Source organism: Coregonus clupeaformis, chromosome 35 (assembly GCF_020615455.1).
Source record: "Coregonus clupeaformis isolate EN_2021a chromosome 35, ASM2061545v1, whole genome shotgun sequence".
NCBI lineage: Eukaryota > Metazoa > Chordata > Actinopteri > Salmoniformes > Salmonidae > Coregonus > Coregonus clupeaformis.
This window is the reverse complement of record NC_059226.1, coordinates 29,153,048-29,225,136: the sequence shown is the minus strand read 5'-3', so window position 1 is coordinate 29,225,136 and position 72,089 is coordinate 29,153,048. Positions and strand designations below refer to the sequence as shown.

The 72,089-nt window shown below is 43.2% G+C and overlaps 1 protein-coding gene across 1 annotated transcript; it reads right to left on the bottom strand.

Moving 5' to 3' along the window:
- Positions 1–18,339: 18,339 nt before the first annotated feature.
- LOC121561925 (pseudouridine-5'-phosphatase-like) lies at positions 18,340–42,227 on the bottom strand. Its single transcript, XM_045210989.1, has 4 exons — positions 42,079–42,227; positions 41,244–41,462; positions 30,745–30,974; positions 18,340–19,136 (listed from the first exon to the last, which is right to left on the bottom strand). Exons 1-4 carry the CDS (start codon positions 42,143–42,145, stop codon positions 18,960–18,962), a joined length of 693 nt encoding a protein of 230 aa, XP_045066924.1. The 5' UTR covers positions 42,146–42,227; the 3' UTR covers positions 18,340–18,959.
- Positions 42,228–72,089: the final 29,862 nt, after the last annotated feature.

Genomic DNA, 72,089 nt, shown 5'->3' with positions numbered 1-72,089 from the left:
ATTAAATCGTTTTTATGTAAATAGCTAAATAATTGCGATCAAGACTTGATATCATTAACTAAATTACTGGCCGTAACTTAATGAAAATCAGTGTTTTCAACAAGCTAGCTAATGCTAGCTAGCAAGTGTGTGTTTTCATTTGAATTGCACCTACTGACTTTGGGTTGGTTTTCACCAACGGTGATCCAAGAGGAGCTATGTATGCAGAGTTGGCAGTGGGCCAGCTTTTTTCATTACTCAATAAAATACTAATGAAGTAAGGAGGCTGTACTCTGTGGGAGCTCAAACTTCATCACTGAGGCTCAATACAAAGAAGCTGCAAACAGCGGAGACGCCCTGATGACATGGAGCTGCCTGCCTGCCAGCCCTTGGACATGCTGACATGACCACCACCTCCGACCACCACCTCCGCTGACCATCTAGCAGAACTATGAGCTTCCAGATCCTCTCATGTCCATGGCTGCTCCATCTGCTGGATGCTTCCAAGAAGCACTCAAACAAACTTGATCAAGCTGATCTAGCTACTGTGGGTGGCAGGTAGCCTAGCGGTTAAAAGTGTTGGGCCAGTAAATGGAAGGTCGCTGGTTTGAATTCCCAAGCCAACTCGGTGAAGAATCTGTCATTGTGCCTTTGAGCAAGGCACTTAACCCTAATTGCTCCTGTAAGTTGCTCTGGATAAGAGCGTCTACAAAAATGTACTGTTGTAGACTATATTTATTTTGAAATTAGTTGTTGTTTATTTTGCTTACCAAGCGCTTTGAGATTCTGTCTTAATGAAAAGCTCTATAACAGTTTAATAAATTATTATTATTTCCTTGTCCTCAATGCTTCTTCTGTTAGAGAATGCCATGGCTTTTCACCTTGAGAGCACCTGGGTCAACACTTGAAAATGTCAAAATTGCTTGCAGATTTATTCACAATACCTTTAATATTAAAGAAGCACTTTTATCAGCTTCCACTGTCCTCCAAGACTTTCTTAATTTCCTCATCACCTGAACAAACATACAAATGCAACATGTAAAGTGTAGGACCCATGTTTCATGAGCTGAAATAAAATAAAAACAAAAACCTTCTTGCCTCCAAATTTTGTGCACAAATTTGATTACATCCCTGTTAGTGAGCATGTCTCCTTTGCCAAGATAATACATCCACCTGACAGATCAAGAAGATGATTAAACAGCATGATCATTACACAGGTGCACCTTGTGCTGGGGACAATAAAAGGCCCCAAAACAAAAATATGTTATGAACAGAGTGAACTAAGTTTTGTAGACTTTGCCCTTTGCCAAAGTTTCTAAAAATGGTGTTGTTTAGAAGGAGTGCATAGTCAAATTGAATTATTGCACACGCGCACTTCACAGAGTAGGCGTTCCCTAACGGAAATATCCAAATACATGCTAGCATGCCAATAGGGTCTCGCTAACTCGTGCTTGGCTCTGCCCACCTCCTTGCTTGTTCTGCCCACTATGATTAATTTGCTCCCATTGGAAACGACAAGCTCAGGTCTATCTTGGGTTAGTTATAAAAATCTTTGCCACAATACTGCAAATTCATGTCTATAGGTAAATTCTATGTTGTATAGATTTTTGATCATATGCACAATACAGTTGTTGCTTTCTTATGTTTTCAATATGTTTCTGGTTTCCCAGACTGCGAATAATGGTAGGTATTTATTATTGAAAATGTATCCTTTACTCTTTTATGTGCTGCTTGTTAAGTTCAAAGTCACTATTCACCCTTGCTTAAATCCGGGGCTGTAGCTCTCTTTTTGTCTGTGTGTTTTAATGTTTTAATGTTTTAATCAGTCCTATTCCTTTCTTTGATTATTGCTTACGAAATTGATGTTGATATAACATAATCCTCCACTGGATTTGTCTCTCTCCGCCTTACTCAATTGTTTTAGCACTTCTGCACCACTTTTCAGTCAGCCATCTCCCAGTGGTGGAATTGTAACTATTTTCTGTTGTTCTCCTTCCTTAGTTTTTTTGTTCCATTGCGGTTTTCTTTTGAATATCTGTTTCCCTAAGATAACATAATAACCCAGAGAAAGGCTTGCGACGAAAGCCTCACAACAATTCCTTTTCCAGGAATTGAGAGCTAGTCGAGTATAACATTAGTGGAAATTGAATATACAATGCCAACATATAGATATTTATGTTTTTTTTTACATTTAGCAGACGCTCTTATCCAGAGCGACTTACAGGAAACAATTAGGGTTAAGTGCCTTGCTTAAGGGCACATCGACAGATTTTTCACCTAGTCGGCTCGGGGATTAGAACCAGCGACCTTCCGGTTACTGGCACAAGGCTCTTACCCACTAAGCTACCTGCCGCTAGACTACAGCTTATATGTACCTTAACATTGCTCTGCATAACCTAGAGGTCATTTCATGCTGTAAAAATAGTCACTTTTATATGTATTATGCTATGCTGTGGTACATGCGTCAACCAACATTTCATCTAGTCTCCCCGAGTATTATGGGCTGTTTGTCAAGTAGTATTCAACTACTTTGAACATGTTAGTTCAGAGGTTGTACTAAGTGGCAATATATCCTCTGAATCATCCATGAATCTTTGCTGACACTAGTCAGTACGCCATGTCATCCATTTCAGAACATCATTCACTTCAGAAAAGCCACAGGTGTTTTGTCAAATTCAGCCAGATGTAATATTTGATTCGTCATCATTATCTTAAGGTTGTACCATTGTTTCCATCTCTAGCTCCAGCTATTGTCACATCCTGAACTGACAAACAGTTGCCCAACAGCCCGGCCCCTTGATGAACGAACAACTTCAAGGAACAACTTGCTAAATGTGGATCCAGGATCCTCTGTCTTGCAGGAGAGAATGTCTATTTGTGGTGCGGTTTAGACATGAATTAATTCAATGTGATTTAGAATTCATGAGGAATGGCTGCTAAGATCTTTCACCAGTCAACATGGTTCGTCTTCTCATCCCTCTCCATCCTGCTGTTTTACCTGGCTGACAAATGAAAGGACTAATTCATGCAGATGCATCACAGGTCCCTCAGAGAGAGAGAGAGAGAGAGAGAGAGAGGGAGGGCGAGAGAGAGAGAGAGAGAGAGAGAGAGAGAGAGAGAGAGAGAGAGACAGAGAGAGAGACAGAGAGAGAGTGTGTGTGTGCGTGTGTGTGCATGCGAGGTGGGTCTAGTCGGACGCATATCTTCTCTACAGTACATCTGGGAGTCTTATACATGAGAGTTGAGAAATGAGCCTCCCTAAATGAAAAATACTTTGGGGGTCTCTAAATAATGCTAATTTAACCATTCTCCTATTTGTTTTAAATGAAATTTGTACTGCTAGAGTGGTACACATTAAAATAAAAGCTTATTCCAAATGGAGTGAAAACCTACGGACGGTATGAACAGGTTTGGAGAGCCCTGGTGTAGACCCAATTGCAATCGTTGAATGTCATTACACTTTTAGTTTTTTTGTAACAGATGTCTCTTTCCATTCATCAAATGGGCCGAGTGCAGAGTGCACTGTTAAGATGCTGGAATTATTTCGGAGTGGACGAACAAGCGCAGGTAGCATACTTTTGAAGTGATTTGTTTGACAATATGATAAAAACATCATGACTGTGTTCAGGCCAAATTAAAAAGTACAAAAATGTTTTTATGTCTTTATTATTAGACCCAGTATTGTAATTGTCTTTGCGCTACAGAGAAAATAAAAAGGTTTGTTTTGAAATGTCTGTAGTACTCTGTTCATGTACAGTATCTGAAGAGGAGTGCTATACTGTCTGTCCTGGTGCTGGTTTCCCCTCTTTTTTTTTCTATTTCAACTCTCTCTAATTGCAACCCATTCCTCTGGCCAGTGTTACATTAATTCCAGTAGACAGTGGATCTTCTCAAAATTCAGCAGGCAGACCTTTGTAAATAAAGGGCTGGCAGGCTGAGAGGGGGTGTACACGACCTTGGTTCTGGCCGAGTCAGGAGATTATAAATTGAAAAAGCTGCTAGAATGCATGGCTGAATGTTCGCCATTGTACGTGAAGATGCGAGCAACAGTAGCATAATCCGTGGTCATCACTTGAACGGAACACTTTCTACGGATGCGAGAGCGGAACAGTACTATGACCTTCATCAAACATACTGTAAGCCTACGTGTGTTTAATTTCAAGTGATTCAATCACAGGAGGTTGGTTGCACCTTAATTGGGGAGGACGGGATCATGGTAATGGCTGGAGCGGAATCAGTGGAATGGTATCAAACACATGGTTTCTATGTGTTTGATGCCATTCCATTAGCGCCGTTCCAGACATTATTATGAGCCGTCCTCCCCTCAGCAGCCTCCACTGGATCCAAGCAATGAAGAAATACTGTAGGTTGATTTTCTTAACATACTGTAGTTGCACTGTTGAGGCCTTTTGCTCCACAAGGAGCTAAAAGGAACAAGTCAAGTAGCTAAGTAAAGTCATTGTAATGAACATAGTGTACAATGAGGTCTCCTTTGTCTATTCATCAATTTTAAAAAATCCCTTCCATACCAAACCAGTGAAACAATTTGGTGTATGTGCATAATCTACTGTTGTTCCCAGCCCCTAGTGTTGTGTGCTGACAAAGCCTGCTTTGGCTGGCAGCTAGAGCTAGGCCCATGTCTGAGGCTAGCTGCTACAAGCAGGAACACTAGGCATAGCCTCCGTCCCAAATGGCACCCTATCCCCTTATAGTGTAATATTTTTTGACCAGAGCCCTATGGGCCCTTGTCAAAAGTAGTGCAATATATAGGGGATAGGGTGCCGTTTGGGATGCAGCCAAAGCACCCTAGCTGGCTCCATGCAGTAACACTAAGCGCCCTGGAACTAAACTCCCCCTACCATGTTTCCCACAGAGAGGGAAGCTCCCAGGATCCCTTCTGATGAGTGCAATTTCCGTCGAATCGTATGAGGGGAAATTAGGGGATATGGGGCTTTTTTATATCAGCCTTAATTCTTCTGATGGCTCATTAAAAACCATTCTGTAAGCGCCCTGTGATGTGATAGCCTGCCCTGCTGTGTGCAGAGAGATGGGGGAACGGGGAAGCCATAAGGGTCTTTCTATAAACTAGGGTACCAGGGACAATTTCCTATACTGCACAACTTGTTACAGCTGTTGATAAGTCATTGATAATAATCTGCAAAAAAATCACGTAATTACATTAAGATATCAGGGGGATCATAGCTATATTCAATCAAATTCCACGAGTTTAACCCTTTATCAGGGTTGGTATCTTGACGGATTTGTCCAAAATCGTGTGACATGAGACATTACTTTTCTGTCCCTTGCATTTATGGCAGTGTAAGTTGTCATTATATCATATAATAAGCATTCATCAGTTAAATTAGACATTGAACTTGAACCCTGTCAGAATCCTGAATCTAGCTGTCGGACAAGTTTTCTGTATAGAGAACTCAGAAATGCAGTTGAACTACAATACATAACAACTGTTTTCATGGCCACACAAATAACATTTTCTGAATGACAGTCAGGTGAGGAACAGTTGCTGTGATTGCACATCTAATGCAACAACAGAAGGGTTAATTGCAGACCGCAATTAGGGCCGTTTTCTGATGTAGGCGTTTCTTGATGTCAAGTTACACCCATTGATGCTCTCTATTGGTCCATGGCCATTTATTTCGCGTCGGAGACAACAGTTGTTGACAACTGTAGCATTGTAGCTAAGCCTAAGCGTAACCATTTTTCTAACCTTAACCGCAGTCTCCTAACCTGCCACGCTAATTCACCTAACCTGCCACGTGAATTATCCTAAAATGCCACATTAGTTATCCTAACCTGTTATGTAAACAAATCATCTGTGTTGAGAAACCATCAGTCTCATAAGACTGGAGGCTGACCAATGGCAGGTATCAATGGGTGTTTCCTGATTGCAGGGAACACCCACATCAAGAAACACCCCAAATTGCAGTCTGACAGCAGCCCAAGTGCTGAAAAAAAGCTGTTTCAAGGAATGTCCAAAATATTCTGGTGTCTAATTAGTTATGCCGGTGAAGACAGTTGTGTCTGGATCCACGTTGGATCTAAGCTAATTTATGTTGTTGTCTGCTTGATTTACAGCAGGGTCTCGTTAGATTTAACAGCGAAAAGTATCAAGGTAATGAGTTCATGTCTTCATGGTTTTGTGCCTTGGATTGGACACCGAGTCTAGGTCTACTGTGCGCAATTATGTTGACAGACTATTGCGTAACACCCAACGCTATTCCTATTAATTATTTTATAATAATTTTATAATGACAACACATCACATAGCCTAGTGGGCTTATTCACAATATGATTTGGTACTGTAAATGTAATGAAATAACATGACAAATACATTTTGTTTTCCATGTTACACCCTATACAAGGGGACTTGATAGCCTACTTTAATTTGAATTTGGAGCTCAGAAATTCAAGTAGCCTACAGGAATAAGCCTTTCTTGAAAATCAGACATTTCCTCAATTTGGTGCTTGAAAAGTCCTTCTAATTATTGCAGCCAATTGTTAAGTTCTCATGCTCCCTTAAAATGATCCGTGATAACATGTTTGATACGTTTTTGTGGCCATTTTCGTTTGTTTTCCGCCGTTTCAATTGAAGGGTGTTGCACTACTCTGCTGTGGTAAAACCAAGTGAGGTTATTTTGAATGCGACAACATCTAATGTTGGCTTTAACTTGGCTTTCCATACAAATCCTCCAATTAAAAAAGCAACCTGGTTTTTGATCACTTTCTCATTATAAAAACAGCGATAGTGAGATTCAAATGGTGAGATGAATGCTACCGCTATTCATGTCTTTATTATGTGTGCCTGCGTCGGCCACATAGGTTACAGAAAAATCGGCATGCATGCATCCAATCTATTTAGTCAGGCAATGTCCACATTATTCTCACAGATTTTACAATGTAATAATCATTTGAATTCTGTAGAGCCCTATATGTACAATTATATAAATTACAATTGTATAACATTGAGATCCTTGAAAAATTATAATTAAGTGCTTGAAAAAGTCCATGAAATTCCTTGAATTTGACTTGCCAATGTCTGTATGAACCCTGCTTAAAGGATATATAGTCCTAGGGTTATGTTGTTGTATAGGTGAGTTATGGGCCAATTTGCATATATTCACTTTTATTCGTCTAAGTACACATGTGGAACTGCATAAAAATCATTTTTATTTTGTTTCAAACCTTTTGAAAAGTTGATCCCAATGTTACATTGGCCCCATTATTTATAGAAAGACCCATAAGCCCTCTCTCTCTCTCTCTCTCTCTCTCTCTCTCTCTCTCTCTCTCCCTCTCTCCCTCTCCCTCCACCCCCTCTCTCTCTCTCTCTCTCTCTCTCTCCCTCCTTCCCCATCCAACTCCCACAGCGTTTAGTTTCTGGCAGGGTGGAAGAGGGTGGTAGAGTAGATCGGGGGCGAGGTTGAGTCCCCTGCGCGAAAAACAAAAGGCCAAGGAAAAAGTGTCATCCTGGCGGGCCACACCATCAGGGGCAGCCGCTAATTTATCCCTGTGATAATTCCATTTTGTCAGGGTGTACCACCGAGGAACGAGCTCTGAGCCAGACAGACACAGGGGGATCACAGGCAAGCAGTCCCTTAGCCTTTTACGGCCTTACGGTGTGCCTCAGTGACTATTTCTCTAGAAAAAATCACTATGTATCAATTGTACATAATTGCAACCACCTGGGACATTGCTTCTGATTCTAAAGTCTGTTTCTGAAGTTCCATTGTGCACAGCTTCACACTGTGCAAAGGGCAGCTTTATATTTGGAAACCAATAGAATCTTACTAAATCCTGCCCTGACATTTCAAGACACCTGCATGTACCACAGACTAAAAACTATTTCCTCTCTTTAGACCCTAGCCTTCAGAGGGCCTGTGGTGGACACGGTCATCATGTAGCACACTGTAAAAGAGAGCGCATTGCCCTGGTAGTTTCATTAAAGCAAAGGTATCCATATCAAGGTATTTATACAGACCTATTAACTTTCGGTTTGGCCTTGACAGAATGTTTATATGATTGAATGCTCTTAGATGTACAGTGCCTTCGGAAAGTATTCAGTCCCCTTTGGTAGGTTACAGCCTGTCGTAGAATGACAACATTACTTTATATTAGAATGTATTCCTATATCAGTACATTAACACTGTCTGTTCTTCTGAGAGGCGACATAATAGGGTTTTTAAAACTCTCCTGTGTCTGTGTGGAACTGAGATGAGCCTCTGAGATTTAAACGCTGACAGTTGATTTGTGATGACTTGGTGATAAGACAACAATCCATTCCATGGTTAGTGTCTGTGTGCCTGTCTGTCAGTGCCAGGGAGACCCAATCTCCAGTTTATTTATCCTATATGGAAGATGAACACTGGACTTAATCATTTGAGGGGAATGACCTAGTGTTCTAGGTTACATTGGTATGTCTGTATAAACAAGCAGTAAAATGAACTAGAGACAGATATTTGGCTCCATGTAAATATTGATGTCTGTTGCATGAGAGCACAATGTACCTTTGACCCATTCCACACTCTGCATTCCACACTCACAATGCTCACAATCTGCTGTTTGTCATGTGTTCAGAAGGGTGTGTCTTTGCTATAAAGAGCTGTAACCTCAGTTCTGCTCTTCTGAGTTCTCAGTGATCACCTCCAAGGTGGTTACCGTACCAACTCCATTACTGCAGTAATTCATAAAGTTAAATTGTTTCGAGGAAATCTAAAAGTCTCTCCTTTGATTAGAATAATTACCACGACAAGCCTTATTCTAAAATTGATTAAATACTTTTTCCCCTCATCAATCTACGCACAATACCCATAATGACAAAGCAAAAACTGGATTTTAGGGAAATGTTTGCTAATTTATAAAAAATAAAAAACGGAAATATTACATTTACATATACTACCGTTCAAATGTTTGGGGTCACTTAGAAATGTCCTTGTTTTTTGAAAGAAAAGCAAATGTTTGTCCATTAAAATAACATCAAATTGATCAGAAATACAGTGTAGACATTGTTAATGTTGTAAATGGCTATTTTAGCTGGAAACGGCTGATTTTTAATGGAATATCTACATAGGCGTACAGAGGCCCATTATCAGCAACCATCAGTCCTGTGTTCCAATGGTACGTTGTGTTTGCTAATCCAAGTTTATCATTTTAAAAGGCTAATTGATCATTAGAAAACCCTTTTGCAATTATGTTAGCACAGCTGAAAACTGTTAAAATAAAACTGGCCTTCTTGAGACTAGTTGAGTATCTGGAGCATCAGCAATTGTGGGTTCGATTACAGGCTCAAAATGGCCAGAAACAAATAACTTTCTTCTGAAACTCGTCAGTCTATTCTTGTTCTGAGAAATGAAGGTTATTCCATGCGAGAAATTGCCAAGAAACTGAAGATCTCATACAAACGCTGTGTACTACTCCCTTCACAGAACAGCGCAAACTGGCTCTAACCAGAATAGAAAGAAGGAGGCCCCTGTGCTCAACTGAGCAAGAGGACAAATACATTAGAGTGTCAAGTTTGAGAAACAGATGCCTCACAGGTCCTCAACTGGCAGCTTCATTAAATAGTACCCACAAAATACCAGTCTAAACGTCAACAGTGAAGAGGCGACTCTGGGATGCTGACCTTCTAGGCAGAGTTGCAAAGAAAAAGCCATATATCAGACAGGCCAATAAAAAGAAAAGATTAAGATGGGCAAAAGAACACAGACACTGGACAGAGGAAGATTGGAAAATAGTGTTATGGACAGCAAATCGAACTTTGAGGTGTTCGGATCACAAAGAATAACATTTGTGAGATGCAGACCAAATGAAAGATGCTGGAGGAGTGCTTGATGCCATCTGTCAAGCATGGTGGAGGCAATGTGATGGTCTAGGGGTGCTTTGGAGGTGGTAAAGTGGGAGATCTGTGTACAGGGTAAAGGGATCTTGAAGAAGGAAGGCTATCACTCCATTTTGCAATGCTCCATACCCTGTGGACGGCGCTTGATTGGAGCCAATTTCCTCCTACAATAGGACAATGACCCAAAGCACAGCTCCAAACTATGCAATAACTATTTAGGGGAAGAAGCATTCAGCTGGTATTCTGTCTATAATGGAGAGGCCAGCACAGTCACCGGATCTCAACCCTATTGAGCTGTTGTGGGAGCAGCTTGACCGTATGGTACGTTAAGAAGTACCCATCAAGCCAATCCAACTTGTGGGAGGTGCTTCAGGAAGCATGGGGTGAAATCTCTTCAGATTACCTCAACAAATTGACAACTAGAATGCCAAAGGTCTGTAAGGCTGTAATTGCTGCAAATTGAGGATTCTTTGACGAAAGCAAAGTTTGAAGGACACAATTATTATTTATATTAAAAATCATTATTTCTAACCTTGTCAATGACTACATTTCATATTCATTTTGCTATATGTCCTATTCAAACTCATTTCATGTATGTTTTCATGGAAAACAAGGACATTTCTAAGTGACCCCAAACCTTTGAACGGTAGTGTAAGTATTCAGACCCTTTACACAGCCTCAAGTCTTCATGGGTATGACGCTACAAGCTACAAGCTTGGCACACCTGTGTTTGAGGAGTTTCTCCCATTCTTCTCTGCAGATCTTCTCAAGCTCTGTCAGGTTGGATGTGAAGCGTTGCTGTGTGCTTAGGGTTGTTGTCCTGTTGGAAGGTTAACATTTGCCCCAGTCTGAGGTCCTGAGCGCTCTCGAGCAGGTTTTCATCAAGGAGCTCTCTGTACTTTACTCTGTTCATCTTTGCCTCGATCCTGACTAGTCTTCCAGTCCCTGCCGCTGAAAAACATCCCCACAGCATGAAGCTACCACCACCATGCTTCACCGTAGGGATGGTGCTAGGTTTCCTCCAGAAGTGACGCTTGGCATTCAGGCCAAAGAGTTCAATCTTGGTTTCATCAGACCAGAGAATCTTGTTTCTCGTGGTCTGAGAGTTTTTAGTTGCCTTTTGGCAAACTCCAAGCGGGCTGTCATGTGCCTTTTACTGAGGAGTGGCTTCCGTCTGGCCACTCTACCATGAAGGCCTGATTGGGGGAGAGCTGCATAGATGGTTGTCCTTCTGGAAGGTTCTCCCATCTCCACAGAGGAACTCTAGAGCTCTGTCAGAGTGACCATCGGGTTCTTGGTCACCTCCCTGAACAAGGCCCTTTTCCCCCGATTGCTCAGTTTGGCCGGGCGGCCAGCTCTAGGAAGAGTCTTGGTGGTTCCAAACTTCTTCCATTTAAGAATGATGGAGGGGCACTGTGTTCTTGTGGACCTTCAATGCTGCAGAAATTTTTGGGACCCTTCCCCCAAATCTGTGCCTCGACACAATCCTGTCTCGGAGCTCTACAGACAATTCCTTCGACCTCATGGCTTGGTTTATGCTCTGACATGCACTTTGAACTGTGGGACCTTATATAGACAGATGTATGCCTTTCCAAATCATGTCAAATCAATTGACTTTACCACAGGTGGATTCCAATCAAGTTGTAGAAACATCTCAAGGATGATCAATGAAAACAGGATGCACCTGAGCTCAATTTCAAGTCTCATAGCAAAGGGTCTGAATACTTATGTAAATAAGGTATTTCTGTTTTAGTTTTTTTATAAATGTGCAAAACTTTCTAAAAACCTTTTTTTGCTTTGTCATTATGGGGTATTGTGTGTAGATTGCTGAGGATTTCATAAAACAAATCCATTTTAGAATTAGGCTGTAACGTAACAAAATGTGGACAAAGTCAACAGGTCTGAATACTTTCCAAGGTTTATATCCTTTCAAACTATTTCAGGACCTTTGGGGTGAGACCTACAGATGTACCAGTTCATCCCCATTTAATGTTGGCTGCTCATTCCATATTGGAGAGCAAAGGTTTAGACTTAATGATTTATAGTTTGAGCCGAATAAAAATCTATAGGTTCATTTCTCATCGATTTCGTTACAACTTTTGTTTAATTTTTTGGCTATATTAAAACATCAAGGCGAACATTGTATTGTCTTACCATGCTTTAAATGAAATAACTAATCTATACAATTTAACTGATTTAGCATATTTATCCATAACTACAGGATGAATACATGTGTTAAAAGTGGTGAACTCAAACACTGTATATCAAAACATCTTGAATTGAATGTTGCTTGTCATCCTATTATGTGACATTATTCATTCAAAAGATGAATCACCTTGGGACATTCATTCAGTCTCAAGATTCTGAGTCACATCAAAAACTCCATTGACATCTCAATACAAAAGACTGTGTCCTTTCTATCCTTGCCTTCCTTTCAGACCGACCAGATATCAAATCAACAGGCATGCAGCCAGAACCATGCAGTGCTCCTACAGATAGCTCCTATACAGCTCTCTGGTTTCAATGTCAAATCCCCTTTCAGAGTGACAGACACTCCATTCACACTCCATTCTGTGTCAGTGACACTGACGAGGCTTTGTTTACTCCTAGGGAAGTGAGCGAGACACTTCATATTCAGACCAAACACATTGGTTGTGTCCTAAATGGCACCCTATTCCCTATATAGTGCACTATTTTTGACCTAGAGCACTATATAAGGAAACGGTGACAATTGGAATGCACACATTCATGATCTGTGTTTATCAAACGGTCACAGATGGATTTGTTTGCCCTTGCCTGTACAAATGGTAGTTTGGCATTTGCTGCTGAAATGCATCCTTGAACCGCTGATGTATTGAGCCAGCAAATACAACACAACATTCAAGGGAGTATAGAAAATGTAATTTCTTTCAGCATATTTCAGCTGAATTCTGTAGCCTCCTTGACTGTCACGGCCACGGTTTAATAAAGTATTTCAATCTGTTCACAATGTGAACCCTTATTTCAGAAACTCAAGTAGTCTACTATGTCTTTATTCAAACATCAATAAAATAAAATAAATCTGTTCCTTCTTTTTAATAAAATTGCATTTGTTCAAAGGTTTAGCAGACTCATTTTGTTCTTTCATAGATACGTTCTATTATAAATCTGTTTGGAGATTTAGTGAAACAAACTTTGCAATTTTAGACAAAATAATCATCAGATAAGACTATTTTGAACCCTGGACAACAACTCAGATCCTCTGGGATTACAGCACCACGACAGCGATTACTGTGTCTCCCACATCTCTTGTGTGTGTGTGTGTGTGTGTGTCCGTTCGTTTCTGTCCAGCCATTAAAGTTGTGTTCTGCATGCCCATCAGACAGACAGGCTATGGGGGCATCCCTAACCCCAGGCCCCAGGGGAAGGGAGTGCATACAATACTGTTAGCGACCTGCTATATTTTCACACTGTACAGCACATTTGATCTATATTAGTACACACCACACTGTGTGTGTGTGTGCATGCGTGCATGTGTATGCGTGCGCTCGTGTATGAATACTAATGTGTAGCCTACATGCACAAGTGTCCATGCACACACACTCCACCAACATGTGTGTGTGTTTGCTGTTAAAGTGGTGCTGAGTGGAGCTTACAGCAGTCAAACTGACACACATCCATAATGCAGTATATCAGGGGTAGGCGGCAGCCCGGAGTTACTGACATCTTGTACATTCAGATCACAGAGGCCCTGTTTACGGCGCCCAGAGCACTCTTTACAGCACTGCTTAAACTCCTTAAATGTATTTGCGTGCTAAATTCATTTATATTTCAGTTGCTTCCATTGCTTTTAATGTGGCGTCTTCTTAGAGAGGTGTCTGGAGGAGGAGATGGAGAGGGGGGCGGTTGGGTATAGAGGGTTTGTGAGAATTTGATTATATGCAAAGATACACCACCAGACAGAGAGCAGACTGTTTGTGGGGCTCCTCAGTGAGACTAGCACTCGTTTGTTACTTTGAGACTGTGACGGTTGAAGCCAGTATTTCTCTGTTAGTGTTTCTGGGGAGAGAGAGGAGAGGTGAGGGTCAAGGCATCGATCATCTGAGGAAGAAATCATCTGTTAACGATGTATGTACTTAACTACTGTATTCCTCCTCATATGTAGAAGTGTTCCACTACACAGGATATGACATGCACGTTTTTCAATAGCAAACACTACACGTGGCATCGGAGAGAGCATTAATCGATAGTCATATCTCAGTGGTGGAAAAAGTGCCCAATTGTCATACTTGAGTTAAAGTAAAGATATCTTAATAGAAAATGACTGAAGTAAAAGTCACCCAGTAAAACACTACTTGAGTAAAAGTCTAAGGGTATTTGGTTTTAAATATACTTAAGTATCAAAAGTAAATGCAATTGCTAAAATATACTTAAGTATCAGAAGTAAAAGTATAAATAATTTCAAATTACTTATATTAAGCAAACCAGACGGTACCATTTTCTTGTTTTTTATATTTATGGATAGCCAGGGGCACACCCCAACACTTAGACATAATTTACAAACAAAGCATGTGTTCAGTGAGTCCGCCAGATCAGAGGCAGTAGGGATGACCAGGGATGTTCTCTTGATAAGTGCATGAATTGGACCATTTTCCTGTCCTGCTAAGCATTCAAAATCTAATGGGTGTCAGGGAAAATGTATGGAGTAAAAAGTACAATATTTTCTTTAGGAATGTATTGAAGTAAAAGTAAAAGTTGTTAAATATATAAATAGTAAAGTACAGATACCCTAAAAAACTACTTAAGTAGTACTTTATAGTATTTTTCCTTAAGTGCTTTACACCACTGCATATAGTGGACAATGATTCATTTGTATTAGTAACTGACACGAAAATCAGATCCTTATGCTTTGCTTTAAGGTGGGTGTTTGTTATTTTGTGAACTATGAAAAGGAGATGTGTTGTTGCCACGTATTATATGATTACATACGTTCATATAAGGTGGCTCCAATGCAATGTGCAACGTATGGCACATCCTTCAACTCTATCCTCCTACGCAGAGATTTAGCAAACTGTGAGCTGTGAAGACTACTCAACTATAATATCTGAAGCTCCGTTTGTCAAGGCAGACTATATGTGTCATCTCATCTTCCTTGGTCTTTGTTTTCAACCCCCACATGTGAAAATGACTACAGACACATGCAGCCTTGAGTATTTCTATGCCTGTATCCATAATGACACCCCATGTCCTTTATAGTGCACTACTTGTGACTAGGGCTCTGGTCAAAAGTAGTGCACTATATCGGAAACATAGGATGCGTCCCTTATTGTTATGATCTTGTGGAACACGATGAGGAACAATCAAATGAGTGTGATTAAAGTCTAAATAATGAATCCCTTCACATGATGAATTAGTCTGTGCAGCATGGTTGAAATTACAAGCATAGGAATGGTATTAAAATTTGATGTGGTTAGATTGAATGTGGCAATGCATTTCAAATGAAAAACCGGAGAGAGAAACCAGGGAAGGATGAACATTTCTAGTTCCATTACACTTAATTTCCAATAGATGAATCCACCTTTCATTGTTCCATTTAAAACAATCATTCTTGTTACCTTGCATCCACAAACGTGTATCCGACATTTGTAACATGCTACCTGCTCGTGTAATAAAATATTCTCTCATCATACAATAATGCATAAACCATGAGGTGTAGCCGCATATATTTGAATCTTTGAAGGATTGTTCAGTCTTGTAGCGATTGCAAAGCACTCATCTCCATATCCTCTGCTACAGAAGACCAGCTCCTGTTGGCCAGAAGAGTCTTTCTTATCTCAATCTGAGCTCCACGGGATCCTTTGGATGCCAAGATCAGAATGAAGAACTCATATGGATGCCATTTCTCCATTTTCATATTCCCAAGTCTACAGTTCAAAAGGAAAAGTGTCACTTGCCACATCATCATGATGATGCATAATGCACCATATGATGCAAAACACATCATCATGATGATGGTGCAAGTGACACTTGAAAGTCCAATATCTTGAAATCTTGACTGCTGACATGCAAAACATTTTGGGACTGTATCAACAGTGGACTAATTAAATAAATACCAAAATAATTTTTTGGGGTGGATTTGTTCTTTAAAGCTGTAGACAGAGAGTGGGAATAGGAAAATTGAGTGCATCCATAGAGAGTTCTTCAATCAGATCTTGGCATTCTTTGTGCTCCCTTCTTTTGCCAACTCAAATACAGCCTGCACGCCTAAGATAGGCATACTTTGGATGCTGTTTTTGCTTAATAACAACTGCACACCAAATCTGTTTTTAAGTCGTCTTGGGGGTGACCCACCTTGCACACAGTGCAGCTATTTGTTTAGAGTTTTCTTGCTAGTATGAACAAACAAAGAGGATTTCTTTATTATCACTATCACAGAATGCTACTCCAAAGAACTAATTGAGTTTACAAAGTCAGCCTCATGACTTTGCACATGGCTTCCTCAACCACTTAACTGCTCTTTGAATAGTAATGGATTTTTATGTTTTTAAATACGAACTTGGAACTTTTAGATAATAAATATCTTGAGGACCAAGGCCCATATTCACAAAGTCTCAGAGAAGGAATCAGTTTTGCCTTTTAGATCATAACAAATAAGATGGGAAAGCTGATCCTAGATCAGCACTCCTACTCTGATGAACTTTGTGAATATGGGCACACAAATGTTTACCCTTAACAGTTTGTTGGCCCTTGCTGCTATTAATAACTGAAACCAATTACTTTTATGAGTCATAAGTCAAGAGAAACCCCACTGGTATATCCCAAAGCAATAATGCACAAGTCTCTGTGTCTATTTAATCATTTTCTAAGGTATTTTATCACATTAAAGACATTACTGCTTTGTGCTTTTTTAATGACAGCCATCCAATACTGTATCTCTCTTGATAATGCAAGTCTCAGACAAGTCTGAATGACAGTGAAAATGTACAGGGACTGTCTGCCGTTATCAGATGAGCGTTCTCATTGAGCTTCAACCAGAGTGGGCTTGTCAGCCAGTAAGAGGATGAAAAAAATATAAGCTTTATTATAACATTCTAAAATGAGGTCATCCCATACAATGTCTATTTTTCAAACTTCCCCTGTTGAGGGACACTTGTCTGAGTGCTGATAGAATCCTGTATAGAAAACCAACTGACGTTGAAGATGAATGTGGGTCCACCGTCCCTCGTCTGCCCTCCCCAGCACGATGTGAAGACGGACCTGAGAAACATGTTAGCTAGTCTATCTCTCCCTTCCCTCACTATCTCTCCCCCTCTCTTTGTCTTTGGCAGAATGAGAGTTGAAAGGACGGTAGGGAGGGATAAAATAATAGTTATTGGCAGTAGATGGAGAGACTGCTAATTTCCTAGGAGAGTTAGGAGCCATTGGGGACCTTCTAGTCACAAGCACTCAGGTGGACTGGGATTACAGGTGGAAGAGTAAGCTCTGACATTTCCGTTATTGGCTAGTGCTTTTCCTATGCCGGGAGTGGCTGGATCATCAGGCTAAACCTGTGGTGGGGTGGGGTGAATGATACCAGAAGAGAAGAGACAGAGCTATTATGTCCCAACAAAAGGACAATATGCTTTGTGAATAGCAACTTCAATAGGGTGAGATGGACTATTAAGTGTACGCCATAGAAACACAATAGAAAATGCGTGTTGAATTTTGAATGCCCACTTGGTAACTCCATGTGCAACAATACTGGTGAATACTGTATCTACATTGAGCTACTACTACCATTTACCACAATGAAACATTTCTCTGTAGTCACTTATTTGATACAAAGAAAATGCATTTCCAATAGAAAAATATAATTCCTTTAGATTGTGGCAAATGGCATTTGCCATTATGTCCCATTCATACCCTGAACTCACTACATTTTTCAGACATAATGTTCTAACACCATCACACTTATTGCGTAAGTACACACACATACACGCATACTGTACAGACACACACATATGAATGTACACTGAGTGTACAAAACATTAGGAACACCTTCCTAATATTGAGTTGCACCCCCTTTTGCCCTCAGAACAGCCTCAATTCGTCTCCTCCCCTTTATCTACACTGATTGAAGTGGATTTAACAAGTGACATCAATAAGGGATCATAGCATTCCCCTGGTCTGTCTATGTCATGGTCCTAATGTTTTGTCCACTCAGTGTATATTCACACAATCACACACACTACAGGGCACAAGGGGCTGAGTGATGAGGAGAAGAGCAGGAAGAGCCTCAGAGATTAGCCCAAGTCGAGGATGAAAGGCCAGGGATGCATGGAGGCCGGGAGGGGGAAGCAGGATAGTGGATGGAAGGATACTACAGTAGTGAAATCCTATTTCAACAGCCTGAGGGAGATGAGGGAACAGCTCTCAGTAACTCTACTCCTGTGTTCAGTCGTTTCAGGGGTTTTCTCAGGGAAGGGAGAACATGTGAATTCCAGCAGCACTGCTGAGGCAAACATGAGTGAAGATGAAAGAGACGAAGACTTCTCTCACCCTCTTTATTGGATTACACGTCCATGCTGGGAAAAGTGTCTTTGGCATTTCAATAGGCCCCGCTCAAAGAGTGGTAAACGGTATGAAGAGGGGAAAATAGGGAGAATCCAACAGCTTAAACTCCAGTTGGTTAAGAAAGCTGTTTAAGGACATTAAGACTCAGAGACGGATACATCTTTACCTAGAATGACTGTGTTGGACTCTGGACAAAAGTAGTGCACTATGTAGGGAATAGGGTGCCATTTGGGATGCAAACAATATCACAATAAAAGCCTTCAAACTGACTGCCAGCGAGCTGCTTACAATACCAACCTGTGTAAAAGGTTCAGCCAAAGAAATTACATCTCATTATGTTGACAATTCAACAATCATTCTCAGCCATTCTCATTATTTGGCCAAAGCAAAAATATTAATATTCGCCTAACAACAACTTGATCACAGTTCCAAGTAACAATTAAATTCAGTGTCATTGCATAATTTTGATCAGCATTGTGATCATTGTGATTAGCATCATTACATTGCTTTGGTTAGGCTAAATGGTGAAAATGGGCTGTAAAAAGCAGGGGTGGATTAGAGGTTCTCAGTCCTGAGCAGGAAGCGGAGATGGAGCTCAGTCATAGGCCGGCAGGCCGAACATCTCTGGTTTGAAGTCCTCCATGGTCCTCAGGACCAGTGTGGCCTCCTGGGTAAGGCCTCGGTCCAGTTTGTCATCAGGGATCATGACCACCTGCATCCCAGCCGCCAGGCCGGCCTTAACACCCATAGGAGCATCCTCAAACACCAGGCACTGTTGAGAGAGGAAACGAGACAAGCAGGTGCTGGATGTCAAACAGTGTTCAATAAAGGTGAAAGGAGACAAAAGGATTTATAAATTCACATGGAAGTATAATGAAGTGAACAATGGTTCATATAATGCTGCTATACAGTCAATGATGTATTATAACCCAGTGTGACCACTACAGGAGGTTGAAGGCAAAATACCAGAAGTACCAGAAGCGATCCATTCTTTAAATAGAGTAAGTGTGACGAGGTTTATGATGCCTCATTACGCAACCACAACATACAACAGTACAGTCTATTGACCCAGCACAAAGCACATAGTCTTGGACTGAGAAGCCTATGTCTATGAACTGCAACTCAGTGTCTGGTGGAGAAAACAGAGCAGAGGAAGGCTGTCATACTGAGGAACTCGTGTTGAGGTGAGGTGACCCACAGTATGTTTCTGACTCTTACCTTTGCGTCACAGCTGCATGAATAGAGGCAGCATACAAATGAGAAGCCAATATGGAAGCAGTGTTGAGAAGAACGGACAAAGAACTGAGTGACCAGAGCTTCCCTTTTATTCATTGGTAACTTCCGACATCCTGTGCTTTTTTAACCTCAATAGCTACGCTTCCTGGCTTTTCAAATAAAACACCCCCTCCAAAGACGTCTCCCACCACTCTACCTAATTCAAGGTTCAATCAACCCCTATAATTTGAATGAGTGCACAAAAAGAATCACAAAATCACAGTATTTTCTTCAATGTTCTTTCTACTACGTGATTTCCCTCCAATTTGCCTTTGACTTACTTACCTCACACACTAATGGTGAAAGAAAATGTAATTTAAACGTACCAAATTTACCTAGCAGCTTCAGAAATGCCCTTAACCACAACTACCAGTCAGTCTCTTCTCTAATTCTCAAATGGAACTAAAATAACCTCCTAAAAAGGTTCTCAGGTGGAACAACAGAAGCCGACTCGAGGACTCTAGAAGATTTGCCTAATTGACTCTTGTGATGTCACAGCCTAGAAGTAGCCTAGGAGAGGGACAATAAGTGTGGAAACACTGAGCAGCAAGGTAACCGAGGGGCCCTAACTAGATAATGCCCCTTGATAGGAAGCAACTAAGACTCTGAATTAGGCAATGGGCCAGGCAAATTAACCTTTAATCAGTGTTCAATGGCTGCATTGTAATGGAGGAGAGGGAAACAGGACACAAATGCACTGCGGCTCCATGTTGGCTCAGGGGGAAGTCTGTTTGTGCTATCATGCCAACTCCTTGTCACTCATTGTCATGCCAAACATGTTTGGCTTGACAATGAGCAATGGAGTTTGCAAGAGTTCAAACAGATCTGTGACCTGGCTACAAATCACAGCAGCAAAGAGAGATTGGGAAGGTGATTTGCCCTATAAAGGGTCAAGGGTCTTTTCTCCCACTCATTGTTAGGACAATGGAAGTTTGCTTCAAAAATCTATATTTTATTGTTAAACTACTGGCCTGCTGTAACATGTATTGGGAACAGTGAAAGGAGAACAGACAGAGAACCCAAAGTCGCTTGCCATGCAGGCCTCCAACAGCCAGCCCAATGGAAGATTAACAACCAGTCCCGAGGCGTACACCCAAACACATGCAACATTCATCAGAACCAATTGAATCTGTATTCACAGTGTACCCAAGGCAGTCACTGCCACAACAGAAGAAGAGAAGAGGGGGAGACTCAGTGTGTTTGTGTGGATGCCTCCCCAAATGACACCCTATTCCTTACATAGTGCACTACTTTTGACCAGGCTCTTCTCAAAAGTAGTGCACTACGAAGGGAATAGGATGCCATTAGGGACGCACCTCAGACTGCAGTGGCTGGTGCCAAGACTATTGTGAATAGCCGGCTCAGCAGCATCGTCACACGCACTCCCTTTATAACGGTGTATTAAGGGGAGATGAGAGGACACAGCGTAGTGTTGTTATGGAGCAGATCCAAGGTCTGCTTGGCAGCCGGCAGCAGCTACTTCAGCAGGACGGACCAGGACGTTTAGTAGTTTACAGGGCTATCATAGGACACTTAGAACATAGAGAGAAAAGTTTCCTTCAAAGAAACTGGGACTGGAGAATGGGATTGAATCATATGGACAGTTATGGGTTTTAATCATATGGACTGATGTTATGGTAGGCCTATGCGACCATAAACAGAGAGCAGGGTCTGGATCTGTCACACAATGTAGACTTGACCTGGCAGCAGGGTCAGCCCTTGGGGAATACTCATTAGATGAGCCATTCTGCCCAGATGGAGAAGCAGAGAACCGTAGGTCATAGTCTCCATATGCACCCAACCTACACATGGACCTTATAACCTTCTACTCAATCTACACATGGACCCTATAACCTTCTACTCAACCTACACATGGACCCTATAACCTTCTACTCAACGTACACATGGACCTTATAACCTTCTACTCAACCTACACATGGACCTTATAACCTTCTACTCAACCTACACATGGACCCTATAACCTTCTACTCAACCTACACATGGACCCTATAACCTTCTACTCAACCTACACATGGACCCTATAACCTTCTACTCAACCTACACATGGACCCTATAACCTTCTACTCAACCTACACATGGACCCTATAACCTTCTACTCAACCTACACATGGACCCTATAACCTTCTACTCAACCTACACATGGACCCTATAACCTTCTACTCAACCTACACATGGACCCTATAACCTTCTACCCAACCTACACATGGACCCTATAACCTTCTACCCAACCTACACATGGACCAGGAAAATTAGGACATACAGCTGGGTCTCTAGCCATACAACACTACCCAACCTACACAGGTAAATGGACCAGATGGATGAGGGTTGACGAAGGTACAGTGGGGCTCCAAAGTTATTTTACAGAAAACAAAATAACAACAGACTTTCAGCATACATAATAGGGAAGGGCACTCAACATGCTCGGCACTGACACAAATGACTGATGATTGGCTGAAAGACATTTCCAGTAAGAAGATTGTGGGAGCTGTTTTGTTAAGACTATCATTGATCAAAACCTATTGCTGAAAAAAACGTAGGCGTTATGGATTTGCATCCTCTGCCTTATTGTGGATTGAGAGTTACCCATCTAATAGAACACAGAGGGTTTTCTTTCATGGAATTCGGTTGAGTGTGGTGTATCGCAGGGCAGCCGGCTTGGGCCATTGTTTTCTGTTTCTACTAATGACCTTCCACAGAATGTACAAAACATTAGAAACACCTTCCTAATATTGAGTTGCACCCCCCCACCCCTTTTGCCCTCAGAACAGCCTCAATTCATCGGGGCATGGACTCTACAAGGTGTTGAAAGCGTTCCACAGGGATGCTGGCCCATGATGACTCCAATGCTTCCCACATTTTTGTAAAGTTGGCTGGATGTCCTTTGGGTGGTGGACCATTCTTGATACATACGGGAAACTGTTGAGCGTGAAAAACACAGCAGCGTTGCAGTTCTTGGCACACTCAAACCAGTGTGCCTGGCACCTACTATCATACCCCATTCAAAGGCACTTAAATCTTTTGTCTTGCCCATTCACCCTCTGAATGGCACACATACATAATCCATGTCTCAATTGTCTCAAGGCTTGAAAATCCTTCTTTAACCTGTCTCCTCCCCTTCATCTACACTGATTGAAGTGGATTTAACAAGTGACATGAATTAGGGATCATACTGTAGCTTTCACCTGCATTCACTTGGTCAGTCTCATGGAAAGAGCAGGTGTTCCTAATGTTCAACCTTAAACCTCCTCCAGATCTATTATTGAATAATGTGGCAATTGAGCAAGTTGAGGAGACTAAACTGCTGGGTATAACCCTAGATAGCAAGCTATCATAGTCAAAACATATAGAGTCAATGGTTACTAAAATGGGAAGAGGCCTGTCCATGATAAGGTGTTGCTCTGCTTTCTTGACATCTCAATCGTCCAGACAGGTCCTACAGGCCTTAGTTTTGTCGCACCTGGACTACGGCCCAGTTGTGTGGTCATGTGCAGCAAAGAGGGACATAGGTTAATTGCAGTTGGTCCAGAACAGAGCAGCACTTAGATGTACACAGAGGGCGAATATCAGTAACATGCATGTCAATCTCTCCTAGCTCAAAGATGAGGAGAGATTGACTGCATCACTATTGGTGATGAACTGTCTGTTCAAGCAGTTGGCATACAGTTTGGACAATCATCGGTACAACACAAGACATGCAACCACAGGTCTCTTCACAGTCCCCAGGTCTAGAACAGAGGCTGGAAAACGCACAGTATTAAATAGAGGCATGACTACATGGAACTCTGCCACCCCAGGTAACTCAAATTAGCAATAAAACCATATTTTAAAAAACAGATACAGTGGGGGAAAAAAAGTATTTAGTCAGCCACCAATTGTGCAAGTTCTCCCACTTAAAAAGATGAGGCCTGTAATTTTCATCATAGGTACACGTCAACTATGACAGACAAAATGAGAAAAATAAAATCCAGAAAATCACATTGTAGGATTTTTAATGAATTTATTTGCAAATTATGGTGGAAAACAAGTATTTGGTCAATAACAAAAGTTTCTCAATCCTTTGTTATGTACCCTTTGTTGGCAATGACACAGGTCAAACGTTTTCTGTAAGTCTTCACAAGGTTTTCACACACTGTTGCTGGTATTTTGGCCCATTCCTCCATGCAGATCTCCTCTAGAGCAGTGATGTTTTGGGGCTGTCGCTGGGCAACACAGACTTTCAACTCCCTCCAAAGATTTCCTATGGGGTTGAGATCTGGAGACTGGCTAGGCCACTCCAGGACCTTGAAATGCTTCTTACGAAGCCACTCCTTCGTTGTCCGGGCGGTGTGTTTGGGATCATTGTCATGCTGAAAGACCCAGCCACGTTTCATCTTCAATGCCCTTGCTGATGGAAGGAGGTTTTCACTCAAAATCTCACGATACATGGCCCCATTCATTCTTTCCTTTACACGGATCAGTCGTCCTGGTCCCTTTGCAGAAAAGCAGCCCCAAAGCATGATTTTTCCACCCCCATGCTTCACAGTAGGTATGGTGTTCTTTGGATGCAACTCAGCATTCTTTGTCCTCCAAACACGACGAGTTGAATTTTTACCAAAAAGTTATATTTTGGTTTCATCTGACCATATGACATTCTCCCAATCCTCTTCTGGATCATCCAAATGCACTCTAGCAAACTTCAGATGGGCCTGGACATGTACTGGCTTAAGCAGGGGGACACGTCTGGCACTGCAGGATTTGAGTCCCTGGCGGCGTAGTGTGTTACTGATGGTAGGCTTTGTTACTTTGGTCCCAGCTCTCTGCAGGTCATTCACTAGGTCCCCCCGTGTGGTTCTGGGATTTTTGCTCACCGTTCTTGTGATCATTTTGACCCCACGGGGTGAGATCTTGCGTGGAGCCCCAGATCGAGGGAGATTATCAGTGGTCTTGTATGTCTTCCATTTCCTAATAATTGCTCCCACAGTTGATTTCTTCAAACCAAGCTGCTTACCTATTGCAGATTCAGTCTTCCCAGCCTGGTGCAGGTCTACAATTTTGTTTCTGGTGTCCTTTGACAGCTCTTTGGTCTTGGCCATAGTGGAGTTTGGAGTGTGACTGTTTGAGGTTGTGGACAGGTGTCTTTTATACTGATAACAAGTTCAAACAGGTGCCATTAATACAGGTAACGAGTGGAGGACAGAGGAGCCTCTTAAAGAAGAAGTTACAGGTCTGTGAGAGCCAGAAACCTTGCTTGTTTGTAGGTGACCAAATACTTATTTTCCACCATAATTTGCAAATAAATTCATTAAAAATCCTACAATGTGATTTTCTGGAGAAAAACATTCTCAATTTGTCTGTCATAGTTGACGTGTACCTATGATGAAAATTACAGGCCTCTCTCATCTTTTTAAGTGGGAGAACTTGCACAATTGGTGGCTGACTAAATACTTTTTTTCCCCACTGTAAAAGAACACCTTATGGCACAAAAGGAGACTTTGAAGAGACACAGCCATTTTTATATATTTTGTATTGTAATTTACACTGTATTATGTATTGCATTATGTAGATGAGGCCTCGCACAAGCCTTGGCTTGTGTGAGCCAGAACAGCTCATAGGGCAGGAGACATCTCCTGTGTCTGAAGCGTGAGACAGAAGCAGGAGATTATGTATATTATATTATTTGTTGCATTTGTTTCCTGTATGGATCCCAATAAATACTACTACTAAATACTACTACTAAATACTACCTTTACTGTGTCATTTTCTATTTATCATGTCATTTTGTGTCATTTTCATGTTCCTGGAAGGACACATCAGGAGACAAAAAATAACGTATTTTGAATGGACTTTTGACACACAGTAGTTTGACAGTGATCCATTCAACAAATCATTTTCTTCTTTCCTCAGTGTTATATCTTAAAAGAGGCTGATCCTCTGCTCCAACATATTACTTTACTTGTCGCTTTTGTCAACGTCTGACACGACAAGGCAAACCAGCTATGTCAACACCAGAGTGCCTGTGTGTCTTAACTTTAGCACAGCTTAAGATGGGGCTTGTCACGGTGACACAGCCATTCACTAAAATAACTGTGTTTTTACAGTCTCTATCCCTTCAATATTTAATCAGAGCAGTTTATTTTTTGTTTATGTTGGGTAAATAAAACAATCATTCTGCCTCTTGTCTTGTTCCGACACCATTCTGTGAAAACATGGGCTCTGTTTGACACTATCAAATCACTCAGTATACACTGCCTGACAGACGGACAGAAACATGGTCCCTACTACTGGTCTGAGGTTAATGCAATAAGGTAGGTAGTGCAGCAGTGTGTTCACTCATCAAACATTCTGTCTCAAACTGATGCATTCTCAAACTTGATGAATGGTACCTTAGCAAGAAAATACTTTAAACTCTAAACACATCACACGGTAAGGAATTTGTGCGAGTGTGTATATTCGGGCCTGCAACGTGGGTTGTTGAGTGAGTGAAGAGACAGCGATAGATTGCCTCCTACATCTTCTAAACCATCTCTAAGCCCAGGGCAGGCTGACTACAGGATGTGTAAAGTTTTATCATCTGTGTTACGGGGTACTTTTTTTATACACAGGAAACAGGAAATGCAGGCCATCATATCAAAACCTGGAGGTCATGGTGGTTACGTCCTAAATGGCACCCTATTCCCTTTATAGTGCCCAACTTTTGACCAGGGTCCATAAGGCCTTAGTGCACTCAAAAGTTGTGCACTATAAAGGGAATAGGATGTCATTTGGGATGCAGCCCTGGAGGTCACAGTATAAATGCATATCAGGGCAATCCATTGGCCTCCAGAGGGCTGCGTTCACAAGGCTAATGAGTGGTTTGGTCAACCTGAGGGAAATCACACGGAGAGGTCAGTCAGATGTTTGTCACTCTAGGCCAGATGGCAGCCAGGAGCAGAATAGCTTTCATTTGGTGTCTGAGGAGTGAGGACACGTTTTCATCTTTTACTGAGAAAAGGACTAGGTTTAGAATAGTCTCTTCTAACAGCCGCTGTGCTTGCGGAGCGCCCTGAATCTGTTGAGAAAGATTAGGTTTTGAAAGATTTAGGATACATACAGGCTATGGAATAGGTAGACTTAATAAATAACCGTAGGTAAGGGTCACGTTATCTAGAAATGGTGGAAATAGAAGATCAAGGTAAAGACATACCTATTGATGATTGAGTGAAGTCAATTCTCTCCCGCACCACCTTCCACAACTACCTTCCAGATAAGAAAATCATTAACAAACCATGATATTTCAGTGAACTAGTCCTTCAGGAAATAGCCTTTAGCTTGTCTACCGGCTGTGACAGTGCCACTGCCTGTGAGCTCATAAAAATCACCTTTGACCGAGTGTCCGTCCGTTAATCTTCCTGCCAGTGTTGGCATTTCTTTCCAACAGAATAAAAGGAGTGATCAATACTGTTAAAGCTCCTCATAAATTCAGACAGACCCACTGGCAATGTATTCTCCCCCTTCCTGATTTGGTGTGCACAGAAAAGGACCCAAAAGGCTTAGTGAAACACTAACATGAAGTCTGTGTTCATAAAGGACTTTAACAAAGAAAATAATATTGTGTATCTGAAATGAATGTGAGTTCATAGGATTTTAGGCCATTAAAATGCAGCACTAGATATAAAAACCCAAACAAGCACATTACTGCTGAGTATAGGGCAAGCGGTATTAAATCTCTTGGCATTAAGGGCTGACCTTCTGACCACTTAAAGAACCACTGTGTCCATACTTTACTTTAAAGCTCAAATATTTAATATTTCATAGAGCTGATATTAAAAAACACTGCCGTTTTTTTTACTCACAGTGAGGCCCTACCTGCTCCTTCAAAGCACATGGGACTGTCTGTTCATAAGGAACATCATTAGGGCTGTAGAATAGCACAGCTTCTAGTTGCCACTACTCAGATAGATACATCAAGCCTGTTTTAGTCACTGACCATTTCAACCCACTGGCACTAAACACACTGGGCACAACAAACACATCACAGTTCACACTGGGATAGCTAAATTGACAAATAAAAGAAAGAAATTGACTATATGGTCTAGAAATATTGAATAATGTGTCTATTTTGGGATTATAGTAGCAATTACCATTTATTATGTGGTTGGTGCATCTACACAGCAGAGAGCAGAGGGGCCCACTGGGTCCTGATAGCTGAAATGCCCATAAAATACGGTGGTGTAGCCGAGGCGACTAGCTGTCCCTAAAGCAGCGTTGTGTTGTTGTTGCTGTTGTTGTTGTTGCAGCATCATTATCTAGGCTAGCTACAGATCCAAGCTCTGGAGCCAAGAGGGAATAGAGTCTCTGTACTGACTCTTTACACCCTCTGTGTGAGCCACTCTGTGACTTAGTCCCAAATGGCACCCTATTCCCTATACAGTGTACTTATTTTGACCAGAGCCCTATGGGACCTGGTCAAAAGTAGTGCATTAAGAGGGAATATGGTGCCATTTGGGATGCAGGTAGGTCTTTCTGAAACATCTTGGTGCCTCACTCTTTTAAATAAGGTTGGTTGGGTTTCTTTTACCACAGTCTACACAGGGTTTTTAGACTAAGTAGGAGTGCTAAGACATCTGTCTTTTAGTAAGGCAAGACTCTTTCCCATGCACATATTCAGTTTCTAACATCAACTACCAACAACAGTTGATAATCCATGCTATAATTGGCTTATTTAATTTTCTACAAGTTAATTTCATGTCCTAATTGTACCGTATTTGGGGCTATAAACCTTTCCTTGGTGTAAGGTCATTTATGATTAACGGTAGCGGAATTACTTTTCTCCCTGTCTTTCAATGTAAGTCCCAAATCGCACCCTATTCCCTGCAAAGTGCACTACTTTTGACCAGAGCAATTTGAGACACAGCCTATACGAACATGAACTAGAGCGTTTTCATGTTTCATTAATCTTAGTTGGTAGGCTGAGCACACACACCTTTAGTAAAAACCTTTTCTCGCCTCTCTCCCTCTGTCTGTCTCCCTCCCTTTCTCCCTCACTCTGTCTCTCCATGTCATAGTATTTTTGAGTGCTGAGAGAAAGTGAAAAATGGAGGAGGTGGACTATTTCCTTGCCTTTGGTCACCATAGAGACAGAGTACTGGGCTGGGCACATTACTCACTTGTAAGAGGGTTTTAAGCAGTCTGCCAGGCATATTACCTGCATTGTTGCATAGCATCATCATGGCCTTCAAAATGCCTCTAGTTGCTTCATGCATGTATTCCAGGAAACCTCCCTCCTAATAACTCCGATATAAACAGCAACCTTTTAAGGACCAGAAGAAAAATGCATCCTGAGAAATGTATTGACATTTCACTGCCTAACTGTTACTGAATATGTACAGTTGCAGTGAAAGCTTAAAATAATGTTTACATTTTAGCTGTAAGAAAGCACCAAAAAATTCAGCAAATGGGAGAAAAAAAAAACTGCCAGCAACATACAGTACTAAAACTTAAAATGTATCACCTGCGCCTGTCTTCGCTGCTGTTTCTGTAATATGCCTCACTACAATTAATTAAAGTCATTGTAAATTCATCACTGCTTCTACTAAGCTGGGGGTAGGAGAGAAGCTGTAAACACAATGTTAATACACACTCCTCTTTTCTAATTATTGCATTCACTCTGTCTTTCTCCTGTCTCCTCCTTGCAATCCTGAATCGCAATCTGTCCCTCCCTATTTCTCTCTCTGTGCTTAAGCAAAACTGTCACGGAGAGAGAAGAGGTGCCAGGGAGTGACGCATCATAATTCGTTATTCCACTGAACACTGAACCGATTCCCCTCTCAGACGCAGTTGCATATCTCATCAAGAAAAATGCAAGTCCTAACTGCGGATGTGTGGAAGCCTCCAAGATTAAAAAAGCAGGCTGACAAGTAACGAAGGATGCTGCTGCTGCAGACCCATTTGCAGAAAAATCTACAGCCCTGCACCTGTTAGGGAGATTCATTTACCAAAAGAAGGAAAACAACAAATCCAAACCTATTAACCACTCTCTTTTTGGGTTCCCTTTTTCGGTTTTTCATTTGAGAGCTCTCTGTAAAACCAACTGAATATTCATGTAGTCTTCTAACCCTGTTGATTGTAGACATATTTCATAGATGGGTTTGCTAGAACTGGCATGGAAGGAAGGTGATTAAACATGGTAGTGGCTAATTCCCTAGTAGCACCCTATTCCTTATTTAGTGCACTACATTTGACTAGAGCACTATGGGTGCCATTTGGGATGTACACAGTGTGATTCCTCTGTGTTGTGGGAGTGTTGGGGGAATTTTCATAGCTGGTGTTGACAACACAGATCTGTTACTTACAGCTACCCTTAATTAGCCAAAACATTGGCATCAAAAATGGAAATGAATGAAAGAGTATGAAGTCGGTTATAGACTAAATCGTTTCCCTCGCTTTCTGGATGTGTAAATAAATGAAATTCCACAGGTTCCTATAAATAGGGCCTACACTTTCAATAGCCTAGTTTAGATCTGCTACAGTCGGTCAGTCAGTCAGTGTCTTGATAATAATTCCTTTGGCATGTCTTAGGAACAGGTGATTGCTGGGGCATTGAAGCATGACAGGATGACATTAGCCTTGGTAACCTTCCTAACAACAGAATTGGTTATGGGCTTAAGAGTTAACCCACTTTCTTGGAGGTATAAATGCAATTCTACAGGTTCCTATAAAAACACTTTCGTTTATCTGCTGAATGATTAGCCCATGCATGAATATACTATGTAACAAACACATTTCTTTTCTTAACAACTGAATTGGTGTAAAACCTTTAGGGGTTGCTCTTTTTCAGCATTATAAGTTGCGCCAGCCCACTGTCCACTACCCTGTCCCTCTTAATATCATTTATAGCATGTGAGCCATGATTAGTAAGAATTGGTGACCTTCAGGCTGCTTTCCCCCTCCAACATGACTAGGTGTGTATGAGAGTGTCTTAGCGTGTCCAAAGGTCTGTCCCTTTTTTCGTGGCTGGTTATTTTATGCTTAGCTTATTTATTCATTCATGAGGCAACAAAAATGAGGCAATAGTCTCCACTACCCACTGTAGGCTACTGTCCCTCTTCCTCGCCTGTCCCTCTTACCGTGGCTGGAGGCGCAGGAGGAGTGAACCTGCTGGCACACACCAAGAAGGAGTCAGGCTGAGGTTTGCTGTTTCTCACATCGGGGTCATCCCCCAGGACGATGTGGCTGAACAGGTCAAAGAAGGCTTTGTGCTGACTGGTCTTCATCTCAAAAGTCAGGCCTCCTGAGCTTGTCGCTACGGCGATGGGCACGTTGTGTTTACAGAGATGGTGGACGAGCTTCTCCACTCCTGGTTATACACAGACATATAGTGTACTCAGAAAGTATTCAGACCCCTTGACTTTTTCATTTTTACATTTTCATTTTTTTACTTTTTTTCCCCCCACATTTTGGTACGTTACAACCTTATTCTAAAATTGATTAAATCGTTTTTTCCCCCCATCAATCTACACACAATACCCCATAGTGACAAAGCAAAAACAAATGAAATATCATATTTACATACAGTGAGGGAAAAAAGTATTTGATCCCCTGCTGATTTTGTACGTTTGCCCACTGACAAAGAAATGATCAGTCTATAATTTTAATGGTAGGTTTATTTGAACAGTGAGAGACAGAATAACAACAACAAAAAATCCAGAAAAACGCATGTCAAAAATGTTATAAATTGATTTGCATTTTAATGAGGGAAATAAGTATTTGACCCCCTCTCAATCAGAAATCAATCAATCAATTTTATTTTATATAGCCCTTCTTACATCAGCTAATATCTCGAAGTGCTGTACAGAAACCCAGCCTAAAACCCCAAACAGCTAGTAATGCAGGTGTAGAAGCACGGTGGCTAGGAAAAACTCCCTAGAAAGGCGAAAGCCTAGGAAGAAACCTAGAGAGGAACCAGGCTATGAGGGGTGGCCAGTCCTCTTCTGGCTGTGCCGGGTGGAGATTATAACAGAACCATGCCAAGATGTTCAAAAATGTTCATAAGTGACAAGCATGGTCAAATAATAATCAGGAATAAATCTCAGTTGGCTTTTCATAGCCGATCATTAAGAGTTGAAAACAGCAGGTCTGGGACAGGTAGGGGTTCCATAACCGCAGGCAGAACAGTTGAAACTGGAATAGCAGCAAGGCCAGGCGGACTGGGGACAGCAAGGAGTCACCACGGCCGGTAGTCCCGACGTATGGTCCTAGGGCTCAGGTCTCTCAGTTGGCTTTTCATAGCCGATCATTAAAGAGTTGAAAACAGCAGGTCTGGGACAGGTAGGGGTTTCGTAGCCGCAGGCAGAACAGTTGAAACTGGAATAGCAGCAAGGCCAGGCGGACTGGGGACAGCAAGGTGTCATCATGCCCGGTAGTCCTGACGTATGGTCCTAGGGCTCAGGTTCTCAGAGAGAAAGAGAGAACGAGAGAATTAGAGAGAGCATACTTAAATTCACACAGGACACTGGATAAGACAGGAGAAGTACTCCAGGTATAACCAACTAACCCCAGCCCCCGACACATAAACTACTGCAGCATAAATACTGGAGGCTGAGACAGGAGCGGTCCGGAGACACTGTGGCCCCATCCGAAGAAACCCCGGACAGGGCCAAACAGGAAGGATATAACCCCACCCACTCCGCCAAAGCACAGCCCCCGCACCACTAGAGGGATATCCCCAACCACCAACTTACAATCCTGAGACAAGGCCGAGTATAGCCCACAGAGGTCTCCACCACAGCACAAACCAAGGGGGGGGCGCCAACCCAGACAGGAAGATCACGTCAGTAACTCAACCCACTCAAGTGACGCACCCCTCCCAGGGACGGCATGAAAGAGCACCAGCAAGCCAGTGACTCAGCCCCTGCAACAGGGTTAGAGGCAGAGAACCCCAGTGGAGAGGGGAACCGGCCCGGCAGAGACAGCAAGGGCTGTTCGTTGCTCCAGCCTTTCCGTTCACCTTCACACTCCTGTGCCAGACTACACTCAATCATATGACCTACTGAAGAGATAAGTCTTCAGTAAAGACTTAAAGGTTGAGACCGAGTCTGCGTCTCTCACATGGGTAGGCAGACTGTTCCATAAAAATGGAGATCTATAGGAGAAAGCCCTGCCTCCCGCTGTTTGCTTAGAAATTCTAGGGACAATTAGGAGGCCTGCGTCTTGTGACCGTAGCGTACGTATTGGTATGTACGGCAGGACCAACTCGGAAAGATAGGTAGGAGCAAGCCCATGTAATGCTTTATAGGTTAACAGTAAAACCTTGAAATCAGCCCTTGCCTTAACAGGAAGCCAGTGTAGGGAAGCTAGCACTGGAGTAATATGATCAAATTTCTTGGTTCTAGTCAGGATTCTAGCAGCCGTATTTAGCACTAACTGAAGTTTATTTAGTGCTTTATCCGGGTAGCCGGAAAATAGAGCATTGCAGTAGTCTAACCTAGAAGTAACAAATGCATGGATTAATTTTTCTGCATCATTTTTGGACAGAAAATTTCTGATTTTTGCAATGTTACGTAGATGGAAAAAAGCTGTCCTTGAAACAGTCTTGATATGTTCGTCAAAAGAGAGATCAGGGTCAAGAGTAACACCGAGGTCCTTCACAGTTTTATTTGAGACGACTTTACAACCATCTAGATGAATTGTCAGATTTAACAGAAGATCTCTTTGTTTCTTGGGACCTAGAACAAGCATCTCTGTTTTGTCCGAGTTTAAAAGTAAAAAGTTTTCAGCCATCCACTTCCTTATGTCTGAAACACAGGCTTCTAGCGAGGGCAATTTTGGGGCTTCACCATGTTTCATTGAAATGTACAGCTGTGTGTCATCCGCATAGCAGTGAAAGTTAACATTATGTTTTCGAATAACATCCCCAAGAGGTAAAATATATAGTGAAAACAATAGTGGTCCTAAAACGGAACCTTGAGGAACACCGAAATGTACAGTTGATTTGTCGGAGGACAGACCATTCACAGAGACAAACTGATATCTTTCCGACAGGTAGGATCTAAACCAGGCCAGAACTTGTCCGTGTAGACCAATTTGGGTTTCCAGTCTCTCCAAAAGAATGTGGTGATCGATGGTGTCAAAGGCAGCACTAAGGTCTAGTAGCACGAGGACAGATGCAGAGCCTCGGTCTGACGCCATTAAAAGGTCATTTACCACCTTCACAAGTGCAGTCTCAGTGCTATGATGGGGTCTAAAACCAGACTGAAGCATTTCGTATACATTGTTTGTCTTCAGAAAGGCAGTGAGTTGCTGCGCAACAGCTTTTTCTAAAATTTTTGAGAGGAATGGAAGATTCGATATAGGCCGATAGTTTTTTATATTTTCCGGGTCAAGGTTTGGCTTTTTCAAGAGAGGCTTTATCACTGCCACTTTTAGTGAGTTTGGTACACATCCGGTGGATAGAGAGCTGTTTATTATGTTCAACATAGGAGGGCCAAGCACAGGAAGCAGCTCCTTCAGCAGTTTAGTAGGAATAGGATCCAGTATGCAGCTTGAAGGTTTAGAGGCCATGATTATTTTCATCATTGTGTCAAGAGATATAGTACTAAAACACTTAAGTGTCTCTCCCCGATCCCAGGCCCTCGCAGAGTCTGTGCAGATCCAGGACAGCTAAGCCCTGGAGGAATACGCAGATTCAAAGAGGAGTCCGTAATTTGCTTTCTAATGGTCATGATCTTTTCCTCAAAGAAGTTCATGAATTTATCACTGCTGAAGTGAAAGCCATCTCTCTTGGGGAATGCTGCTTTTTAGTTAGCTTTGCAACAGTATCAAAAATAAATTTTGGATTGTTCTTATTTTCCTCAATTAAGTTGGAAAAGTAGGATGATCGAGCAGCAGTGAGGGCTCTTCGGTACTGCACGGTACTGTCTTTCCAAGCTAGTCGGAAGACTTCCAGTTTGGTGTGGCGCCATTTCCGTTCCAATTTCCTGGAAGCTTGCTTCAAAGCTCGGGTATTTTCTGTATACCAGGGAGCTAGTTTCTTATGACAAATGTTTTTCGTTTTTAGGGGTGCAACTGCATCTAGGGTATTGCGCAAGGTTAAATTGAGTTCCTCAGTTAAGTGGTTAACTGATTTTTGTCCTCTGACGTCCTTGGGTAGGCAGAAGGAGTCTGGAAGGGCATCAATGAATTTTTGTGTTGTTTGAGAATTTATAGCACGACTTTTGATGCTCCTTGGTTGGGGTCTGAGCAGATTATTTGTTGCGATTGCAAATGATTTCTGGCTCCCAGGTGTCTTTTATACAGGTAACGAGCTGAGATTAGGAGCACACTCTTAAAGGTAGTGCTCCTAATCTCAGCTTGTTACCTGTATAAAAGACACCTGGGAGCCAGAAGCAATCAATCAATCAGATTCCAAACTCTCCACCATGGCCAAGACCAAAGAGCTCTCCAAGGATGTCAGGGTCAAGATTGTAGACCTACACAAGGCTGGAATGGGCTACAAGACCATCGCCAAGCAGCTTGGTGAGAAGGTGACAACAGTTGGTGCGATTATTGCAAATGGAAGAAACACAAAATAACTGTCAATTTCCCTCGGCCTGGGGCTCCATGCAAGATCTCACCTTGTGGATCATGAGAACGGTGAGGAATCAGCCCAGAACTACACGGGAGGATCTTGTCAATGATCTCAAGGCAGCTGGGACCATAGTCACCAAGAAAACAATTGGTAACACACTACGCCGTGAAGGACTGAAATCCTGCAGTGCCCGCAAGGTCCCCCTGCTCAAGAAAGCACATATACAGGCCCGTCTGAAGTTTGCCAATGAACATCTGAATGATTCAGAGGAGAACTGGGTGAAAGTGTTGTGGTCAGATGAGACCAAAATCGAGCTCTTTGGCATCAACTCAACTCGCCGTGTTTGGAGGAGGAGGAATGCTGCCTATGACCCCAAGAACACCATCCCCACCATCAAACATGGAGGTGGAAACATTATGCTTTGGGGGTGTTTTTCTGCTAAGGGGACAGGACAACTTCACCGCATCAAAGGGACAATGGACGGGGCCATGTACCGTCAAATCTTGGGTGAGAACCTCCTTCCCTCAGCCAGGGCATTGAAAATGGGTCGTGGATGGGTATTCCAGCATGACAATGACCCAAAACACACGGCCAAGGCAACAAAGGAGTGGCTCAAGAAGTAGCACATTAAGGTCCTGGAGTGGCCTAACCAGTCTCCAGACCTTAATCCCATAGAAAATCTGTGGAGAGAGCTGAAGGTTTGAGTTGCCAAACGTCAGCCTCGAAACCTTAATGACTTGGAGAAGATCTGCAAAGAGGAGTGGGACAAAATCTCTCCTGAGATGTGTGCAAACCTGGTGGAAACGTCTGACCTCTGTGATTGCCAACAAGGGTTTTGCCACCAAGTACTAAGTAATTTTTTGCAGAGGGGTCAAATACTTATTTCCCTCATTAAAATTCAAATCAATTTATAACATTTTTGACATGCGTTTTTCTGGATTTTTTTGTTGTTATTCTGTCTCTCACTGTTCAAATAAACCTACCATTACAATTATAGACTGATCATGTCTTTGTCAGTGGGCAAACGTACAAAATCAGCAGGGGATCAAATACTTTTTTCCCTCACTGTATGTATTGTGATGTCACGAGAGGCTGTGTCCTGGAGGGACGTTACATCCCCCTGAGGTGGCTGCAAACCCAGACAGCTATGGCTCCATCTGCTGGTATGGTCGGGAACTCCAACCCTCTATGGCCAATCTTCCCACGCAGCTGAAACAAATGAGGAGCTGATGAGCTGAAGGTTTGGAAAGGGAAGAGACAGTCTCCAACCTGGGCTCTCTGGAGGACAAGAGTGCTGCACGTCCACTTCCATGAGGAATATAAGGATTTGGAGATACTTACCTTTGGGAAATACTCACCTTTGGATATATGCACCTGTGGAAATACGTGAGAGACATTTGGAAGGACTTTTTGCTGGGTTGGCCACTAGCTGCAACGTGGACTACAGTAAGGCCGGGGAAAAGTTATCTGAGCGAGTGAGAATTATGATTTTGGATGTGGAAGAGACATCCCTGAACTGTTAACCCTTAAAGAGCCACATGAGAACAGAATTTTGTTATATTTTCGTTAATTTCCCAAGACCTATAATAAAATCCTTGTTTTGTTTGAACCTTGTCTCCTTGCACTACTTGAGCAATCCCGCTGAAAGCTGTGTAGCCTCTCGTGACATCACAGATGGTGGAGAATACGGGCACGCTCAAGCGTTAATAGTGCATGTCAGAGGAGGATACCGAAGGTTTGATCACCCAGTTTTCCAAGTTGGCCGTAGGCTCCCCGCCGACTGAAATGGAGGACATATTGAAAGCCCTTGTTGCTGGCCAGCAAGCCCAGATGCAAGCAAACGTGGCTCTCTTGGAGGAGCAAAAGAAAGCCAACCTTCTGAAGGCAGAGGAATTGCAGTTGCAGAGACAGAGGGTGGTCCAAAATACCCGCCCAATAAAGGCAAGTGACTTTATATCTAAGATGGGAGCTACCGATGACATTGAGGCATACCTGCATGCATTTGAGGCCACGGCCACTAGGGAAGCCTGGCCCAAGCAACAGTGGGTTGGTCTGTTAGCCCCCCTTCCTAACCGGGGAATCGCTGAATGCTGTCCGGGACCTGGGCCCTGACCAGGTTACTGACTATGATGCCCTGAAGTCTGAGATCCTCAGCAGATATGGACTCACAAAGTTTGGTATGGCCCAGCGCTTTCACAGCTGGACCTTCCAACCAGACCAACCTCCTCGGGCGCAGATGCATGAACTTGTCCGAATCGCAAGGAAATGGCTGGATCCGCAGAGGAATACAGCAGCGGCGGTGGTGGAGGCCGTTGTGGTGGATCGTTACCTACGCGCCCTGCCTTATGAGGCAAAACGGTTCATCAGTCAACAGGCCTTGACCACGGCTGATCTGACCGTGGAAGCTGTGGAAAAGTACCAGGCCACAGCGGAGATGCTGAATGCTTCCCGAAAAGACCCCAGGAGGGCGGCCCCACCACAAATGGGAAGAACCCGTCCAAAGGACCCCAAGGTCTCGAACCCAGCCACGTCAGGACTTATCCCGGCTCCAGGGGGAGCCAGAAACCAGGCGGGTCCAAGAAGAGTACACCAGGAGGGGGAAACTCGACAGTGTTACCGGTGTGGGGAGATGGGACATATCTCCTGGCAGTGTGGGAAACCAGCCGATGAACCTATGCCCACTGCGGAGTCCTCCAGCTCAGCACCCACACACCGTTTTGCCTCGCTCTTGGGAGTCGTAGATGGCGGCCCAGATCGACCCCCCCACCTGCCCGGTAACTGTGAATCACCATGATGTGGAGGCCTTACTGGATTCTGGTAGCCGGGCCACCCTGGTGCGTAAGGATTTGGTGGGCCCAACGTGTCTGACCCCGGGAAAGTCCTCCCAGTTTCCTGTGTCCATGGGGACACCAGAGAATACCCCATTACTGAACTTACAATGACCAGCACACGGGGAACCATACACACGACGGCGGGGTGGTTGATTCCCTCCCCGTCCCTGTCCTAATTGGACGAGACTGCCCAGCCTTTTACCCACTCTGGAGAGAGTCTCAGGAGAGGATAACCCGAGTACCTCGGAAACGGAGAGGCAAGACTCATCCTGGGAAGGCTCCGGTGCAATCCTCCGAGTTACTCACTCCCGCCCCGGGCTCTGAGAGGGATGGCAGGTGCCCAGACCGACACAGAGACGGAGCTACAGAATCTGGACAAAGAACTGTCTGGTCTGAAGGGGACCGCTGAGAGGTATCGTTTGTTAAAGCAACAGTTAGACATGAAGACAGAAGAGTTAGATATCCTCCAGGCTAAACTCCAACAGAGCTCCTTCCCTAAGCAACAGGAGGAGCTGGAGAGGCTGCGCAGGACCATCGAGGAGTGTGAGGAGACCCTGCGCAGTAGTAAGGAGGTCCAGAAGAAGGCAGAGGAGAAGTACAAGGTGTTGGAGAACAAGATGAAGAATGCGGAGGCAGAGAGAGAGAAGGAACTGAAAGCTGCTCAACAGAAGCTAAACTCTGCTAAAACCAAGGCTGATGCGTTCAGTAAGAAACTCAAGGAGAGACAACAGGAGGCTGAGTCCCTGGTCCTAGAGTTGGAGGAGTTGAAGAGAGAGCAGTCTGGCAAGCACCACGGCAATGCGGACGCCCTCTCCCGGCGTGATGCCTTCTTCGCTGCCTTTACCCGACGAGGACGTCGGTCCCGAGGAGGGGGATGTGTGATGTCACGAGAGGCTGTGTCCTGGAGGGACGTTACATCCCCCTGAGGTGGCTGCAAACCCAGACAGCTATGGCTCCATCTGCTGGTATGGTCGGGAACTCCAACCCTCTATGGCCAATCTTCCCACGCAGCTGAAACAAATGAGGAGCTGATGAGCTGAAGGTTTGGAAAGGGGAAGAGACAGTCTCCAACCTGGGCTCTCTGGAGGACAAGAGTGCTGCACGTCCACTTCCATGAGGAATATAAGGATTTGGAGATACTTACCTTTGGGAAATACTCACCTTTGGATATATGCACCTGTGGAAATACGTGAGAGACATTTGGAAGGACTTTTTGCTGGGTTGGCCACTAGCTGCAACGTGGACTACAGTAAGGCCGGGGAAAAGTTATCTGAGCGAGTGAGAATTATGATTTTGGATGTGGAAGAGACATCCCTGAACTGTTAACCCTTAAAGAGCCACAAGAGAACAGAATTTTGTTATATTTTCGTTAATTTCCCAAGACCTATAATAAAATCCTTGTTTTGTTTGAACCTTGTCTCCTTGCACTACTTGAGCAATCCCGCTGAAAGCTGTGTAGCCTCTCGTGACGTCACAGTATTCAGACACTTTACTCAGTACTTTGTTGAAGCACCATTGGCAGCGATTACAGCCTTGAGTCTTCTTGGGTATGACGCTACAAGCTTGGCACACCTGTATTTGGGGAGTTTCTCCCATTCTTCTCTGCAGATCATCTCAGGTTGGATGGGGAGCGTCGCTGCACAGCTATTTTCAGGTCTCTCCAGAGATGTTCGATCGGGTTCAAGTCCGGGCTCTGGCTGGGCCACTAAAGGACATTTAGAGACTTGTCCCGAAGCCACTCCTGCGTTGTCTTGGCTGTGTGCTTAGGGTCGTTGTCCTGTTGGAAGGTGAACATTCGCCCCAGTCTGAGGTCCTGAGTGCTCTGGAGCAGGTTTTCATCAAGGAGCTCTCTGTACTTTGGTCTGTCCATCTTTCCCTCGATCCTGACCAGTCTCCCAATCCCAGCCGTTGAAAAACATCCCCACAGCATGATGCTGCCACCACCATGATTCACCGTAGGAATGGTGTCAGGTTTCCTCCAGACATGACGCTTGGCATTCAGGCCAAAAGTTCAATCTTGGTTTCATCAGACCAGAGAATCATGTTTCTCATGGTCTGAGAGTCCTTTAGATGGCTTTTGGCAAACTCCAAGCGGGCTGTCATGTGCCTTTTACTGAGAAGTGTCTTCCGTCTGGCCACTCTACCATAAAGGCCTTATTGGTGGAGTGCTGCAGAGATAGTTGTCCATCTGGAAGGTTCTCCCATCTCCACAGTGGAACTCTGGAGCTCTGTCAGAGGGACCATCGGGTTCTTGGTCACCTCCCTGACCAAGGCCCTTCTCCCCGTTCTTCCCCAGATCTGTGCCTCGACACAATCCTTTCTCAGAGCTCTACGGACAATTCCTTCAACCTCATGGCTTGGTTTTTGCTCTGACATGCACTGTCAACTGTGGGACCTTATATAGACAGGTGTGTGCCTTTCCAAATAATGTCTAATCAATTGAATTTACCACAAGTTGTAGAAACATCTCAAGGATGATCAATGGAAACAGGATGCACCTGAGCTCAATTTCGAGTCTCGTGGCAAAGGGTCTGAATACTTATATAAATAAGGTATTTGTTTTTATTTTTAATACATTTGCAAACATTTCTAAAAACCTGTTTTCACATCGTTATTATGGGGAATTGTGTGTAGATTGATGAGAAAAAAAATAATTTAATCAATTTTAGAATAAGGCTTTAACGTAACAAAATGTGGAAAAAGACTAGGGGTCTTAATACTTTCCGAATGCACGGTACACATCATTGGTTAGTCCTACACACAGACAAGCACACACAGTGAACACAAAAAATCAAAACAAATCACACTCCCTGTGCCTCATGTCCTAGAGCAGGGGTACTCAACTTACTCTACAAGGTCCGGAGCCTGCTGGTGTTCTATTCTACCTGATAATTAATTGCACACACCTGGTGTCCCTGGTCTAAATCAGTCCCTGATTAGATGGGAACAATGAAAAAATGCAGTGGAACTGGCTTCGAAGGTCCAGAGTTGAGTTTGAGAGCCCTAGCACTCTGAATATTGACAGTCTGTAGTGTCTTCCTACGTATACAGGACACACACATAGTAATGAAAACATGAGATTAAAGTTTGTTTGTCAATAAACTCATCAGAGACTGATATTTCATATGTGAGAATCAATTCTTTTTCATGTTATGGTAACTATGAAAACTGTACCACAAACTACAACTATACCACGCTAACAGTAACCCACACACACAATTTTAGTTACCTTGCATCAATTGAGCTGAAGGAAATATCCTCTCCTGTATTTTTGTAGTCTCACTGAGAAGTTCCTCTGGTGTCATTGGTAGTTGTAAGGAGTCTCGTATAATGGTGGAAGCCTCCATAGCTTTCTTCCCCATCACAGAAGACTTCACGTCCCAGGTGTATTTCTTTCCAAACCGGTCGCATACTTCCTGGTAAGACACCGTATACAGCCTCTCTGTATCTGCACGTTCAAAACGGAGTAAAATAAAAGTTAGCTAGGTATGTTATCACCACACATGTTTAACTTAAAGCTTGAATCCTTAGTTGCTACATCAAGTTTTGGACGTATAAATCAATGATATACACATTGATTCTTGAAGAATATAACTTATAAATGCCTCATGAGTTTAGTTCAACTGTCATACCCCATTAAACTACAATGTTTGTAAAGAACTGAAATGTAAAAGAATTGTATAGCTTCAAAACACGGTTAAATCTATAATTTAATAACTCAATTTGAGTGGTTATATTTATCCACACCCATCCCTCAGCTTTTTACTGAAACATAGGCAGCTTTTAACTAAGGATTCTAGCTTTACATCACGACATTCAGAAGACTACGCAAGACAGCAAATGGAAATGATTAGCTAATGTTATGGTTGTAGAAAGATTCCTTTACAGATAACTATCAAACGTTACATGTTCTTTTTGCTTCACCATGGTTGACACACAGGAATGAATGAGCTGTCACTGAACGCTAGGCCGAGGTTAGGTAGCTCGGACTCGTGTCACATTCTGTTCTGCTCAGGCAGGTAATTTCATCGTTTCAGTTCAAATATAAAGTGTATATTAATAACCTAATAATAATCCATCCATGTCGAAAAGAACATGGGTCACCGGTTTAAAACTCGATTGTCTAGACATAATTACAGAAGCTGCCAACACCACGACAAAATCCAATCTTGAAATCGAAGAACTAGCTAGCTAGCAAGCTAACATTAGCAATAGTTAGCAGGAAGATGGACAACTGGTACCAAAATCTCAGTGCAACGTTAACTATCAAGTATCTAAATAAATGTATTTTCTATTCATTTCTAGAACATATATAAACCTGTTTACATTACACAACATCATAATAATGTAGTAATCTCACAGTTTAGATTTTGGAAAAGAACGATATCGCAAATAGATGGTGATTATTTACAGTCGTCCAACATTTTGCAATGGCTGACGGGCAAAGTAGTTTTATACTCAGAACCCACTTCTCTCTATTCACTCAGAAGAATCAGTCTCATAATAACCCACTTATCTACAGAAATGTAGGCCTAATCTAAATGTGATTGGATACATTTAAAACACATATATGTGTATGTTTATTTTTAGATAACTTCACATACAAAATAGTGTGCTTAAATGTTGATTCAAATGGACAAGCAGTGTTGGACCTAAACCATTGATGTAAACTGATGAATGTAGGTATACTTTTCACTTGTCATTATTTATATGTCGGCAGCATTTAAAATATCAAATATTGTCTATATTTTCATTTAATTAATGAATTAATTATCATAGTGTTATAAATATTAATGAGCATTATGTGGTGAGGGCTCTGGGTGAGGCCAGGATAACTCTCGTTCATCACCCAAAATGGGGGCTTTTTGGGTTCTCAAGTAAAGCATTGACGATGGCGCGGCCAATGTGTACAGTCCCAGCGCTCTGTCTACACGTTAATACTCCTCGCTTGCGATACAGGTTTGGAAACTGTACTTTCATATCGAGAAATTATTTTCAAAAAACGAAAGGTAAATTACTATGCACCTTTTTTGGCCGTTATTGGCTCATCATCACAAGGCCTAACCTTCATTAGACTATCAGACACAATCCTAAAACACACCACTCCTAAAGCAAACCAACAATAAATATAGGCTAGCTGAACACCTAACCCTGACTCTAGTCTAGGCCGATTCTAGCCTAAATGATTTTTCATTGGAATGGACTATGTTGATTTATTGATCCGCATTCCAGGGGGGTAGTCTATATCACACCATATGGGTGGATTCGTTGTTGCAGATTAAATTAACAAAGCCTGTGGACCTGTGTTATAGCGCCACATTGTACAGAATAATTGGAACCTCATTGTTTGTCTTGTTAGGGTGAGAGAAAGAGACATCGGGGGAATGAGTCCTCCAACCTGGCCGAGCTAATGAGGCTATGGATTCAGGTCTAATTGGAGGGAGTTGAGACCCAGACTCAAACAAAGTGTCGGTCCCAAATAGCACCCTATTCCCTGTAATAGTGCACTACTTTTGACCAGGACCTGCCCCATACCTATTTGGGACGTACCTTTTGTTTGTGAGTTTGGCTCTCCTTACCAATTGTGTTTCATACCTTTGTGTCTTTTTGGGAATTGCTTCAGACCGAACACTAAATTCTCTTTCTACCCAATGGTTCCCAAAGTGAGCACTGCAGGGAAGAAGAAAAGTCGGGGCACCTTAATGTTTTTTAAATATTTGATTTACATAACTTCACATTTATATTTTTGCTATAAATGTATTTACCTACTATATATTACAATCATACCATTTGACGCTCTTTATTCTCTTTATAACCTGATGCTACACAGTTATAGGCCAGTAAAACGAATTGCCACTTTTTTGTCACAGAAATTAGTATAGGCCTACATTTTAGACTAAAGTTAATTGTATTTATCCAATCATTGTATTACCTTGCAGATACGAACATGACACTTGCATAGAAGGGGAAGGTCTAAAGCAATTAACTCCTGCACTATTTACATTATGCTGATAAGCTCATTAATTTTGTGTGACTGATTGGTATCAACCATAGCTTCAATTCCCCCGTCATTCTTTGGCCTCTGCGAGATATTTGCAATCACCCTTTTAAATGAGGAAAAGTGAACTGAAATGCAAATTCAGCGGCTAAGATCAATAGAGTTTGCTCCGGGGAAAGCTAAGCAGAGGACCTATTGCGAACACAAACTCAGCCATGTCCTTGATGAGTAAGTGTTCAGCAAAGGCCAGGCATAAAACCATAGTAGAGGTAGAAAATTCACAGGTAGTTTACTCTAATGCAAAGGAAAAACCCAGACTGGACCTGACGGGCCAGCCCCAGGTGGTGAAGGTAGGCAACAACACCTCCGCTACACTGGGCCCCACAAGGGTGCGTGCTCAGCAACCTCCTGTACTCCCTGTTCACCCATGACTGTGTGGCCACGAATGTCTCCAACTCAATCATCAAGTTTGCAGATGACACAACAGTGGTAGGCCTGATTACCAACAATGACGAGACAGCCTACAGGGAGGAGGTGTGGGCCCTGGCGGAGTGGTGCCAGGAAAATAATCTCTCCCTCAACGTCAACAAAACAAAGGAACTGATCATGGACTTGAGGAGACAGCAGAGGGAGCATGCCCCCATCCACCTCGACAGGCTGCAGTGGAGAAGGTCAAAAGCCTTAAGTTCCTTGGTATGCACATCACTAACAACATAAATGGTCCATCCGCACAAATGGTCCATCCGCACACCTTTCCTATTCATATACTGTCCATCATTTCTATACACACCATCATATACTGTACATATATATTTATATTCCGGGACTCTGACATTGCTCGTTCTAATATTTATATATTTAAAATTCCTTTCTTTTTATTTTGGGGATTTGGTGTATTGTTTTGTATTGTTAGATATTATTGCACTGGTGGAGCTAGGAACATAAGCATTTCGCTACACCCACGATAACATCTGCAAAATATGTGTACGTGGCCAATAGAATGTTACTTAATTTTATTTGGATTTATTTTTGCTAAATTCAATTATTAAATAAGCCTGTTGTAGTATAGGCTATACCAAAGTGATTGTCCTCTTTCATTTGAACATTGGTGGGACCAATTTTGGTGGGGTTGTGTGGGTCCTCCCCCAGAAAGTTGTAGAATTTTTTTTACGAATTTCCTGCATTTTAAAGGCTCAACGCAGCTGTTTTATCTCAATATCAAATCATTTCTGGGTAACAATTAAGTACCTTACTGTAATAGTTTTCCATTAAAGTAGTCAAAAATAAACAACTTTTTTTTTGTTGTTGTTAAAACTATTTCTCAAGCAAGAATGTCACTATGACTGTCTGGGAGTGGTCTGAGTAGGAAGAGGAAGGGCACCTCCAAAACCTGCTGATTAAAACGTCCTGTGTTGATTGTATTTTCAACCAGCAACTATTCGGAAATAACAGCTGAAATGATCAGTTTTTGTACAATATGATACAAAATTTGATATGATACTGAATTTTCACAGCACTGGGCCTTTAAGGTTTGCCATTACTCATGGCCTCTCTGGAAGGTTTGTAGAAAACATAGTAAAAAAAGAGGTGGGGGGTGTAGTGGTGTTTTAAGGACAATACAATGGGTGTGAACAATTTTACCAATAAAATGTCAGCCTCAAAGCATTTTTTTTTTTTTTATAAAGAAATTGTATTTGGTTGGTTTGCCACACAAAAGATAAAACATCTAAACCCCTTTTTGTTTTTTGAGGTGCATATGAAAAGGACTTTCAAAGATGCTCTGTTGGTCAATATTCTGTGAAAATGGAGCAGATATCTAATACTAATCTGTCTGTATAGGCTTTTATCCATAAACAGGCCCAGGGATAAAACAAGCCTTGGTTAGAAAGTATGTGAGCCTTGGAGAAGTAAGCCTTGTCTGAGCCAGAATGTCCCATAGCGGCAAAAGCTTATCTTCTGTTTCTGTAGCATGAAGCAGCTAGATCTACAAGTACACCCACTGGACAGGATGCTAATTGTCTAATAAATTCAATAAATCTCCTTAATGCAGAGGGCCAAGCAAAAAAGCATCAGGTCCGATTCTCAACTGGGCATCAAACCCCCAACCTTTCAATCTCAGGGTCTATGGCAAGATTTGAAAATGTCTGTCTAGCAACCAACTTGACAGAGCTGGAATAATTTTAAAAAGAATAATGTGCAAATACTGTACAATCCAGGTGTGCAAAGCTCTTAAGCCGTGTTCACATTGGCAGTTTGAAGTGACTCAAATCCTATTTTTTGGCATATCCCTATTCGAATCTGTTATTTTTCCTGCAGTCTGAACAGCCAAAAAGCACATGGAATATGATATTTCAAGGCACATTTCAAACCACCTTCAGAGGTGGTTTGAAGTCAGACACAAATCTGATTCCTGGCCATGTGACCTGTGTCTGAACGGTCAAATCTGATTTATTTGCCCACAAGTGTTTTTTAGGCTTATTTGGCATATCTTGTTGCTTGCTGGCTACTCTGTTGACAGTTTGACAAGAACACATGTGGTAGCCAAATAGCTTGTTAATTGTTTACACATACATTTGTAAATGTGCTAGAAAGCTAAACATTTACCTAGCTAGCTAGTTGATTGCTGTGGCTAGCCAAAAATGACTCATTTTGAAAGTTAGATAATCTTATCCTTTGAGGCTTTAAGTGTTTTTACACTATGAGTATGAACATTTAAAGCAACTGGGAAACATTCACGGCAGGCATTGTTGTCACCTCAGCCTGCTACATAACTTCTGACTGATAGGAAGCACAAGCACCAACACCAATCAACCTACACCACTGCGCACACACCCGTCAATACTATGACACTGCGCACACTGTCCAAACAGCAAATTACAAGTGACCAAATCCGATTTGGTCACTTGTAACTTGCTTTTTGGATAGTCAGTATTATAAAACTGATTTGAAAAACAAAACTGATTTGAGCAGTTAAATGTAACAAAATGTAATCGAAAATTGTATCTACGTAATCCCCGAAAGTAATTATTTATCATGAGAGGGCCATAAACAATATCTAGTAATGCTGCATGTTATGTATGGTACGACGTGCTGTACGTCGTACTGTACGTTGTTATGGTTTACGACAGTGTGCTGCGTTACGGATGAATGGGTTGTCAGAATGCGTGGCACATGTCATTAAACGACAGAGTGATGTTCAATGTGAAACTGTGCAGATGTCCGTTCTTTTACAACTAGGCTAGATATAACATTGGCGACGAAGATGGCTGAATTCAGTTTACCACCGCCAGCACCATTCCTCGCCGTGCCTGGCGAACCTCCAGTCCCGTGGAATAACTGGCTTGATAGTTTTAACACTTATTTAGAAGCTATGGACTTTTCTACAATCTCCGACAAGCGGAGGACAGCACTGCTCCGTCACTGCCTTGGTACAGAGGGACAGAGGATTTTCAGAGCGCTTGGATCGGCTCCACATTCACTGCTGCAGTCAGCCTCTTACGGAACCACTTCGCCGGGAAAGAGCGAGTGCTCCTCCGACGCTACCGGCTACGGAAGAGACACCAACGGCCGGGTGAGTCCATTCAAAGCTACGTGGCTAATCTGAGGGATTTGGCTAGCTCTTGTAACTACGGGACACTTCAGGACGAGATCATCAGGGATCAGTTGATAGAGGGGACGTTATGTGAAAAGACAAGGGAGAAACTGCTTTTGGAATCGGATAATTTACAACTAGATGGAGCTATTAAAATAGCACTCCAGGTTGAAGCGGCGTTGGAATGCTCTTCTATGCTAACAGACAGCTCTGCAGCATACACTCGGCCCCAGCCATTCTCACACAGCAGCTTCAGCCCGAGCAGGCGCACTACAACGATCACGCGCTGCGCACGCCCTCCCGCGTCGATAGCTGCATGGACACAGACACCGACATGCCCGTGCAGCAGGCACACAGACAAACAGACAGAACTAGCTGTGGCAACTGTGGGGCTAGCTCTCACAATTCAAGGGCTTCAAACTGCCCAGCCCGTGGGAAAATATGCAAGAACTGTTCAAAATACAATCACTTTGCGAAAGTGTGTCGTTCTGCCCCTGCTACTAGCTCCACCCAGAACAGGCCCTTCGTTTCATCTCACTCTCAACATGAACACACGGAAATCCGAACCGTCTCCACCAACCATGTGTCATTCAGGACATGTACTGTGCAGCTGGGTGAGGTGGGTTTGCCTTTGCTGCTGGATACTGGCGCTGCGGTGTCGTTGCTCAACCTTGCCACTTACTACAAGTTTTTCAGTCACCTACCACTCCAACAGCCCTCCACTGCCCTGTGTGGGTACGGTAGATCTAAGATAGACATTGTAGGCACCCTCCAGGTCCCAGTACACTACGGCACCAAACATCTGCCATCATTCACATTTCATGTTGCAAAGCGGGGTGCCAACCTCCTGGGCCTCGACCTCTTCACAGGCTTGGGATTCACACTGAGAGATGACAGTGGGTCAGCTATCTACCAGGTTACCTGCACATGGCAACAGAACTGGCCGACTCTGTTTGATGGACTGGGCTGCCTCACAGCCTTTACTCACAGGCCCCTAGTGAATCTGGAAGTGACCCCAGTCATGCAGCCCCTGCGGCGCATTCCCTTTGCACTGCGTGATGATGTCACAAAAGATCTCCAGTCACAGTTGGATGCAGGCATCATTGAGCCAGTCAACGCTGCCCCCTGGATTTCAAACTTGGTCATTGCAACCAAAAAGTCCGGTGGAATCCGGACCTGTGTGGATCTCCGTGCTGTGAACAAGGCCGTTGTCCCGGATAAGTACCCCTTGCCTACAGCTGAGGAGCTGACCGCGCAATTCCATGGCTCCACGATCTTCACGAAGCTTGACCTTCGTCAGGGTTATCTTCAGGTACCCCTCCATGCAGCTAGCAGAGACCTCACGGCCTTTGTCACACACGCTGGCGTGTTCAGATATACACGCATGCCTTTTGGACTTAGCTCCGCCCCCAGCTGCTTCCAGAAGGTGATGAGCACCATCCTCGCTGGAATACCTGGGGTGGCGGTCTATCTGGATGACATCGTGGTCCACGGCCCTGACCTCCACATCCATGATTATCGACTCCACAGAGTATTCAGTGCTCTACTGCGGAACAACCTGACCCTGAACGGTGGAAAGTGCACCTTTGCAGCTCCAGCCGTCGAGTTTGTGGGCTTCCGCCTGTCGGCCAAAGGCATTGCCCCACTCATGTCGAACATTGAAGCCGCTCCACCGGATCCCGGAACCGACCTCAGCCTCTCAGGTGGCCTCATTCTTGGGCATGACAGCTTACTACCTCCGGTTTCTGCCCCACTACTCTCAGACCACAGCGCCCCTTCGCCAGCTCCTCAAGAAGGATGAGCCATGGGCCTGGACGGCAGCCTGCTCAGACGCGGTCCGCTCACTGAAGAGCCAGCTCACCACAGCCCCAGTCTTGGCTCACTTTGACCCCGTCTGCCACACCATTGTCACATGTGACGCCTCAGCTGGAGCACTAGGAGCTGTCCTCTCACAGCTGCAGAATGGCATTGAGAGGCCCGTCGCCCGCCTCAAGGGCCCTGAGCCCCACAGAACAACGGTACTCTGTGGGCGAACGAGAAGCACTGGCCTGTGTCTGGGCGTGCGAAAGGTGGCACCTCTACCTATATGGCCGTCTGTTCACACTCCGAACCGACCACCAGTCCCTCACAACGCTACTGTCAGCATCAGGAACTGGCCACAAGCCACTTCGGCTGCACAGATGGGCCGACCGCCTCAGACAGTATGACTATCAGCTGAAGTTCACTCCGGGGAGGGATAACGTGGTGGCAGACCTCCTCTCACGCTCCTTTGACGCTCCTACTCCAACCGTCTTGCCAGACGACAACGAAACAGAGCTTGTACAAATGCTCTACGCTCCTCTTCAGTCAGTCGTCTCACTGGAGGAGCTGAAGCAAGCATCGGAACAGGATCCCACACTGTCTACCCTGCGCACCTACATACGCACTGGATGGCCAGCACATGTGCCGGAAGAGCTGGCGACTTTCGCCAGAGTGAAGCACGAACTTTCTTGCTGGGAAGAAGTCTGTGTCTCTCGAGGGTTTTGCACTGTGGTCCCGAGTGGCCTGCGTGCGCGTGTTCTATCCATGGCGCACGAGGGTCACTTGGGCATAGTCAAGGTCAAACAGCGATGTCGAGACCTTGTGTGGTGGCCAGGCATCGACCACGACATTGAAGCCCTGGTCAGGGATTGTGCTGCATGCCTCCTCAGTGGGAAAACAGGACAGTCCGCCCCACCCCCCTGCAGCCTCTCGCATGGCCGTCCCACCCCTGGGAGCACATCCAACTGGACATCTGTGGCGAGATCCATGGACACGCAGTCCCTCACCATCAGCGCTTCCTGGTGGTGGTGTATGACCCTCCACTCTAAGTGGCCAGAAGTGGTTCCTGTCGGAACTGTCACAGCACAGGCCATCGTGGACATCCTAGACAGCCTGTTCACAAGGTGGGGCCTACCCCTCACCCTTACCACGGACAATGGGCCCCAGCTAACCTCTGCCGAGTTCTCCTCATATCTCAGCAACAAGGGAATCAAACACATCCGCACGGCCTACTACAACCCACAAGCTAACGGAGGGGTGGAACGCTTCAACCAAACGCTGAAGAACGGCATCAGAGCGCACCTGGTCCAGGGGTGCACGTTCCAAACTGCTTTGAATCAAACGCTAATGCACTACAGAGCAAGCAAACACACAACAACACAGGTCTCCCCGGCATCCCTCATGCTAGGTCGTGAGATGGAACTGCCACTGGACAGACTCAGAACACAGAGAGTAGCAGAACCGGCGACTAGGCGCACCCAAGAACAGCAGGCAGTGACCAGGCACCAAAGAGCAATGAAACAGCGTTTTGACAAGGCACACAGGGTGAAGAAGTCGATCATTCAAGTGTCAGACTGGGTCCGAGCCCGACGGCCTCAGCGGTGCAACAAAATGGCCTCATTCTGGTCGGACCCCTTGCAGGTCAGTCGACAACTGGGGCCCGCCACATTCATGATGAGCAATGGATCACGCTGGCACGCCAGCCGCCTCAGAAAAGTCCCTGCCCCTCAAGGAACACGAAGGCACACAAAACAGACATGCAGGCCAGAGACGCCACCGGATGGACCTCCTCCACCACTACCACCTGAGCCCCAGCCTCTGTGGGTTCCCCAAGGGCCAGAGCCACAAGCGGTGACGGTGGAAGAAAGGCCTATGCGGGCACGAACTCGCCCTGCTTATCTGGGGGACTACTTAACCTCTTTTCATTCTTAGGCTCCGTTAGGTGTCTTAGTCAACCTCCAGGTTAATGGACTGAACTGGCTAGTTTGGAGAGTCCATCCGTTTAAGGGTTAATGTTTATTTCTTACAGGTATCACTCTAGGTTCTTGCCCTATGGACATTTTATATATGGTACCAGTCCCTGGTTTTGGAAAGGGGGGGGAAATGTTATGTATGGTACGACGTGCTGTACGTCGTACTGTACGTTGTTATGGTTTACGACAGTGTGCTGCGTTACGGATGAATGGGTTGTCAGAATGCGTGGCACATGTCATTAAACGACAGAGTGATGTTCAATGTGAAACTGTGCAGATGTCCGTTCTTTTACAACTAGGCTAGATATAACACTGCATACTCAAAGAAAGATTAAAATCTCACCTTTCTGGTAAATATTTTTATAAATTCCTGCAGTGTAGTCACTTTTGAGGACACAATCTCAAGTACACAATACAAATATGATAAAAATATGAAATATTTTATATGATGTATTTCCTATTCAGCAAAACTGTATGACTAAGGCTTGAAATAACTTATATGCTTTCTAAATATAGTATAATCAAATTATAAAATGACTAATTATAAGATTTCACCTTCCTTATAACTGTACAATACATATTTGTATGTTTAGTGTTTGCATTCTTTCTAAAGTTATCTCTTGATCGAAACATCTGCCCCCATCGCTGTGAATGTCTCACACAGCTCTAGCTTGGCTTTCTGAACTCGTTAGGAACTCGCCTTTCATCTCATACTAATCTTGTCCGTCTTTGACAAACATAACGTTTTTATATATTAATTATTTTAGATTAATGGCTATAAATTGATCTCAGAATGTGGTACCGTGCTGAAACTACTCTCTCCGGTTGCGCTATGACGTAACGATTGCAAGCATGTGCTTTGTCAGTGGCTGTGACATAGGGTCCAGCCAGGAGTTGATGGACAGTTGGAAGAGCAAATTCAATGGTAGGAGGGACATCCCAGCTTCAAGTGGTTTCAGATTTCACACCCTACTTCACACAGGCTCAGAAAATATACTACTGTGTCCCGTGGGAACCAGGGCTATTGCTCATTGCAAGCCATTTCAATCTATGTTGTCCACAGAACGATTTATAAGCAAAAATGTGGGTCGGAACTGGTACCAGAACCACGCAGGTCCCCTAAACAGGGGTCTTTACATCTAAGAGGTTTTTTAAGGCCTGCAGTGTGAACAAGGCTTTAGAGACCCAGATAGACTCACAGCTATAATCGCTGCCAAAGGTGATTCTAACATGTATTGACTCAGGGGTGTGAATACTTTCATTTTTAATAAATGTTTAAACATTTCTAAAAACATGTTTTCATTTTGTCATTATGGGGTATTCTGTGTAGATGGGTGAAAAAAAATATTTAATCAATTTTGAATTCAGGCTTCAACACAACAAGATGTGAAATAAGTCAAGGGGTATGAATACTTTCTGAAGGCACTGTATATCTGGGGAAGGGTATAGAACAATTTCTAGAGTGTTGAAAGTTTCCAAGAGCACAGTGGTCTCCATCATTGGGAAAATTTAAAAATGAGGAACTAACCGGACTCTGCCTAGAGCTGTCCGTCCGACCAAACTGAGCAACCGGGCAAGAAGGACCTTGGTCAGGGAGGTGACCAAGAACCCAATGACCGGACAGAACTACAGATTCTGTGGTCTGATGAGACAAACATTTTACTCTTTCGCATGAATGCAAAGCGCTATGTCTGGAGAAAACCAGGCACAGCTCTTCACCTGTCTAACAACATCCCTACAGTGACGCATGGTGGTGGCAACATCATGTCATGGGGATTATTTTCAGCGGTAGGGACTAGAAGACTGGTAAGTATAGAAGAAACAATGAATGGAGCCAAATACAGGCAAATCCTTGATGAGAACCTGCTTCAGAGTGCAAACGACCTTAGACTGGGGCAAAGATTTACGTTCCAATAGAACAACGACCCGAAGCATACAGCCAAAGCAATGCTGGAATGTCTTCAGAACAAGAATGTGAAAGTCCTTGAGTGGACCAGCCAAAGCCCAGACTTTAATCTCATTGAAAATCTGTGGAAAGACTTGAAGATTGCTCTTCAATGCCGCTCCCCATTGAATTTAACAGAGCTTGAGAAAATATGCAAGGAAGAATGGGAGAAAATCCCCAAATCCAGATGTGCAACGCTGATACAGACATGCCGAAGACGACTCAAAGCTGTAATCACCGCCAAAGGGGCTTCTACAAAGTATTGACTCAGGGGTCTGAATACTTATGTAAATGAGATTTCTGTATTTCATTTTCAATAAATTTGCTAACATTTCTAAAAACAGGTTTTCACTTTGTCATTATGTCATTATCACACTCTAAAGTCGGAGTTGTGTTCTGATTTTGAGGTGGTCCCTGATGAATTTGTAATCCAAAAAGGGTTTCCCCAGCTCCTGCCATCACAGGAGGTTGGTGGCACCTTCATTGGGGAGGACAGGCTCGTGATAATGGCTGGAACGGAATCAGTGGAATGGTATCAAATCACATCAAAGACATGGTTTCCATGTGTTTGATGCCATTCCATTTGCTCTGTTCCGGCCATTTCTATGAGCCGTTCTCCCCTCAGAAGCCTTCTGTGCCTGCCATAGTATACTATACCATTGGGGAAATGGGTCTGCAGTAATACATAAAGGAAAAAGATCACATGACTTCCACTTAGAACGACTAGACATTAGTTGTTTCCCAAATGGCACCCTATTTCCTATATACAGTAAAGTGCCCTATGGGCCCTAGTTAAAAGTAGTGCACTAAATAGGAATTAGGGTGCCATTTGGGATGCATAAATTGTTTACCCTGTTCACTGTTCAGTCATTAAGAAAAGCCTGCATGATACAAATGATTGTGGAGCATCCTCAGCCTCTTCCTCTGCCCCTTCCATAGCCTAATTAGCCACACAGAGACCATAAGCACTTGAAACTGAAATGTGCTCTAATTTACACACTGTTGATAATAATGGGGATCGAGGCAATCAATTGTCACTTGTTGGCTTCTCTTGATTTTCAATTACAGGGTTAATGGCAAGACTGTGGCAACATGTGGTCCTCTGTAGCTCAGCTGGTAGAGCACGGCGCTTGTAACGCCAAGGTAGTGGGTTCGATCCCCGGGACCACCCATACACAAAAAAAAAAAAAAAAAAATGTATGCACGCATGACTGTAAGTCGCTTTGGATAAAAGCGTCTGCTAAATGGCATATTATTATTATTATTATTATAACATTACTGTAGGCTGTGGTAGAGAAAAGGTTTAAGGGTTTGATCTGGTTACCTAGCAGAATAACAGAGGTAGAACTATTCTTATTCCATCTTATAGACACTATTAAATAAAGAGTTGAGAACCTGCACTTGTACAAAATTAACCTCACATTTAGTCTACACACACATCCATTTGGATCATAGAACTATTTTCCCCATGGTATTCCACCTGTATTAGCCTAGAACGCAGCACGTATTACTGGAATAAGAAATTGATTAAACACTGCATTGCAACATGTACTGAGCAGATTGAAGCATCTTGCATGTGATGAGCCATATGGACTCAAAGACATGCACTATCTGTAGTATGTGCCAGAAGATGTTTGTTGTGTTTATACTTAAAAACATCACATGTGGTTGCTATGACGGTAGATATGAGGATCTGATTAATAGAAAAACATACAGTACATATACAGTATCACTAAAACAGAACATCTGGAGAACGGCTGCATACAGTGGGGAAAAAAAGTATTTAGTCAGCCACCAATTGTGCAAGTTCTCCCACTTAAAAAGATGAGAGAGGCCTGTAATTTTCATCATAGGTACACGTCAACTATGACAGACAAAATGAGGGAAAAAAAATCCAGGAAATCACATTGTAGAATTTTTAATGAATTTATTTGCAAATTATGGTGGAAAATAAGTATTTGGTCACCTACAAACAAGCAAGATTTCTGGCTCTCACAGACCTGTAACTTCTTCTTTAAGAGGCTCCTCTGTCCTCCACTCGTTACCTGTATTAATGGCACCTGTTTGAACTTGTTATCAGTATAAAAGACACCTGTCCACAACCTCAAACAGTCACACTCCAAACTCCACTATGGCCAAGACCAAAGAGCTGTCAAAGGACACCGGAAACAAAATTGTAGACCTGCACCAGGCTGGGAAGACTGAATCTGCAATAGGTAAGCAGCTTGGTTTGAAGAAATCAACTGTGGGGAGCAATTATTAGGAAATGGAAGACATACAAGACCACTGATAATCTCCCTCGATCTGGGGCTCCACGCAAGATCTCACCCCATGTGGTCAAAATGATCACAAGAACGGTGAGCAAAAATCCCAGAACCACACGGGGGACCTAGTGAATGACCTGCAGAGAGCTGGGACCAAAGTAACAAAGGGACTCAAGCCGCCAGGGACTCAAATCCTGCAGTGCCAGACGTGTCCCACTTCTTAACCAGTACATGTCCAGGCCCGTCTGAAGTTTGCTAGAGTGCATTTGGATGATCCAGAAGAGGATTGGGGGAATGTCATATGGTCAGATGAAACCAAAATAGAACTTTTTGGCAAAAACTCAACTCGTCGTGTTTGGAGGACAAAGAATGCTGAGTTGCATCCAAAGAACACCATACCTAATGTGAAGCATGGGGGTGGAAACATCATGCTTTGGGGCTGTTTTTCTGCAAAGGGACCAGGACGACTGATCCGTGTAAAGGAAAGAATGAATGGGGCCATGTATCGTGAGATTTTGAGTGAAAACCTCCTTCCATCAGCAAGGGCATTGAAGATGAAACGTGGCTGGGTCTTTCAGCATGACAATGATCCCAAACACACCACCCGGGCAACGAAGGAGTGGCTTCGTAAGAAGCATTTCAAGGTCCTGTAGTGGCCTAGCCAGTCTCCAGATCTCAACCCCATAGAAAATCTTTGGAGGGGAGTTGAAAGTCCATGTTGCCCAGCGACAGCCCCAAAACATCATTGCTCTAGAGGAGATCTGCATGGAGGAATGGGCCAAAATACCAGCAACAGTGTGTGAAAACCTTGTGAAGACTTACAGAAAACGTTTGACCTGTGTCATTGCCAACAAAGGGTATATAACAAAGTATTGAGAAACTATTGTTATTGACCAAATACTTATTTTCCACCATAATTTGCAAATAAATTCATAAAAAATCCTACAATGTGATTTTCTGGATTTTTTTTCCTCATTTTGTCTGTCATAGTTGACGTGTACCTATGATGAAAATTACAGGCCTCTCTCATCTTTTTAAGTGGGAGAACTTGCACAATTGGTGGCAGACTAAATACCTTTTTCCCCCACTTTATAGGTTCCATGATGATGATCAAAAAACTAATAATAAGCATCAAATAATGTTTCCTCAAATAGTGTGTCAACTAATTTATCTGTTTTCTTACTGCATGTATATGTAAACATTGCATGGACCAGAGAAGACATCATTTACATTGGTTTCAATTGTGCACCGGCAGCACATACCATGCTTTTAAACTCCTCTGAAGACAAAAGGTTTGATATGTTTCAAACGCACCGCAGGACTGTCTGTAATTGGTCTCTGTTGCCTTCACAGCGTCCCAATTAAGTCTTCAGATCTTCCCCAGATCCCCTGAATGCCAATCAGGAAGCAGTACACACACCAGGAAATGCATCATCAAGAAGAGAGAAACCGTGCTCTGAGGTAAATAGCCTAGGTGCCAGTGTTGGTTACAAACTAAGACCTGTATTTATAAAGCATCTCAGAGTTGGAGTGCTGATCTAGAATCAGGTCCCCCCGTCCATGTTATCTTATTCATTAGGATCTAGAAGGAAAAACTGATCCTAGATCAGAGACGATTGCCCTGTAGTAAATAGGTGTCAGTGTCGGTTACCACGGTTGCAAACCAGGTCTGACACACTCTAACACTTTGAGGCACAAGGTCAGAATCACTCACTATTACATCATCATCACATCACTGAGATCCACGTCATGTAGCCTATTGATGAAGGCAGTTCCTCAAGGCGAAGAGTTAACCTTGACAGCGTCTTTAGACTTTTGAGATATCAAGCACTCCAAATTATTTTACTCTGCCCAGATGTAGACAAATGCCTGGACCTGTCAACTTGTGCCGACGGGAGGTGCTTCAACTTCGAGGGACACTTCATCTGCTTGTGTGACTAAGTATTCATGCTCAGTTTAGATAGACGAGCTTGCAAATGTAATATCCTAATTCTCTGCTCTACTGCCTGTCCGTCTACAATGACATTGTTGTGTTGGAGCACCACAAAATAAATTAGTTGAAATAGTAACTGTTCTGGCAAAAATAACCATTGTTTACATTGATATTGGTCCTCATAAGTACAGTGGCTTGCAAAGTATTCACCCCCCTTGGCATTTTTCCTATTTTGTTGCCTTACAACCTGGAATTAAAATGGATTTTGGGGGGTTTGTATCATTTGATTTACACAACATGCCTACCACTTTGAAGATGCAAAATATTTTTTATTGTGAAACAAACAAGAAATAAGACAAAAAAACAGAACTTGAGCGTGCATAACTATTCACCCCCCAAAGTCAATACTTTGTAGAGCCACCTTTGCAGCAATTACAGCTGCAAGTCTCTATAAGCTTGGCACATCTAGCCACTGAGATTTTTGCCCATTCTTCAAGGCAAAACTGCTCCAGCTCCTTCCACTGGTATGCAGCAATCTTTAAGTCATACATTACATTTTAGCAGACGATCTTATCCAGAGCGACTTACAGTTAGTGAGTGTATACATTTCATACTGGCCCCCCGTGGGAATCGAACCCACAACCCTGGCGTTGCAAGCGCCATGCTCTACCAACTGAGCTACAAGGGGCCCATACCACACATTCTCAATTGGATTGAGGTCTGGGCTTTGACTAGGCCATTCCAAGACATTTAAATGTTTCCCCTTAAACCTAACCTTAACCTATCAACCGCACAGCTAAAATGCAGGTCTTGGTAATTCCAACCTCAACCAGTCATATTATGAGAATCATTGCATACTTCCCAAACTCAAGGCAAAGCAAACAAATGTCATGATAACACACTGTTCATGAGAAATCAGTCCCAACTTTGATTATATAATCTCTCAGGGGACCATAATCACTTCTCACTGGTTGTGTCCCAAATAACACCCTATTCCCTATAGTGCATGACCAGAGCCCTATGTACACTACATAGAGAATAGGGTGTCTACAGAGACACTAATTTCTATCACATTGTACTCTGTCTTATTGGCTGGACATACTCATTACCCTTACGGGAAAAACCACATGATATCACATGAAATTCCACATGTGAAATCATGTGAAAATATATGTTTTTGGAACACTTCACATGTATTGACAACTTTGAAGGGAATTGAACATGATGGTGTATGTTTTGTTGAATCAATGTGGAATCAGAACATGCTGTCCTGTAACAGACCTGAGCGCTTTGAAGTGATTTCAATCACAAAGGAAATCCCTGGGATGGATACTATGACTGTAAATTATATTTGTGAACAGAACTACCCCACATGGCTTGAGTTATTGTGCAACCTGTTTCATTCCTTAATAGAGACATGGGTGTTATAGTGGATTCTGCTACAGTATGTTGCTGCTCAAGAAAAGACCACGTCTGCATCCCAAATGGCCCCTATTCCATATGTAATGTACTACTTTGACCAGGGCCCATAGGGCTCTAGTCAAACGTAGTGTACTATAGGGAATAGGGTGTTATTTGAGACGCATCCCTATGAAAGACCAAGGTATGTGTTTGTTTTGAAAATACAGCAAAATCAATACAACTGTCACTGAAACAAACAAAACATCTCACAGAGAGGAAAAATACTGAGGGAAATGTCCAACGAGGATGTCAATGTCCTTCATAAAACAAGACTACACCACTGCTTCTAAGGTTCACCTAAACACTATTTGTCAGAATTCCAGAATAAGTTGTTGGTTTTAAGCAATGGGAGAAGGTATCAATTGTACATGTGGGCTGAATACATTCTCAACAAAATGCTCAAATATGAGTAAAGACATACTGCATGAAACAGTATAAGAGATTATTTCCCTGAGTAACAACCACCTGAGGGTGATGTGGATTGTTTTCTAGAGATTGTTTTCGTCGGAATAGCACACTTGACATTATTGTTATAGCTTCTACGATGAGTCCCAATAGCTTCTGAGTCCTTGCTGGTACACGGAGATGACAGCTCTTGTAATTGTGCCAAGGCGACATGGTATACAATCTGGCTCATGTCATTGAGAGTGGGTAGTGGGTATGTACTGTACTATAAATGCAGGGGAAAGCTGCTTAATTGAAAGTATGTGAGAGAGAGAGAGAGAGAGAGAGAGAGAGAGAGAGAGAGAGAGAGAAAGAGAGAGAGAGAGGGAGAGAAAAAAAAAAAGAGAGAGAGAGAGAGAGAGAGAGAGAGAGAGAGAGAGAGAGAGAGAGAGAGAGAGAGAGAGAGAGAGAGAGAGAGAGAGAGAGAGAGAGAGAGAGAGAGAGAGAGAGAGAGAGAGAGAGAGAGAGAGAGAGAGAGAGAGAGAGAGAGAGAGAGAGAGAGAGAGAGAGAGAGAGAGAGAGAGAGAGAGAGAGAGAGAGAGAGAGAGAGAGAGAGAGAGAGAGAGAGAGAGAGAGAGAGAGAGAGAGAGAGAGAGAGAGAGAGAGAGAGAGAGAGAGAGAGAGAGAGAGAGAGAGAGAGAGAGAGAGAGAGAGACCTAGCCACTGCAGCTAACTCTGTACTGTATAAACAGTGGTTTCAGTCCACTGCTCTTCAGATACATTCCCTGGCTGCTTGATATTCCACTTGACTTACGTGCCTGTCACGGATGACATACACCAAACCCTGAGCACTCCGATCCAATATTCATATCTTTGTTGGGCACACCAGCGTACGTCCTTGCATCTGTCCTGGCTATCTGCCTCTCCGTGAAATGTTGACTGCCCTCTCTCTCTCTTTTACTGTTTACAATAAATAAATAGCACACCGGCCGAAGACCAATGTCCTGTTGGAAATACATGTGTGTCGGTGTCCAAAGCTTTGTTGAGTAATCCCCATAGCCCATGGTTTTTGGACACAATGTAACGTGTTTAAATTAAGTCCCATGTGGTGTGCAGGAATAATAATATTATAATATTATGGTTCTAATTAGACACGATAACCAAAACCCCAAAGGCAAAGCTATGTTTACTGCGTTTGAAGGAAGGTAAGGGATCAAATAATAGCCAACAATTTGAATAATATACAGTATATACAGCATCAAATTAACATAATGTTCCCTCAGAAAGGTGTTGGTCAGAGACGATTTATGATAAGTGATGTGATAATTTTCTTCCACTGTAAAGAACAATTGATAATGTGCAGGTACAATGACGTGGGGTATAGTGGACCAGTTGTCATGACTTCCTCCGAAGCTGCCACCTCTCCTTCGGGCAGGCTTCGGCGTTCGTCATCACCGGCCTTCTAGCCACTGCCGCTCCTCATCTCATCATTCCATTTGTTTTGTCTTGTTTATTACACACACCTGGTTCATATCCCCTCACCAGTACCGGTATAAGTATTCCCTCTGCCCCCCTTGTCTTTGTGTGTGATTGTTTATTGTGGAGGATAGCTAAGCTCAGTGGAGCTCCATGTATTTTGTATTGACGGGATATTTCCCCGTGTGCCTTGTATTTTCCAGTGCACCTGTTTTGCGCACTAGAGTGTTTGACACATTTCTGCGTAACTCTGTATTTGCGGAAAAAAGCCTGTTATTCTGTGATTTACCCTCCTGCGCCTGACTCTTTCGACATCACCTCATCACACCAGCCATGTGTTATATCAACTAAATGTACAAAAATTACATACAGTGGGGAAAAAAGTATTTAGTCAGCCACCAATTGTGCAAGTTCTCCCACTTAAAAAGATGAGTGGCCTGTAATTTTCATCATAGATACACGTCAACTATGACAGACAAATTGAGATTTTTTTCTCCAGAAAATCACATTATAGGATTTTATGAATTTATTTGCAAATTATGGTGGAAAATAAGTATTTGGTCACCTACAAACAAGCAAGATTTCTGGCTCTCACAGACCTGTAACTTCTTCTTTAAGAGGCTCCTCTGTCCTCCACTCGTTACCTGTATTAATGGCACCTGTTTGAACTTGTTATCAGTATAAAAGACACCTGTCCACAACCTCAAACAGTCACACTCCAAACTCCATTATGGCCAAGACCAAAGAGCTGTCAAAGGACACCAGAAACAAAATTGTAGACCTGCACCAGGCTGGGAAGACTGCATCTGCAATAGGTAAGCAGCTTGGTTTGAAGAAATCAACTGTGGGAGCAATTATTAGGAAATGGAAGACATACAAGACCACTGATAATCTCCCTCAATCTGGGTCTCCACGCAAGATCTCACCCCGTGGGATCAAAATGATCACAAGAACGGTGAGCAAAAATCCCAGAACCACACGGGGGGACCTAGTGAATGACCTGCAGAGAGCTGGGACCAAAGTAACAAAGCCTACCATCAGTAACACACTACGCCGCCAGGGACTCAAATCCTGCAGTGCCAGACGTGTCCCCCTGCTTAAGCCAGTACATGTCCAGGCCCGTCTGAAGTTTGCTAGAATGCATTTGGATGATCCAGAAGAGGATTGGGAGAATGTCATATGGTCAGATGAAACCAAAATAGAACTTTTTGGTAAAAACTCAACTTGTCGTGTTTGGAGGACAAAGAATGCTGAGTTGCATCCAAAGAACACCATACCTACTGTGAAGCATGGGGGTGGAAACATCATGTTTTGGGGCTGTTTTTTCTGCAAAGGGACCAGGACGACTGATCCGTGTAAAGGAAAGAATGAATGGGGCCATGTATCGTGAGATTTTGAGTGAAAACCTCCTTCCATCAGCAAGGGCATTGAAGATGAAACGTGGCTGGGTCTTTCAGCATGACAATGATCCCAAACACACCGCCCGGGCAACGAAGGAGTGGCTTCGTAAGAAGCATTTCAAGGTCCTGGAGTGGCCTAGCCAGTCTCCAGATCTCAACCCCATAGAAAATCTTTGGAGGGAGTTGAAAGTCCGTGTTGCCCAGCGACAGCCCCAAAACATCACTGCTCTAGAGGAGATCTGCATGGAGGAATGGGCCAAAATACCAGCAACAGTGTGTGAAAACCTTGTGAAGACTTACAGAAAACGTTTGATCTGTGTCATTGCCAACAAAGGGTATATAACAAAGTATTGAGAAACTTTTGTTATTGACCAAATACTTATTTTCCACCATAATTTGCAAATAAATTCATTAAAAATCCTACAATGTTATTTTCTGGATTTTTTTTTCTAATTTTGTCTGTCATAGTTGACGTGTACCTATGATGAAAATTACAGGCCTCTCTCATCTTTTTAAGTAGGAGAACTTGCACAATTACTTTTTTTTCCCACTGTATTTCTTTAAAGATTCTATTAAATTAGCTGATTCCCATGTATTTGATTCCCACTATTTAATAACTGGAACTACAAAACCTCATCTGATATCCATCTGCCCCATCTACCATAGCTAAATGTATCCGTCTGTAACACGAGTTCACTTATTTACACTTCAGTAATTAGACATTACAGAGTCAGATCTTTGTTGCTGCATCTTTTATCATAGAGATTAATTGTCTTGTCATAAGTGGATTTGTTCATTGGCTAAGGGGGCCAAAAGAAAAGAACGAGAAAATGGAAGAAAGAACTGAAAAAAACTGTATTTAATTATAGAACAAACGGCATGACAATTACAAAGTGTTTAACTCACTAGATTTAATTAATTACTTTAAAAAAGCATAGGGGAATTTGGAAATATGACAAATGGCTAATGCCCAGAGTAAAGGGAACTTGTGCTAGCTAGATTACATGATAATGGCAATGTATTTTTTTCAAACCTAAATATCATCTATTCTATACTATACTTTCCTTGCCAGCCACCAGGGCACAAAAGCTTAACACACTAACATGGAATTACACAGAGCCACTGCTGTCTTCACAAATAGCATTTCTGACCTGTCGCTCCACATGGCTTGACAATGTGGTAGGACAACTGTATATTAATAGTGTTTCAAAGGCGTAGTCGAGGTGTATGTGTGCGTGCCATGTAATTGTGTATAAGTGTGTGTGTGTGTGTGCTTGCCACGTACTGTGTGTGTATGTGTGTGTGCATTTGTAAATGTGTGTTTCACATGTGATTAAGGGATAGAGAGGGAGAGAGAGAGAGAGGGAGCCATAACATAGGACCATAACATAAACTCAAGGGGAATGTTGAATGGTGAAGGCTGTCCATGAAAAATGGCATGAAAGATACATAAGGACAACAACAACCCATCAACTTATAAATCACCAGACTAAGACTTGAACATACATTGACACAAAGCCAGGCCTCTTAAGCAATCCATGGATAAAGCCGGTTCCTCCTACATTCAAGGTGTTAGGATTTATGGCTCAGAAAGACAAGTCATTGTAGTTATGTTATGTCCCAAAATGAACCCTATTCCCTTTATAGTGCACTACCGTTTACCAGGGGCCGATATGGCTCTGCTCAAAAGTAATGCATTATATAGGGAACAGGGTGCCTCCTGTAGCTCAGTTGGAAGAGCATGGCGCTTGCAACGCCAGGGTTGTGGGTTCGATTCCCACGGGGGGCCAGTATGAAAAATGTATGCACTCACTAACTGTAAGTTGCTCTGGATAAGAGTGTCTGCTAAATGACTAAAATGTAAATTTAGGACGCATTCTTAGACTACCACTGAGCAAGAGTTTTGGTTATAGTGAGGAGATGGAAATGACCGTTCCAGGCCTCCACTCCCACTCCCTCTGTCCATCTGCATACTGCCTGTAATTTGAAGCATGATGATGAGTGCTGGACTGTACAGTATGTGGTCCCACAGGGCCTTTGCATGAGCATTATAACAATAATAATAATAATAATGGTCTTATCTAATTACCATCAACAATCCCAGTTCCCAGGCTTGTCTGGCCTACACTGAGTTACAGTGAGGGAAAAAAGTATTTGATCCCCTGCTGATTTTGTACGTTTGCCCACTGACAAAGAAATGATCAGTCTATAATTTTAATGGTAGGTTTATTTGAACAGTGAGAGACAGAATCCAGAAAAACGCATGTCGAAAATGTTATAAATTGATTTGCATTTTAATGAGGGAAATAAGTATTTTACCCCCTCTCAATCAGAAAGATTTCTGGCTTCCAGGTGTCTTTTATACAGGTAACGAGCTGAGATTAGGAGCACACTCCTAATCTCAGATTGTTACCTGTATAAAAGACACCTGTCCACAGAGGCAATCAATCAATCAGATTCCAAACTCTCCACCATGGCCAAGACCAAAGAGCTCTCCAAGGATGTCAGGGACAATATTGTAGACCTACACAAGGCTGGAATGGGCTACAAGACCATCGCTAAGCAGCTTGGTAAGAAGGTGACAACAGTTGGTGCAATTATTTGCAAATGGAAGAAACACAAAATAACTGTCAATCTCCCTCGGCCTGGGGGCTCCATGCAAGATCTCACCTTGTGGAGTTGCAATGATCATGAGAACGGTGAGGAATCAGCCCAGAACTACACGGGAGGATCTTGTCAATGATCTCAAGGCAGCTGGGACCATAGTCACAAAGAAAACAATTGGTAACACACTACGCCGTGAAGGACTGAAATCCTGCAGCGCCCGCAAGGTCCCCCTGCTCAAGAAAGCACATATACATGCCCGTCTGAAGTTTGCCAATGAACATCTGAATGATTCAGAGGAGAACTGAACCGGCCTCCCGAGTGGCGCAGTGGTCTAAGGCACATCATTGCAGTGTTCGCTGTGCCACTAGAGATCTTGGTTCGAATCCAGGCTCTGTCGTAGCCGGCCGAGACCGGGAGACCCATGGGGCGGCGCACAATTGGTCCAGGGTAGTGGAGGGAATGGCTGGCAGGAATGTAGCTCAGTTGGTATAGCATGGTGTTTGCAATGCCAGGGTTGTGGGGTTGATTCCCACGAAGGGGGCCAGTATGAAAAAAATATATATGTATGCACAAACTGTAAGTTGCTCTGGATAAGAGCGTCTGCTAAATGACTAAAATGTAAACTGGGTGAAAGTGTTGTGATCAGATGCGACCAAAATGGAGCTCTTTGGCATCAACTCAACTCGCCTTCCTTGTTTGGAGGAGGAGGAATACTGCCTATGACATTTACATTTACATTTTTACATTTACGTCATTTAGCAGACGCTCTTATCCAGAGCGACTTACAAATTGGTGCATTCACCCTATAGCCAGTGGGATAACCACTTTACATTTATTTTATTTATTTATTTATTTTTTTTGGGGGGGGGGTGGGTAGAAGGATTACTTTATCCTATCCCAGGTATTCCTTAAAGAGGTGGGGTTTCAAGTGTCTCCGGAAGGTGGTGAGTGACTCCGCTGTCCTGGCGTCGTGAGGGAGCTTGTTCCACCATTGGGGTGCCAGAGCAGCGAACAGTTTTGACTGGGCTGAGCGGGAACTATGCTTCCGCAGAGGAAGGGAGCCAGCAGGCCAGAGGTGGATGAACGCAATGCCCTCGTTTGGGTGTAGGGACTGATCAGAGCCTGAAGGTACGGAGGTGCCGACCCTCCCCTCACTGCTCCATAGGCAAGCTCCATGGTCTTGTAACGGATGCGAGCTTCAACTGGAAGCCAGTGGAGTGTGCGAGGAGGGGGTGACGTGAGAGAACTTGGGAAGGTTGAACACCAGACGGGCTGCAGCAATCTGGATGAGTTGTAGGGGTTTAATGGCACAGGCAGGGAGCCCAGCCAACAGCGAGTTGCAGTAATCCAGACGGGAGATGACAAGTGCCTGGATTAGGACCTGTGCCGCTTCCTGTGTAAGGCAGGGTCGTACTCCAAGGGTCGTACTCCATGACCCCAAGAACACCATCCCCACCGTCAAACATGGAGGTGGAAACATTATGCTTTGGGGGTGTTTTTCTGCTAAGGGGACAGGACAACTTCACCGCATCAAAGGGACGATGGACGGGGCCATGTACCATCAAATCTTGGGTGAGAACCTCCTTCCCTCAGCCAGGGCATTGTGGATGGGTATTCCAGCATGACAATGACCCAAAACACACGGCCAAGGCAACAAAGGAGTGGCTCAAGAAGTAGCACATTAAGGTCCTGGAGTGGCCTAGCCAGTCTCCAGACCTTAATACCATAGAAAATCTGTGGAGGGAGCTGAAGGTTCGAGTTGCCAAACATCAGCCTCGAAACCTTAATGACTTGGAGAAGATCTGCAAAGAGGAGTGGGACAAAATCCCTCCTGAGATGTGTGCAAACCTGGTGGCCAACTACAAGAAACGTCTGACCTCTGTGATTGCCAACAAGGGTTTTGCCACCAAGTACTAAGTCATGTTTTGCAGAGGGGTCAAATACTTATTTCCCTCATTAAAATGCAAATCAATTTATAACATTTTTGACATGCATTTTTCTGGATGTTTTTGTTGTTATTCTGTCTCTCACTGTTCAAATAAACCTACCATTAAATTATAGACTGATCATGTCTTTGTCAGTGGGCAAATGTACAAAATCAGCAGGGGATCAAATACTTTTTTCCCTCACTGTATGCATGTCACTGTCAAGCATCCAGCCGCAGCAATTAACATGAACAGAGCTTTCGCTCTCTTTCGCCCTCTCTCTGCTCTCTCTCTCTGCTCTCCCTCTATCTCTCTGCTCTCCCTCTCTCTCCGCTCTGCTCTCTCTCTGCTCTCCCCCTCTCTCTCTCCTGCTCTCCCTCTCTCTCTGCTCTCCCTCTCTCTCTCTGCTCTCCCTCTATCTCTCTGCTCTCCCTCTCTCTCTCGCTCTGCTCTCTCTCTGCTCTCCCCCTCTCTCTCTCTGCTCTCCCTCTCTCTCTGCTCTCCCTCTCTCTCTCTGCTCTCCTCTCTCTCTGCTCTCTCCCTCTCGCTCTCTGCTCTCCTCTCTCTCTCTGTTCTCTCTCTCTGCTCTCCCTCTCTATCTCTGCTCTCTCTCTCGCTCTCCCCTCTCTCTCTTTCTATCTCACTCTCTCTCTGCTCTCCCTCTCTATCTCTGCTCTCCCCTCTCTCTCTCTACTCTCCCTCTCTCTCTTTGCTCTCCCTCTCTCTCTTTCTCACTCTCTCTCTCTCTCACTCATTCACGCTCTCTGCTCTCCCTCTCTCTTTCTCTCTCGCTTGAATGTTGCTGACATCTGGGTATGTTCCACCAATTGAAAGCACAACATGTTAAAGGTGTACGGTATGAGTCTATTTTGAGAGAAGCGTCAAAGCGTGTGTGTTGTGTGTGTCCTTGCATGTAGTTTCTGATCAGTGGAGGCTGCTGAGGGAGAACGGCTCATAATAATGGCTGGAATGGAGTCAATAGAATGGCATCAAACACATGGAAACCACATGTTTGATGTGTTTGATACCATTCCATTGACTCCATTCCAGCTATGTATTATGAGCCGTCCTCCCTTCAGCAGCCTCCACTGAGTTCTGTGTGTGTGCCTGCCTGCCTATGTGTATTTGTGTGTGTGTGGGTCACGTACAAACACACTTGACTTGCTGTGTGTGTGTGCCCATTTCATTTGCTCTGGAGAACCTGCGCCCTTATTTAACATTCTGTGAGTAGAAATAGTACATGAGTGTTGGTCTCTGGTTATCCTGGTTACACTGGTCACTCTGCTAATAGTGAATTATATAGTAGCCTATTAACAAGAACAGATGCTACTGGTGAGAGGCCCAGAAAATACTTAGGCTGTATCCCAAATGGCACACTATTTCATTTACAGTGCAATACTTTTGACCAGGGCCCTGGTCAAAAGTAGTGCACTATAAAGAGAATAGGGTGCCATTTGGGACGCTTCACACACTCTAACCACTCCTTATGTGCTGTGTTCCTGAAGGTCACGGTTAATTAATTTGTACTGCAAGTTCAAAAGAAACTGATTAACGGCACCATTTAAATTCAGAAATAATGTCAGGACGTAAGCATTGTCCACTGCACTTGACTTTAACCGTTTTCTACACAATAGTAAGATTTATACTCATGAGAACAGTACATTAAAGAGTGAAGATGATTGTAATTGTTACACAGTCGTCCTAACTAGCAATGTACCATATGAACAGTTCCCTCAAAACAAAGAGTAGAACAGAATGGGATTATGTGATGGCGCTACTGTAATTAACAACCATTATGCTCCTGTATCTCCCTCACACTGTTGTGTGGCTGATGTTTTTACTGATGTGTCACTTATCTTACTTCCACCCACGTTATACAATTAGCATCTGCTTGTGTATTTTGGAAGTATCTTTGGACATTTTGATCAAGTTATATTTTTAAGTTTAAATTTTTCTAGTGTGTAGAGAGCGCGTTGAACTGCTGTGTGAAAAGTGATATACAGATAAAGTTCTTACTATTATTATAAACAAATGGCTTAGGTTTACAGGATAGTTTTAGTTCAACATGTACAGATCCTCAATCATTCACATTAGGTGGAGTATATACGTTTTTTTATTCATTCCCAACAACATATTTATAGAAAATATGTTATTTCTTTCATGAGGAAAACCTCATACTGTATTTCCTGTCATAGTAGCATCCCATGACCACCTGGTAAGAGATTAAATGACAGAAATACACTGCTATTGAGTTAGTCTAGTCTAAGCAGCCACCATTGAAAACCACTCACAATATTTACAATGCTTTGGGCTGAGTTGGCACCGCTATCTCTCTCTCTCTCTCTCTCTCTTCTCTCTCTCTCTCTCTCTCTCTCTCTCTCTCTCTCTCTCTCTCTCTCTCTCTCTCTCTCTCTCTCTCTCTCTCTCTCTCTTTCCCTCTCTCCCTCTCCACTCTCTCTCTTTCCCCTCTCACCTTCTCAATCTCTCTCTTTCCCACTTCTTGCTCCCTCTTACTCTCCTCATGGTTTCAGTCAGGAGAAGAGGTGGATGGCTGGAATCGATTCGCTCTTCTCCCCCAGAGTCCTCCAGTAACTGACTTGGCTCTCTCTGTGCTGTCCAGACAGACATTCAATCTCGTGGCACTTTACGAAAAGAACTCTCATGCTCTATCTGCCTTCCTTTAGAAGCGCTGAATGTCAGGAGCCTTTATTACACAGGGTGTGGGGGATCTCCATGGTCCCGGCCTCTTCCCGGCCCTCCCCTTCCCTTCAGCTAACTTCAAGTGACATATCAGTGTGGGTGCAAGGCGAGCCAGTGGCAAGAGAAGGTAATTTACGTACTGGGTAGCTATCGACCCATACTGAACTTTAAACCAGCTCCACTTACACTGTGGGCAGGTTGTTTCATTTGAGGGACCAGGTCTTCTAAAGTGCTTCCCTATGCCCAAACTATTTTCTGTATTAGTTCCTCTCCACGGATGGAATAGCAAATAGCCTGCCAGTTGTCCTAGTTGTGCTCACCAGTCCAATTGCCTGCTAAAGTCTATTCTGGTCCTGCGGTCTCATCTTGAGGTATGATGAAAAGGCCTATATCCTGTGTAGATATCCGTGAGTAATGTATCATATCATCACCCTCTGTTGGTTTGCTAAATCATTTGAGACATACATATGTAGCTAGCTTATAATAACTATTGGGATATGTATCTAATTAATGTATCAAAGATATTCAATGAAAGTTTTGATTTTGATACATGATAGCCTTTATACAGTATGCAAAAACACTTTAACTTGAAGCTCGGTTTTGAAGCACAGGCATTTCTACAACAAAAACAAAACATAAAAATCCCTCTTAAGATAAAAAGTCATTACAATCTACCATGGTTTTCTTATAGGCAACGCTCCAAGCACCCTACACTACGCATTTCCAAAGTATTTAACATTCATGCAAGCACATTAATATGATCATCCTGCTAGCTCTCCCATGGTGACCGAGTGAGTTATACATTTTATGAGCAGATCACAGGGAAAGCATATCATAGAACATGCAATATTACCAGCGTCAATGAATTCTCAAACCCCTGTCTCATATTAACATTTAATGGAGGATCTCAAGATTTAATTTGACTAGCACAGCCTTACTCATACTATTCTCAAGGGCAAGGGTATAAGAAATATGCCTATACGTTGGAATTTGGAATTTCAAAAGCTGGATGACTTTACGACTACTATTTATACCATGACCTATCGACTAATTGATAACACCAAGCTCCTTATGTTAAATCAGTGGACCTCTGTTTGGTATAGCTGTTATCCTGACATTACATGTAGCATTCAAACAATGTTTATCCTCATCCTCCTTACCTTACAATAGCCTAATGTAATAGGGGGTCTAACAAATCACAATTTGAGTCAATTGGGGATATTTTCCCTTGAACTATGTGGCACTATTAATGCTTCATACACATGTTTTCATGCTACATCACAGTTGTATGCCATGGGCAGTTTGAAACATTTGTATGAGGCATCGATGCACGTAGAAACAAACCAATTACCAGCCACACGGTTCGCAAATTACACTTTGATATGTTCTGTACAACCTCAGAGTACTGAGTGAGAACATTGTAGGATTTACTAGCTAGTGGGCCATCTATAAAGTGAGACACCACTGCTTACTGCAGATTGCTGTGCATGGTGGTGACTATGCATCAGTCAACAACAAAGCAGAAACAACATTTACCATCCATATTCTGGGCCCTGGGCCATGTAACAGCTGCATCCCAAATGGCACCCTATTCCCTATATAGTGCACTACTTTGACCAGAGCCCTATGGAGAGAATAGGGTGCCATTTGCACAACCCCGGAGAATGGATAAATAATCCCTGCTCAGACTGGAGGTTCATATTTACAGTCGGGGTGACAGCTAATTCAGGAATATATGCCACAGCCCATCAGTTGAGGTCAGTCCAGCAGTGCCTTATTAAATGTCACGCACTGCAGATCAATATTGTGTGTGTGTGTGTGTGGCGTGTGCGTGTGCGTAAGCGTGTGCGAGTGTGTGCAGCATATGCATGCGTGTACGTGCATGTGTGTGTTACAAACAATTTGACTAAAGGAGAAGGAAGGAAGGAAGGAAGGAAGGAAGGAAGGAAGGAAGGAAGGAAGGAAGGAAGGAAGGAAGGAAGGAAGGAAGGAAGGAAGGAAGGAAGGAAGGAAGGAAGGTAGGAAGGAAGGAAGGAAGGTAGGAAGGAGTGAAGCACTGCTGTTCTGACATGTATCGGTGCCATCTACAGTATGTCCATTGGTCAGGCAGGCAGGCTCAATATTTTGCTCTTGCAGAGACTTGGCTGTAGAAATCTGGGCCCAGATTCCAAGCCGAGCAGGGAGCACCATTTCACTCTCCATTCCAAAGTTGCCGCAATGCATATTTCATGAACCCTCTGAATTAAAAGGCAATGATTAGATATTTGATGACAGATCATCTGAGCCAAGAACATTGCACTGCTGAATGATATATTACATGAAGGACTCTTCTCCCTAGGGTTTCCCTTCCACTGCAAGATCTGTAGAAACAGAATAAATTAAGTTCTGTCAATAATAGAGGAATCTCTAGGAATCTCAGTTGCATTTATAGTGGCCATAAGTTTCTATAAATCTCTATGGCCATGGACACAGAGCCAATCTATGTTCTCCTTCTACGTAACATCACTCTTACTTTGGTACATTAACACCTTCTACCTCTCTCTCTCTCTCTCTCTCTCCCTCTCCCTCTCCCTCTCCCTCTCTCTCTCTCTCTCCCTCTCCCTCTCCCTCTCTCTCT

Bases quoted from the DNA above. Each gene is read 5' to 3' on its own strand.
- LOC121561925 (XM_045210989.1), bottom strand. From the start codon at position 42,145: ATGTCTAGACAATCGAGTTTTAAACCGGTGACCCATGTTCTTTTCGAC. The intron at 41,463-42,078 runs GTTATTAATATA...TTGAACGTGCAG, and splicing joins CATGGATGGATTATTATTAG to ATACAGAGAGGCTGTATACG. The intron at 30,975-41,243 runs GTAACTAAAATT...GTGTATAACCAG, and splicing joins TTCAGCTCAATTGATGCAAG to GAGTGGAGAAGCTCGTCCAC.